Genomic DNA, 72089 nt, shown 5'->3' on the forward strand with positions numbered 1-72089 from the left:
CTTTAAATATTATATTTGACAAAACGTTTATAATTTTAAAAATTTGTTTTTTTTTTTGTTGTAAAAAATTCAAAAAGATTTTTAATTTTTATACTGACTTTCTTATTTTAATCTAACCATATTCATTATAATTTTAAAAAAATTTCATAGTTTCAAAATATTTTAATAAATGTTGTGCTGTTTTTAGTCACATATTAGGTTTAGAAACTTAACTCGGTGAATATTTAAATATTCAGATAGTTATCAATCTAAACACTGAACGATTGCAGCTCTGCCACGTGGTACTCAAATTTATCTGTTATTATTCATACCAAATAAGACTGTAGGTATGTTTAATACCTATTCAAAAAGACAAAATGTAATGAAATAGCAAAAATATATGCTAACATTAGCAAACGATTACAAAGATACATTTTCCATACTCTTAGAATCTAATAAATAATACATATAAACGCGTATTGTAAAAAAAATATATTAAACATAGTTCTTACGATCGATATAAGAAGAAAAATAGCATGAAAAAAGAGTTGGTATATTTTTGTTGTTTATTGGTTAATAAAATAACTATTCCGGATACTCTTTTTAATCAATATTATATGACATAACTAAACCTCATATATTAAATAAAACTATCATCGTGTTTCACTATTTTAAATGTATGTTATTATTTGTATGTAATATTAAAAATTTTTTTTTTTTTATGTCAATATAAATTTTGATGATCATGACCACGAATTATAAGGTTGATCAGCCTATGAGTCATATGCAGTAGTCCGTACGAAATTTAAAATACTAATTATAAATTTAACTGGACTGGAACTAAAAAATATAAATTTACTCCAAAATTAATAAGAAGAGTTATAAGTCCGTTAAGATATAGGTTAACTCTATTCATTCTAATAAAAAACAATATATATATTGCTTTTTATTAGTACATTTTTTATATTGTATTTTATTATGACGAATGATAATAGTATATGTTTTTAATCATGTAATATTATACGTATTCATTTTAATCATTTATTGATTTAGTATTTACATCGTTTTATAAACTATAAAATGTTTAATTAATTTTATAATTGAAACGTGAAATTTAAAACCAAATATTAGTATCGAATGAATTTGTAATTGTGTAATAACATTTTTAGTTTGTTAAAAAAATTAAATGTAATATAAATTCAACACTTTTTCTTTAATGCTTGTTATTAAATACTACGCGCTCTATTGAAGACGTTATAAAAGTTAAAAGTGAATAATGAATGATTAGGAAGTTAACATTTCCTCAAAATACTTATAACGTTTATCACATGTGATAATTGACATGTTTTAAAAAGCAGTATCACTTGAAAACTAGTTTGTCAATTGAAATGTAAGAGATATTAATATTTAAGTTATAAAAGACAGTAGGGATAGAAGGTTATGTTAAAGTATATGAAGATATATGGTATCATTATGGTTTTACTCAATCGTTTGGTTAATGTCATTACGTCAGAACATTGTAGACATAAACTAATCCTCATTGTTAGTTAAAAAGGGTAGCATATTGTCAAACCTATCTTGCAGTGTTACCAACCATAAAATATGACTAAATGCGTTGGTGAAATTATTTGTTGTTTTTTCTACATCGGAATCGTTAAATCTGGTCCTTCCACAGAGTTGCGTAAGTATTTTATAGTATTAAAATCGTATTATTCTTGATTAAAACATCATGATAGTCAGCTTTCATTATTTTTAATTGTCTGTCAGTAGTGAATTTTGAGTTAGATTTTAAAAAATAACACGTGTACATTTATAGTATGGCTTAAGTCGTTATGACACGGAAAAGAAACTATAACTTGGAACTTGTGTAAGCATATTGAAGTATGTAAGCAATGATTAAGTTTTATTTTAAAACAATCGATAAATATAATTTTTATCCAATTTTATGAAAGCAGTATCAGTATCAGAGCACTCGAACGAAGTTTATTTTATGAGAATCACTAAAAATTTCTAGGTGTATCATGAAATATTGCTCGAAAGTCAATGATATTATTATTTTTACCAATTAAATACGTCATTGTGTAGATATACTAAAAAAAGTCAGAAAATAAACGTTACATTTTGGTTTTTTTCTACATACATGTATTCTACGATTTTTACATTTTTATGTAAATTTTATTCATGATATTTTAAATAATGTTGCATATCTACTATAACCGATTTCCCTCACAACTATACGCCAGTAGCTATTAAACTAGGCCTGATTTCTTTAGCTGAGCGTCAAAGTATCACTGGTATTAAATTCCTTGCAGAGTTATTAAACAATGATATCGATTCACTTAACCTGCTTTCTCTGATCTGCTTTAAAGTTCCATCTCATCCATCTCGTTCCTTTGCCTCCTTTTATATTCCATTTTCTACTACCAACCATATGGCTAATGAACCTTTAAGGCGTCTTACAACGATAGCCAACTCCGATCCTGCATTTAACGATTTGTTAATAACTTGATTGTAATATACTATGTTATAAATTATTGTATAATATTAATTGTTATCTCAAATGTTGTATGTTCAAAAAGAGCCTAACCCGTATAATTAAATAACTAAAAAAATAAAAAATAAATAACTGTAGCTTGCAAAATAATTGTATGGTAGAAGGGATGAGAAGGGGCTCGATACAGAGTCGTAATATTGGAATTAGAAAATAAATAATAAAATGATATCTGATAACATGGTTTAATTATGATATAACTTCTCAATTTACATTTATGTACAGTATATTTTTTGAATAATCAAAGGTAAAATGTTTATAAAATACATAAAATATATTGTACTTATAAAAATAGGTTCTTTTGGAGAACCTATACTGTTGAACTCAAACAATTAAACTGGTATATTTTGTTACCTTTTTATTTTCATTCAATGAAATGTATAGGAATACAAACTTAATATTGAATAATTGTTCATAGTTAATATTTTGTTGAATAGTTGTAATTTATAAAACTTCATTATTATAAATAGTTAATTCAAAAATTCGAGCTGATAACTATGAATAGTTAAGTGGTAGGTTGTTTACATTCCCATAAAAGGTGATTGGGATTTTTAATTTTTATGGGACATTTTCTACTTTTAATACTAGACACACATGGAAGTCTTTATTAACAGAACCAGTTCTAAATATTTGAATAATAATTTTCTTAAACTTAAAATTAAATTAATGTCGTGAATTTTATTTTATGATACGAGTGCTTATTAAAAAGAATCTTAATCTTATAATTATTTATGCTATTCTTTTTTTTTAATTTTACAAATCAATTTTTATATACAATCACTTTTTATACTTAACTTTATATTACAATTTAATAGTTATAACCAGGGCCTCAAGAGTTAAATCATTTGCTTATTTTTATGGATTGACTTAAAATCTAGCAGAGTGCTGTAAAAGTGTAAGTCAAGTTATAACACTCACAAATATGAAATTTTAAAGTGCCTTTTTTTGCTTCTTTCAGTAATTTTTAAAAAAAAAAATGCTTATTTCCAGTTTTTCTAGTTATTTTTGCTTATTTGATTAGTTTTTTTTACATTTTTATATTTTTCTCCTGCAAGGTTTTTTTTGATAGAATTAAAAATAAAAATAATTCTTATTTTATTTACGTTATCACGTAGTTCTTCGCCATCCAAGGCATCGTTGTAAGACTAACAAAGATATTCCAACGCTGAAAATAGAACTGAATGTCAAACTTCAGAATGATCAAAAACAGAAAGAACAATTTACATTTTATTTTTCAGAAAAATCTCTTAGAAAATCCATAAAATCCTTAAAGTCTTGAAAGTGAAGATTTATTTTTATTTTGTTTGATTTTAGTTAGAATTTTATTGTTGGTTTTTTTTTTTTTTTGAATAAATATTTTTTGCTTAATATTAAATTTTTTAAATGCTTATTTTAGTGCTTATAATGATGTTCTAAAGCGCTTATTTTAATGATTTTAAGTGCTATAAGTCCCGAGATCTGGTTATGTCATAAAATATCACATTATCACTGATGGAACTTTTTTTAAAGATAATTCATTATTTTTGATACAATATTAGTGTGCGAGTGTTTTCAATACATAGGCTAAGAAATGCAAATAAAATAAAACTTCTTAGATGTAATACTCGTTTTCCAAATACACAACCCAAAAAAAAATCACAACTTTTAATAAACTGTTAACAAGGTCTGTCTATTTTTTATTTGCATTAATTTAATAACAAAGAAGAAAATACATTTAATGGTAACATATTTTTTTTTGATTAATTGGATTCATTTATAGCAATAATACATTTATTGGGACCAGGTATCCTCAATTTTTTTATTTTGAGAACTTCTCAGAAAATTCTTTACTATTAGACCAAATTGGATTTGGATTTTAGAGGATTATAATTGTAGTTTGATAAAAGGTTACGCAAGTTTCTAAGGAACTGAGTAATTCTACAGTCAATCATAGATTTTAGGAGAAGCAAAAAATCAATTCATTTTATAATAGTATAAGTAATAGTATATTTTTTTTTCTGTAGCACTTTGGAGGACTGTATATATATATATATAGATAATAATCAAATGTTCTATAAAGCTTTTTCTATGATACAAAATGATATACAGACAACTTGCTTTTAAGAAGCGGTTTTTTTTAATTTTTATAGAAGTTTCTCTAAGTATAAAGTAAACAGTGATGGCGCAGTTTATTGTCTAACGAAACAGTTACGTGTATCAAGTAAAAATCTTCGTTAAAATTATTACATTTTATTAAAATAAAGGAGTCCTAACAAAATAATATATAATAATTTTTAATGTCAAATGTGCAAATTATGTAAAAACCTTTTAATTTTTTTTGTCTCACAACACTACCTACCCATCCCATTTCAGTCAAAAGTTACTTCAATTAAATCCGCATCGCACCGCCACTAAAGATAAATATTAGTAAATGTTTGTAAGTTTTTAAGTTTGTTTGCAATTTTTAAATTCTTTTTAAAGGGTGTTCTTTTTTTTGTTACTACTTATATTTTATAATCTAGGTGTACTTTTCAAATTTCAAAATGCTTTGTCGGGATATGTCTGAAGCTAAAACAAAATTATTAACATATTGAAACAGAAAAGAATCACTTTTAATAGCTTTTAATTGCATATAAATACCATTAGGTTAATTCAGTGAGTTCTGCTTTATTAATGTAATCACTTTGATGCAGATCATTTTGATTCTATTGAGCAGTTGATTCTATAAAACATTTTTTTTATTACACAATTACATTTTTTAATACAATTATTTATTTTTAATTACACATTTAACAATTTAAAATACATAAATATAATTATTTAATAAAATTATTTATTTTGAATTTTTTTTTTTATTTAATAATTTTATAGATACACATATTATATGCTAGAAAAAAAAATAATAAACTTAAATAAATATATTTAAAAAAAATCAAAGAAATTATCAATTTTTTATTGTATTTGATAGTCTACTAATTTCATTTACATGTTAGTCTGAAATTAAATTAAATCAAATAAAAATTCATATTCATTTTATTGTAATTTATTTATACAATATACCGTAACTTTTGAAACAACTGAAACGTATCGTTATTACCGTATTTTTGAACAGTTCCTTTTAAATTTTCCAAAATAATTCTTGTATATTTTAGAGTGATTTCCTTATTGTTATTTTCGTTGTCTTTATCATCATCAATATAAATTTTTTCTTGCTTTTTTATTTCAAATCAATTAATTCTTTATCAGACAATGCTCCAAAATTAGGTAAATCTTGATCAATTGAAATCCAATTTTCCTGTAATTTTTTTCCATTTGACTCGATTTGTGAAAAGCCAGCTTTTTGAAAACAATTTGCAATGCATTAAGAAATCATACTATCCCAATTATTAACCACATATACCATTATGGATAGCTTGTAGCAAAGTTATTTTACGTGCTATTTGTGATCAGTGTTGGGAATAGATAATGCAAAATTTATCTAGATAAAGATAAAAGATAATTTCATTTTTATCTAGATAAAAAAAAAGATATTTTCAAAAAATGTTATTTGTTGATCAATATTTCATATTTGTAATAATATCTATAAAGATACAATTATAATCATTATTTTCAATAGGTACCTAAGTATTTAATGTTTATCGTAGTAATGTAGTGTACCATTATGCAGTATTTATATATAAAGTACAGTATTTAATGATAATTAATCACTAAAATGTGACACAAAAAAAAAAAAAACAATGAAAATTGCTTAGTATCAGAATGAATACACGAGAGATTATTTTAAGTTAACAATATTGTTTTCCATGTAATCTCAATTTGATGATTTTCATTATTCTATAAGTATTTACGACTTTACGGGTTCCAAGAGTAGAAGTATTGACTATTCAGTGTATGAGTTACGTATGTATACTAAAATCAAATGTATTTAATAATAATAACTATATTTGGAACTTCCATGGAAAAATAAGAAATTAAGTTTAAAAATACCAAAGATATTTTTCTGACATGAAAATACAAACAGAATGTCATACCAAGAAATAATAATTACTTATTAATAATTCACGAATTATAATTATGAATACAAAATCTATATATATATATTTATAAAAAAAAGCCAGGTTAGTTGCAGAATTTATAATTCAAGAACGGCTGGACTAATTTTGATAATCTCTGATTTATTGGATTCGTCTCCATACAAGAATAAAAATAACTCTAATCTTGGCAAGAATTCAGACCATTATCTAGATAAGTAAACATTTTATCTTAGATAAGTAATTAGATAACTTAACGTTATTTATCTAGATAAGATAAAAGATGACAATAAATCTATCTAGATAATTTATCTAGATAAATTTATCTAGATAAGTTCCAACACTGTTTGTGATGCAGGAATTTTACATACATATATGGTTTTAACAATACAATTCTGCATTACTTTTGGACAGTATGTTTTTATGATTTCCTGGTCAAAAGGCTGTATGAGTGAAATAGTGTTTGGAGGTAAAAATTTCAAATCGATGTTATATAAATTTTTAATTTGGATGTGCCGTACAGTTATCATGAAGTAGTAAAATACGTCTTGTTTTTTTGATTTCTCTATTCCATTTTATTAAAAATTCGCCAAAATTAAACTAGCCATTCAGGCTTTTGAATTACCGTAATAATTGATAGATAATATCTTAATGCCCCCAAAATAGTGTGGATTTTTACTTTTACTTATAATTAAGGATATATTTTATCCGTACCTGCCATGTTGCAAGCCAGCAGAATTTTAAGTCTATGCGTTTGTTTTATACATCCATTGAATGTATTCTCTTTAAAATCAAACATAGTATCTGATAGAGCTTGATAATACAAATCGGTTTTGTCTAAATTAAATACGTCATTAGATACTCGTATATAATTTTATGATGCAATAAAATTCTTTAAGTAATCTTCTGCAGTTTGAAAATCTGCGTCTGTTTTTTGGAAACAATATTGTTTCGATTTTTCCAATGAGTCAACCATCCGATCGTTAGACTGAAATTGTCTACGCTTAATTGCAAAGATAAATTTATAGATTTTTCTAGTAAAATAGAATTACTGATCAGTACATTTAAACTTCTAGCTTGTTGAAACCATCGTAACAAAGATTCTTCTAGATCGAAATTTTGTCCATTTTGTTTTCGTTTTCGAGAAAGAGACAAATTGAGTTCTTCGTGTTCAACTATTTCCTTATAATTTTTTAAAATTTAGTTTAACGTTAGTCGAGGAATTTTAGAGCTAATGTGGCTTATCTTTTATAACATTTTTTCAACTTATAAAAACGAACGGGTAAATCTTTTTTTCTTTTATTGTTAAATCTTTAAATTTAGTTGACATTTCAAAAAACACGTCTGATCATGAACTAAAATAAATTGAATAAACTAAACAACATGAGTATATGACCTACATAGATAATTGAATAACGTAATGTATTATAATATTCTGTCACACTGATAAGTTAAGTTTAAAAATTATCTAAATGGGTTTTATAAATTTAATCAGTTTGAAATACCATAAAAATGATAACATTTTCATAAAAGCGATTCAACTATCCAGTATTTAGTTATTCTAATAAAGGGTTAGTTTAATATTAGTAACATACGATTTAGTTTGGGATTTTAATTTTTGGCTCCACTTATAATAAACGGTTGATTCTATTAACCAGTGATCACATTAAGCAAAACACTATATTTCTTTATTAAGATTATTGAAATATTTTTTCATGAATAGTTCGGGTAGTAAACAGTTTAATAGTTAATATAATAATATATAATATTACTATAATATATTATAAATATATACAATATTTAATAGTTCTACTAGTATTTACATAAATATGAATTAAGACTAAAAAACGAAAAAAATGTTTTAATATTTTTAGCAGTTGGTAATCAAAGACGATTGTTTTTAGAGTTTTTATCTCATTGAAGAATTTTAATATGCAAATAAATTTTTATTAATGTTATGTAAAGACATATTTTATATCTCCGAAAAAATCTAGGTTTTTATTTTTATTTTCAATTAATAATAAGAAGCGTCATTCAATGAATCATATCCCAAAAAATGTTCAGTATTTTAACGAATAGTGTTTTAGTGTAATATTCGTTCGATGGAATATACCAAGCTGTGAAATTTAATACCATGTTATAATTAAAAGAAGATTTACGCACCCAACGATCTTCAACTGACGGGTGGAGCACCTAATATGGTAATACTAGAGTACTTGAAAATTCAATTAATTATAGTATTAAAAGATATGTTTGCGAAAGAGTTTTTCCTTAAAAGTTTTTATTTTTAATTAAAAAAAAAACCATATACCTAATAAAAATATTTTACATATATTACCTTTACAAGACCATTTACGTGTGTACATCGATAATAATTAACATAAATGCTATATATTTTGGTATGCATTAAAATTTGTTGTTTACTATGTTAAAATATCCTATTATATTAATTATATTGTTAATTTAACTTTTATTTTATGTAAATTAGTATTCAAATTATTTTTGTTATATCTTATATTTTGAAACGGTGTATCAGGGTTACCGACACTCGGATCCTTATATAAATAAACGGGAATAACTATTATATCATTTATTTAACATAATAAAGAAGTGAAAAAACCAGTTGTATTGGAAGGCCTACACGAATTCAATGGTAAAGTGTAAATTCTGCCGGTATTGGGACAAAATATCCAAGGACAAAATAGCCTGTAACAAAATATTCAAATAAAAAAAATTATAAAAATCTGTATTATTATTACATATATAATTATTTTTATTTAAATACATTATTGTTTATTTTTAGATCACATTTTAATAATATTTAACATTAATAATACTTTATGATATAGTTATAAAATAATAATAATAAAAATAATATGTTGTGTTATATGATAATTATATCTTTAGTTTTATGTAGTGCGTTACATTAAAACATAGTTTTATTTTTACTTTTATTATTTTATTACTATATTATAAAATATTAAATAATGTTAATTTTGATTTAAAAATGAATAATGTATCTAAATAAAAAAATTATGTATAGATAAACAGATTTTTATTATTTTTTTATTTGGATATTTTGTCGGCTGCAACCGAATTGCGTGCGGAAAAAAAGAACTATGTTTGACTACAACCGAATTGCGTGCGCGGTTTTTTCGAGACACAGCCGAATTGTGTGGTTTCTTTATGACAGAGCTGAATTGCGTGCGCATATTTTATTTAAAGACAACCGGTTTTCACCGAGCTGGATGTGTCGGCCGGAGAATCATTTATCTGTATCTAATATGATGGCTATATATGGGTATTACAAATATATTTCAATTTGTAGAAATCTTAAAAAATGTACAAACAGATGTTTATATCAAAATTCGTAGCTCAAATGTAACAAAAAAACGACGGGAGGTATTAGAACAATAAAATTATATTAATGACATTATGCATCAATTTTAAAATAAAATGTTAACTCGTTTGGAATTTATTGAAAAGTTGATGTACAAAAATTTGCCAGTTGAGTTTTAAGTTTGAATACAAAACTCAAAATATATATATAAACAAACCTAATTTTTTTTTATTTTTTATTTTTTCTTATTTTTATAATAATTTTAAATTACATTTTTTGCTACTCATATAAAATATTTAAATATAATAGTTTTTACGAGATATCTAATAATTTTATTGTATTATCACTTGAATTAATATTGTTTTAATAATTTGTATTCGAAGAATAAATGTATTCTTTAATTATTTAGTGTAACTCATTGGTTCATTTAAAGGTAAAAAAAAATTGTCCGCAAAATGTGTGATCTGGCACACACTGCGGCATCAACACTGTATCTCGCATAGTATATATTCGTATAGTATAATCCAAGTAAAAACAAAAATATTTAACAAGCATATAAACTTTTAAATATAGGTAACAACAATTATAAAATATGAATTATTATAGATAGCAATAACAATAAAAAGATAAGTATAGTAATCAAAACGAATTCACACTTCTTTTTTCAATTCGGACAGCTAACGGACGGCGTCCCTTTCCAATACGTGCAAACATTTCATACCTTCAAGAAAATGATACATCGAACATTCTTCTACAAGGTGTTTCATAGTCTGGATCATTCTATCAGCTTCACATAGTTCTGGGTCTGTCAGTTTCCATTTCTTTATCAGATGGTTTGATCTTCCTTGATCGCAGCGAAAGCAATTGAGTCTCGACCATTCTCCCCTTGGTAGGTTGAATCCTGGAAGTTTAAGGTCCGGATTCTCATTAAGTTTGTAATTATAAGGCATTTTTGTACTTCATTCTTTTTCCCATCGATCTTTGATGGTAAGGAATGTATAAAAATTATCCAGCCAATCAGGATTTCATGACTTCAATCTCAACGGTGATAGATTTTTTATATCATCATATAGCGGTATGGAAGGAGTTTTAGTGTACTTCTTTCATTTTCTTCTTAAGAAGTCTTCTCGTCTGATGTGTGAGGGAGGAATATTTGTTAAGACTGATAGCCTGATAAGGTAGAGGAGTTTATTTTAGTGTCTCGGAGATAATTCTCATTGACCGATTGAGCAGCACTTATATTTTAGATACGTGACAGCTGTTTAGCCAAACAGGACAGCAGTATTCAGCTGTGGAATAAACTAACGCAAAAGTTGCTGTTCTAAGAGAATTGGCATTCGCTTCCCATCCAGAACCAGCTAGCTTAGTAAAGATATTATTTCGAGTCGATAGTTTCAGAGCTATTCTCTCTAGATGAGCTCTGTACGTTAGTGATCGGTCCAAATTAACTCCTAGATACTTAGGAGCCATATTATGTTGAACTTAAATTCCGTTGAAGTTGGTGTTGAGCTTCTGATTAGCCAATTTGTTATTCAAGTGAAACATTATTGATTCCGTTTTTGATGGATTGGGCTTCAGTTTCCACTTGTTGTAATATTATAAGAGCGTAGTCAGATCCTTATTTAGTTTATTTTCACATGTTTTAAAGTCAATACTCTGTACTGCTAAAGCTGTGTCATCTGCATATTGAAATCTGCGAGATGAGAGATTCTCTGGCATATTATTAATGCACACATTACACAAAATTGGTGCTAAGATGGAACCTTGAAGTAGTGCGTTATTTAGGTTTTTCCAGCTACTTTGTGAATCATTAATGTGTACCCGGAGTCTTCTATTTACTAAGAAAGAATTTAGTAATTTGTTTAACTTTGAACAAGGAATAATTTTACTAAATTTAAGCAGCAGTCCTTCTCGCCTATCTGAATAATATGCTGCTGTTAGATTTATAAAGACCGCAGCAGTTTTAATTTTCTTTTAAAATCCTGATTTAATAAAGGTGGTAAGTGCTTTAACTTGTTGCAATATGATCTTCCCGGGCGAAAGCCGACTTGTTGCTTTGGCAGTACTTTGTCTATTAGAGGGGCAATCTTATTATAAATGAGTCTTTCAAGAAGTTTGTAACAGTTATATAATAATGAAATTGGGTGTTAATGGTTTGTTTCACTTCCGTCCTTCACGGGTTTATCAAATGCAATAATCTTAGCGTTTTTAAAAGAAGTTGGTACGTTACCTGAACTAAGTATTTTGTTACAAACTTTCAAAATATATCCTTTGGCTCCAGGGCCCATATTAATTAGGAATTCTGGAAAAATTCCGTCAAAGCCAGGAGATTTATTATTTTTTACACTTGATAACGCGAGGTCTAGTTCGCTAGCACTAAATTCCACAGAAAGATTACTATCATTAGATAATGATTTCTTCACTTTTTTAAGTTTTTTTTTCATGGATTTATTCCATGTTCTGTCGGAATCGGTGTTCGACATGCTTACCAAGTGACTGGCTACTTAATTAGGTGAAACAGCATTATTTTTTGGAGTTGAAATCTTCCCACTATCTTGTCTATGAATAAGACTCCATGCTTTACGGCTAGAGTGGGTGAAATCCAAATTTTCAGTTTTTGTTCTCCAGCTCTCTCTCCTGTTTTCATTCAGGGCGTTTATTAGTTCTTTCTTCAATTCAAGGTCACCCGTATTATTGAATTCTTCGAAGATTTCCTCACAGTACTCTGACCAGCCGGGTAAAAAATTTTTCCTGAAACCTCTGGGAATGTTCTTCTTTGCGACGGCTATAATAGCGTTTTTGAAACGGTCAAAAGCTCCAATATCAGGAGGGTTCCATTTTATAATAAGGTCTAATTCTTTGGAGAATTTTTCCCAATTTGCTTTTTTGAAATCCCATCGGGGTTTTTGAATTATATGGACGATTGGGATTTTTAAGCCCAGTCAACCATTACAGGATGATGTTGGCTAGGTGTGAAGTTATTAAGTACTGATCTTATTGTTTTAGGGAACATTTTCGTGGTGTCTGTTGAGGTAATACTTAAGTCTGGTGAGTATTCTTTTCTCGATCTAGCTGAAACAAAGTAACTCTATTCTTAGCATCGAACAATAATGATATATTATTATTTGTGATCCAATCGTGAAGAAAATTTCCATTCGCATCATTTTGTTCATATCCTCAATTCTAGTGGTGACTATTGAAATCACCGATATATAAGCAAGGATAATTTAAAATAGATAGCCTTGAGCCTGATCAAGTTGAACCTGGTGATTTATAAATATTAACAATATTTAGGCTTGCCACTTTGAAGGACGTGATATGGATATTACTATCTGTAATGCGAGAGTTTAAAATTTCTACGTCTTAATATCTGGTTTTACATATATAGTTATACCATAAATTCTGCTATAAAGAGCTGCCACGAGTTAAAAATCCGATATTTATCCTCTTTTCCTAAGATCCTCTTCATCGATTGTATGTGTTTCTTAGATAGCGAGCACGTCTATCTTGTTATTTTCGGCTATTTTTGATAATACATCACATTTGGATCTAGAAATGACTTCGATGTGTTACGGACATACATAAATGTAGGTCCTTACGATTCATACGACATGGGTGGGACCACGTAGATTATAAATAATATAAATCGAGAAATGATTATTATTAATATAATATTAGTATTCGTATGAATAGAAAGGAATTTTAATTAAAATCAGAAGGTAAAACAAATACATATATTATATGTGAATTGTATGGTTTACATTTTAAAATGTAATTAAAAATAATCACGACAAATATAAAAGATATACGAATAGCAATATTAACGTGGTCAAATAAGTGATAAATCTTATATTATAATAATCGGGAACAACTATCGCACAGCGCGATACGTTTGATCCTCACAAGACCTAAGTATATAAGGAGGTTGGAAATAGACCAATATTCAGATGTGGTTTATACGAGTAGTCGCAAGCACCTGCACGCCAGATCATTTTTTAAATATTGTTTTGTACTTAGAAAAATTTTAAAATAAACAGTTTAATTATATTTGAGTATTTTTATTTGGCATATTTTCCTAAAAACTTCAACATCGTTACGATTGGACGACGGCACGCAACAGATGTTTAGATGACATACTCTAAGTGTATATCCGGCGTTCCGCGTTTTGTAGTCCTTAAAAGGACTGTTTTCGTTGTATAACCTAGTTATACTGTTATTGGTTCTGTTCAAATGTCGTTCAAGGGTCGTTCAAATGAAGCTGGTAGTCAGAAACAGTGTATTGTGTTTAAAAGTTCAAAATGTATCATGGATGTTTACTACTTCACGGTTGCGTTTGAAATTTAATAACCTATTTAATGGAGATACAATTTTAGGTGATTATGATTGTTATTTTCCTTAAACATTATTTGGTCCTGGATATTTTATTTGGGAATATATATTAGAAACCTGTGAAATCAATCTAAACTGTGATGATTACAATAAGGGTTTTATTTGGTTAAGGTAATTAAAAATCGAAAAAAATTCGTAACATGGAAAACAAGTAAAAAACGAACGTTGATTTCTCTATGGGACACTAGTTTAACTTTAGTCAACAGATCTAACGTAATCCCAAGATGGAGTAATATTATTAAATGTGAAAATTATTGCAATTGGAGACTATTCTCAGGGGTTTTCTTTTAATCAAAAAGCCCACATATGTTTTTTCTATCAATTTTTATTTTCTTAACATTTATTGAGAATTAAAAATAATACTCAAACAAAACATGTAATATCCTTTTAAATATACGAAAATTCCAAATTAAAAATATGCATTTTAATTAATATTTACTTAGAGGGGAATAATACGTTTTGTCATTAGTTCTTTCACTTAATTTGGAATCTGAAATACCGTGAGTAATATATACTCACTAATTACTAACCTGTAATATAATTACGGGATTAAGTTTTAAAACTTCTCATTTTACATTCAAATAATTATCTATAGTGTAGAGTGATAAATATAAATAGCAATTAAATAAGAGGTTATCTATAGAGCAATAATTGTTAATAATATAATAATACTTAATGTTACACAAACACCAAGTATTTTGATTTATACAATATTTGAGATATAGAATAAATTATTTTCTCGTTAATCTATTCCTCCTTAGTTCTCTTATAAATTGTTATAATTTTAAATATATTACCTGTATTTTTTATGATATATTTTGAATTAAAATAAAAATAATCAGTAGAATTTATTATTTAGATATTTTTATTGATTGATTTGAGATTACTTGTACAATCCATGACCAAGTAAAATAAATAGTCAAATTTAAATAGATGCATACTGAAATGCATAATATGATGCATACAGGAACTTATAATCATAAAATCCGTGTATAACATACGAGTTATTGTGCGTGGCTATATTTTTGAGAAAGGGAAATGACAAAATTCTGTTCTAGATATTCCATTTCTATATCTATATGTATTTATTAATGAGTAATTAGTGTAAACTGTTATCGGTGAATAATCACAATTTTTGTGTGCACTTTAAATATATTATTAACATAAAAAAAGTCGCTCAAATGGTAATTCCTGTATATAAATGTAGATACATTTCTAAAAAAAAACCAATTTTTAATAATTGAAATATTTTTACAAAACTATTAATTAATTAAACTAATATTTTATTAAGCCAGTGGTTCTCAACCTAAAGGGCACACCCTCTTAGGGAGTCGTGATAAAATTTCAAGGGAGGTTTGATAATTTTTAAAAAACAACAAAACACGAAAACTTTATTTATGATTATTTATATTTAATCGAGGCATTATTAAGTCACGATTAATTAGAACTAAGCAGTGCCAACCCTCTCATTTTTATTCATTTGTATCGATTTAGTAAATACATTTAATATTAATTATTAAAAAAGTGAATATTATATAATATAATTAGTATTAATAATTTTAAATAATCATAATATTTTTTCCTTACAAATAAATAAATTAAATATTCAAAACAACTTTGTTGATTTTTATATAATCATATTTATCTTATAACCACCAATAAAGGCATGATTTAGATTACTAAAATTTAGACTGAATTAATATCCAAACAGAAAATAGACTGCTTGAAAAAGTGGAATATTTTAAATACTTGGGCATCTCAATTAACCAAGTCGACTGTATCATGGAAATAAGATCAAGAATCACTAACAAAGTCATCTTTTATGAAAAAAAAAATTCTTTGTTCTTATAGTATGAGTATTTGGGTGAGGAAACGCTTCATAAAATTATACATATGTATCGAATATGGAGCTATATAATTGCAAAACTTATATACTAAATAAGGTACAGCAACAAATCTTTGAAAGCTTTGAAATTTGGATTTGGTATTGGAGAAGAATGCTGTGAGTGAGTTGGATTGAACCAACGAAAGCATAATTAATGAAATAAATTAACGCAAAGAATGAACTCAAAACAATCAAAGACGATGGAATATGATTGGTCACATATTGAAGCACAAAAATGAACTAGTTTATAGGATAATACAAGGTAAAATTGAAGTTAAGAGAATCCAAAGACATTCGAGAACTTCATTTGTCAAACAAATGATATCCGTTGCTGGATTGTCGAGTTACATGGATACAAGAATTTTCATATATTATTTTTTTTTAAGGCAAAAAAAACTCAAAAATCTCAAAATTTATTTTGAACATTACAAAATCTTGACAAAAACGGAAACTTCACCCATTTTTGAATTTTTAATTTATGACCACTATTGATGCATGGATATTATTAAAATTATATTTAAATAGTTAATACATTTATATTAATTATTTTGATTTAGGAAAAAATATGAATATATTTTTAAACGAGAATCGGATGGAACTGTTAAATGAAATGCAACCGGCATTTGAAGAAGCGTTGAGTGCTACTTTCGTTTCAATCACCCAAAAATTCTTTGATACAATTCCATTAAATCAAATTTTTATTAATTAAAGTAGATTTATTCTCTCTAGTTAACAATTTGAAAATTTACTTTTTAAATTATTGTAAAAATTTGGTCATCTTAAATCAAGTTATGCTATACAATTACGTTATTGAATTATTTAATTGTCTGCATACTCACGTATTTAAAATGCTTAAAATTAGCTTACCATATTGCCTTTAGCTATGATATCATATTTTATATTTTATTTATTCTGTGACTTATTTTTATAGAAAACAAATATACATAAAAATACATAAAATGTATTTGTATTTTTAAGGTATTTGAATATAATGAGTAAACTTAACTGTTTAAAAATGATAATATTGAACACGCCAGGGTAAGATTTCAATTACAACTCAAATACAACATCCAAAACCATAAATGAAAAAATAAATCATTAATTATTTTTAATTCGCGAATATTACTACACAATAATATATTATTAATAATTGTAATTGTACGAACGATTTTAAATAACTTAAACGAACGACATTAAACAAATTATAATCCCGTAGCGTATTCACTTACATCTGCATGTGATGCTCATGCAACCTCAGCGTTGACCACGTGACCACAATTATATCATGTTAACTCTTTGGGTATGACTAGATACTTCCGACTAAGTGAAAATCAGTATTGTTCTCTATAGATATAACACTGAAACATTTGACCAATGTCATCTGATAGTCAGTAAACGAAACTTTATGAGATTGACCGACAGATTAACGAGATATTTATTAGTAATAAATTATTACTAATTATATAAAAAGCTTTTTACTTTTAACTAAAAAATGTATATTATTTTAACATATTACTGCATTTAGACATGTTTGTATACGAAAAAGAAAATATTATTTTTTTTTTAATAATCATCATCTTAATTGTCTGTAGTTGTTACTTTTGTTTTGCATGGACGATATTACACATTTTTTATTATATGTAATTATAAATCAGAAATACAAATTATCTAAAAAGTATGTTTCAATAACTCTCACCTTTGGATTAATAAACATATTAATTACATATATTCGTCCTTCTTTATAATAAGAATCTATAGTTTTAAAAATTTAAAAATTGTTCTTTAGTAAATATTTTATACATATAAATTCTTGTAGTTCATTTCGTATAATACTTTCAAATATTTGTATTGTAAAATCTTAAATACTGTATCGTCATAAAAGATGAAAATGGATTTTTTTAATATTCAAACATTAATCAATTTAGAATCACAATTCACTTTTTTCTGAACATCACTATTTAAAATAATTTAATTGGCACTATCCCGCAAACGAATAAAAAATAAATACTTCGACCTTGTAATAAGGAATATATACTGAATAGAAAAAAAAATTACGATTCTTTCAGGGGTATGCATTATAGTTGTTAAATTTAAATTTTGCATATATCTTATTATTTTTTTTTAATGCAATGTTTGAAATAATTGGTTGAATCAATTATTTCGTTTCAAAAATAAATATATTCACTTGATTATCATTGCAATTATCATGTGCAAAAAATGATAAATTACATATTTTTCTAGAAATCCGTAAGGTAGTCATAACTGCTTCAATAGAACTTTTACGAAGCCTGATTTTAAAATATAGTATTTCACTGTATACTACAGTATTGGATAATAATTTTGTCTTTTTTGACAATCGGTGTTTTTATTTGATTAATTGATTTAATAACGCGTCAATGTTTCAAAAAATGGAGAATTTAAAAATTCTATTAACCAACACGAAGAATTAAATTGGTGATTGGATAATAATTAGATACGAAGACGAAAACATTTTTATAATTTAACGTTTTCTTATAATTAACTATTAATAAGAGTGTATTTAATATTAAGATATTTTGAAACAGAGATGTTGGGAGAGTTAAAGTAAAGAATAAACACTTCAATAGTTGATCGCAAAAGAATAGTAGTTTTCCATAACAAAAACCAGTTTGGATTTCCATACAAGATAAAATTATTCTTTAAAATTAAATCGTTACAACGATACAAAGTATTATTTGTAATAAGTATATTTTTATGGTTTTATCATGATCAAGATTTTTTTCTTTGTATGGTTAACGTTTTTAATTAAACATCCGTATAATTTTAGGTATTCAAGCGGTCAATTGTTCATTTGAAAATCAAACTAATAATCACTCATAATCAGCTAAATATTTTTCTATGAGATAAAAATTGTAAAACAATTTAATAATTTACATTTTAGAGTTATAAGTTGTCATATTGAAAGTATATTTGGGTGAAAGATGATAAATATGAATATAAATAAAATTATTAACGGGTAGGTAGTAAAAATAAAATTGTATTCGATATGTATGTAAATTGGTTTTATGGTTTCAAATTGAAAATCAAATCATTTTGCACTTATATATGACCATAATCGTCAATTATTTTAATGCATTGTTTTTTAAGTGAGTACTCGGCACTTTAGAAGAAACTCTAAAATCTATTTATAAATTTTTTTGTTAATTGTTTATTGTTTAAAAAGCATATACAGATTAATCAATTACGTCCATTCATTATTGTTCATATGTATTGTTGGACGTATTGTATTTATAATTAAATTAAAATAAACAAATAAAATAAATGAAGATGGCTTGACTATCGTACCTCAAACAATGGACCAAAAATCATTAGCACAAAGAATATAATTACTCTTGCACAATGCGTTTTTGCGTCAAGTGTCAATTCTATATGTAATACCTATTAGGAGAGATGCCTACACTCAATGGTTTACGTCAATTACCACAGTTTTGCGAATAAATTCATGTATGCATATATGTATGACACACACATATACAAACACGTATGTAATTCATTTAAATATTATATATATATAATTATACAATTTATTAAATACTAAAAAAGGCATTCGATAAATTGTATGTTCCTATCTGCATTGTAATATTATTAAAACATTTTTCTGTCAATTGTTTTCTCGGTGATTAATCTCAATTTTTGAGTGCACTTGAAATCTTCAGTTGATTTATACTGACTTTGAACATGTACTTACTTGTGCTTATTGTTGTTTATACTCGATATACTTGCGTTTTCGAACGCGAATTAAAAATAATATCATGTTCATTAAAAATACCCGTAGTTTGAATGAACGATTTACAAACACTCGTTTAATTTTCGCTCGTTTCACATTTTAATCATACATGAATATGTAAAAATTATTTTTAATCACTTATAACCAATAAAATATAGTTGTAATGGTGCACACGATCGCTTTTGTAGTAAATGATAATAAACAGAAGAGGTATTTATGGAAGTACAAAAAAATAATATTCGAATAAATAAACGCAGATACATAGAGTTCATTAAATTTAATTTGTCTGTTTAATGAGCAATATAATGTAAACATAGTGAAAAATATTTCAATTGTATTGTAATCATGCATCACGTATAATACATAAAATGGGAAATGAAAAAAGAATGACTGAAGAACAATGTCGTGTACACAAATATAAACTATTATAAAATATATATGTAATATCGAATCATACGTAACAAAAATAGTAGTATAGAAGTAATTTATTTGGTGTTCATTTCTTCGATAAAATTAAACGTATAACATTACACGGCGTGATTAAATAGATGAAAACGAACTAGAAAAATGATTGTACGTAGGAGACGATTAGCTTATTTTGTTTGTTCCGATTACGTAAAGATATGTCTTTTAAGATCAACTATTCACGTTATTAGAAATTTAGTGAATGTATTTCCATTTTCGTTAAGTTGTGTTATTTTCTATCCCTTTTTTTTATAAAAAAAAAAAAATGCTTCTTGGTTATTGAAAAATGTATGTATATACAGTTGACTCTCGATAATTTGAAGTTGACGGGACTGTTGAAAAATTTCGAATTACCGAGAGTTAGAACTGTTGAGTATTTCAAAAAAACGCGAGAGCAAAAAAAAAAAAATTTGAACTACTGAGTTAAAAGAAAAATTTTGATTTTTATTGTAAATAATTATTAATTATTTCAGCAAATTAGGTGGTATTAGTTATTTGTTGTTTTTAAAATGCAAATATTAACTATATAATAATTATACTTCGTAAATTAAATCATTATTATAAAAAAATATTATTTTTTAAAGAAATCTGTAATGATTTCTGCTTCATTGAATTTAGTTTCATTTTTTCAATAGTATTTTTTGAATTTGACGCAATCATCACAATAACTTTACAACTGACCAAACGAGATTAAAATAAAACTACATTTGGCTAACGACTATCGAAAAAATAAATTACGATTAGTGACGATTAAGAAATAAAACAATAAAGTTCTTACAATATTAATTTTATAGTTATCGAAAGTAATATGCTAAATTTTTACACGGATTGTATAGTAAATTATTAACAAAATGATTATAAGAATACAGATAAAATAAATTTGCTGAATATACTTTGAATTACCGAGCGTTGAACGGATGATACTTTGAATTGTCACGTGTTAGTTGCAAGTTTTCCCAACATTTAATTTCGAATTACCGAATGTACTTAAATGTATTGTTTTTATTCGAATTACCGCAAGATTTTTAAGGGACCGAACACTTACTTTGAATTACCGAAGGTTTCGAATGATCGAAGGTTTGAATTATCGAGAGTTAAGGGGGCTGGAGCGCTGCATGTTTTAAGGAATAATATTTAGGCAATTCATATTACATGTACATTTGGAGTGTATCGATGTGTGAGTAGTAAATGAACATTAGTGTGTGTAATCCGTTATCGCATTATTGTTATTATCTGTTGTCGCAAATGGCCAGCGACTAAAATACGAATTCCCGGAACATACGCCAATGTGCTAAGCGTGTACCCCAAAAAAATAAATAACGAATATCATCAAATAGGTTTAAATAATTAGGTTATACTATTATACGGTAATATTAGGGATGGCGGAAGACACGTACGACTCGGGCGACCGTATAGGGCTGCACATTTTTTTTTTTAATAAATATTTAGCGCCGGCTCTGGCCTTATAATATCAATTAAAATTTTAAAATATAAATCATAATTACCTGATCAATAATTAAGTCTTTTGAAGGTTCATTGGTATTTAATTTTCTTAAATTATTTAAATTATGAGGTTTTTTCCGGTGTGCAGACAACTTTAGTCGAATCTTTTTACGTCTACAGTCCCTCATTTTAATAATAAATGATTACAATAAACTTTTTTGTCTAGATTAGTTCAAAAATTGAATCAACAACACGTTGTAATAATACTCATAAATTCATCATTCATCAATACTTTTGATAACCATTCGTAGAATGAGATATGATACAATATTATACTCGTATAATAATTGTAAATTGGAATCCACAAAACAAACAAAAATAATTTCATACTGTGATGTGGCGCTATCGCTTATAATATTATTATTATTATAGTCAATACAATTTTATGATGTGTACAAAATTAGTTTTATAATCGGTCGCGGCTCTAAACCGATGCGGTCGCTGCGCGTGTTATCGCAATTTCGAGAACACATTAATTCTCATACGCGCATGCACAAGTCAACGACAAACGCATGAAACTATTTTTTTGTTCTTTTCAAATTGGTGAAAAGAGGTAAAAGCTGGAACAAAATTCGTCTAGTTCTGGTAATCCGATTATATATTTTTTAATATATTCTAATTTCTCAACTTTTCTTCTATGTTTTGTAGGAAACGGATTTTTGATTATAGTTCAAGTTATTTAATAAAATGCATTCAAATTTTTATTTTTTTTTAAAAATTAGCATACAAGTTAATAAAAAATTAAGAAAAAATAATAAAATTGTGGTTCCTACAAAACATAGTAAAGAAGCTAACAAATTTAAGTATTTTTTCAAAATTTAAATCGGACAATTAGAACTAGGTGAATTTTGTTCCAGCTTATTGGTCCAAATGCATGAAAAATGTAGGCTGCTCCAGCCGCCTTAAAAATAATCAAAACGATAAAAATATTTAAAAATTATCAAAAAACTGTGAAAGATTTTAAATATTTTAAGTTATGAAGATAATACTATCATGAAGACAACATTATAACGCCTAATGGTTTAACTCATTTCAAATATGTACATATCACATCGGTAGATGTTGAGTGAAGTGTTTCTAAGCATTCAATTTTTTTGATAGATAGACAACGTTATATAAACTTTTTCATTCATTTAAAACAAATTAACAATAATTGTAATCGAATTACTGTAAATAATAATTAGTTTAATATTCTATTATTAAATCAATAATAAAAGAAGAATAAGTTTTATTTTAATTCATCCATTTTATTTTTATTTTAACCTTTGGTTTTGTATCTTTTTAGATACACTGTTTAAAAATAGTAAATATATTTATATTTACACTATTTAGTGTCTTTTTATTATTATTATGCATCGTATTATATCATATTTTGGTACATTATCTTCTCAGTGTGCCAAATTTCTCACCAGAAAGTATATAAATAAAAGGACTCAAAACACAAAAACGTAAAAATATAGACAAAAGTTTTTATTGAATACATTTTCTGTGAACAACAAATATGGCGGTAAGTAAACGGCGTGGTATATAGGTGATCCTACGGACAAACACGTCACATGCGACTATAGAGTAATATAGAGGTGGCGTTAATTATCAAAACTATGTATCACAATTGAATCTAATCTGTCGGTCATTGACCCTAATTGAAGAGTCCAAGTAAGATAATTTTCTTCGTTAATCCCGCTGCTTTCAACAAGAAGTGATAGTGATAACTGATAACACTAATCTTTTTTTTACACGTGCGAAGCTTATAATACAGCAATTGTGGTTATCCATTCATTGAAGACAACGCAACTAGCGGAGAAAATGATCGTAGTTGGACTCTTCATTGGGAGCAATGACCGGCTTCAGTTTTGATAGCTAATGCCGCCTCTATCTAATTCTATGCATGCGATTCAGTCTACGGTTCGGTAGCGAGAAAACAACCGACGAACGACGCGTCGTTGTGGCAGTGTTATGATGGTGGGTTATTATAATGGAGGAAACAAACACCGCTATGATAAGTAGGGTTGATTCCCTATATTACTCCCCCCCCGGGCAATAAAAAACGAACTTGTTTCGTTTTTTTGACGACGTTGACATTGTTGGTGGCGTAAAAGTGATCCGTTAGTGGGTCTTGGCGAAGTATGAACGCTGGTTTCAATCTGTCGACGAACACCCAAACCTGTCGATTGTTGGCCTGTATTTTGAAGGTATTTTCATTTTCGTTTCAGGACTGCGTGTGGGCCTTCATATCGCGGATGGAGAAGTGGTCTGGTTGCATCGATCCGTAGGAACACATGACTGACGTTGAGTAATTCGCCGGCGACGAAAATGGGCCGTTTCGTGTTGTGATCGGAGCCGGGCGCAGGCCTTGACGTAGGGCCGCAATGAGCTCGAGTGGTCGTACCATTGTGAGTACGGGGTAAAACAACTCACGAGGTAGCCGTAGTGTGGTACCGTACACCATTTCGGCGGGACTAGACCGATATCCGTTTTGACGGTGCTACGCAAAGAGAGAAGTACCAGCGGTAATTTGATGCTCCAGTGGACCGATTCCAACACCGTGAGCGCGCTATTGAGTGTTCAGTGCAGTCGTTCGATCTTCCTGTTCGCTTGCGGGTGATAGGGCGATGCTCGTATGTGCTGAATGCCGAATGTAATTGATAACAAACGGAACAGGTCGGCCTCGAATTGTCGCCCTTGATCCGTGGTTATGACGTCGGGTACGCCGAAGCGTGAAAACCATTGATTCACGAGGGTAACAGTAACGGCGTGTATGGATATGTTGTCTAGAGGCCACGCTTCGAGCCAACGGATGTAGCGGTCGATACAAGTCAATAAGTATTTATTACCGTCTGACGGGGGTAGTGGTCCTACGAAGTCGATGTGTAGATGACCAAAGCGGCGTTCTGTCGTCGGAAACGGTATGATCGGCGACACGGTGTGTTTGTTTGTTTTGGTACGCTGACACTGGACGCAATACTTGACTCATCTACTAACTTGCCGATTGATGTCGGGCCAACAATAACGCACGCTGATCAACCGCGACGTTGCATTTTGGCCGCCGTGCGCGAGACCGTGTAGCGCGTCGAAAATGTTACGGCGAAAGGCGGCTGGCACGTACGTACGTGCGGTGCCGGTAGTAAAATCTACGTAGATCGGACCGTACGGTGTGTCTCGTGCCTGCAGCTGTAGCGCGGACTTGCTGAGGGCTGCCAACATTTTTTGTAGCTCCGCGTAGTCCGATTGTGCCTTGAACCATTGTGACGCGACTGGCAGGTGATCTCGTAACGCGGCTATCTCAAAACTTGAAAACGCGTCGAGGACGACGTTGTCGGTACCTTGTATATGTACGACGGCGTGGATGTACTGTGATAGGAATGATATTTGTCGTACTTGCCTGTCGACGTATTTTTCGTTTTTGTGGGTGAACATAAACGAAAGTGGTTTGTGATTCGTATCCAAAGTGGTGGGACGGCCTTCGATAATGTAAATAAGGTTACGGGTACAGAGGTATGCCGCGAGTAACTCCCGGTCGTACGTACTATAACGCGTCTCTGCGTCGGTCAGCTTTTTGGAATAGAAGCCAAGGGGCTGCCAGTCGTCGTCGTTTTTTTTGTTCGATGAGGGCACCGACCGATGTACCGGACGAGTCCATGCTAATCCGCAGCTCTGCGTTAGGTTTATAGGGTTTAATTATATTTAAGGTATTTAATTACATTTAATTATATTTTAAGGTTTAATTATTATTTTTATTAAAATGGAAGAAACTAGATATTTCAACAGTTTGGAACATATCCTTGACAATTCATATATAGTGAATAATATTTCTCTTCACGGAGAAACTAATGATTTAAATTTATTTACTACACGTTTATCAGAATTAGGTTTTGTCTATGTTGTGGCAAAGTCACTGAAATATGAAGGTAATTTATTAAAATAAGTATGAATGTTTAGATAGTTATTTATTTAATTTTTAAAATATGAACCAATAATATTAAAATGTGTTGCGTGACAGGAGAAAAATCTAAGTACAGATTTTCGCTTGGGCGTGGAGAGTTGCCAATTAAATTTATGGGTTGTTCATTTTTAGTTAAACAGTACATTTATTTTGAATGTAAAAATGGACCTCATCACAAATCTAAAGATCTGTGTAATTTATATCTTAATATTACATTGTAACACATAAAATAATGTAATTCATTTATTATAAATAATAATTGATGATAACAATTTTATTTTTAATAACAACAAAATTATAACGACGGTGTTGGTCTAATCGATTGCGTATAGACAGACCCGTTGAATCCCCAACATTATGTTTGATAGAGACATTCCAAAGATTATATAAATATTAATCTGATCACACGGTGATAAGATTTATCAATATTATCAATGTTCTTTCATTGGCAGTTTTTGTTCATGACGGCTGTGATAGACAAACATTTAGATCAATATTTTAAAGAGTAAGCCTTAGTAAGCGATAAACTAATACTGTGAGTATATATTTTAACACGTATATTTCATGTGTATGTACTCAAACTTTTTATCAGCAATTTCATAAATATTATTATTTGATATCTGTTGTATCCAAAAAGATACAGTGCTAAATTTACTGTGATTTGATTATGTATCTTATTGGACACACTACCTTGGTTATTAAAAATATTCAATGTATTTAAAAAGATACATCACTTCATATGACAATTTTGCAATGTGATATATTTATTTGCACAACAGTTTTATATATTTTTAAAATTTATAATATCGATTAAATTGTAATAAAAATATTAATTGTCGCCCTAAAAATAATTTAATATCATAGAATATTAAAAGATGAACTTCGTAAAATAATTATTTGAAAATATATTTAGAGTTTATTTATAAAAAACTTATTAAAATTGAACATGTAATTTTTATTAAAATATTAAAATATAGCCTTTTTTTGTATCTAGACATTATAATGATTTGATGATAATGATAATGATTTGAAATCAGGCAATATCATCTAGGTCTACAGACTTGTTAATGCTGCATTACCACCCATTGATTCAGAATGTTCCGATAATGAAAATGATTCTGATCTAACCAATACTTTTTCTAAAAATCAATTAGATATTGATCGTGCTTCAGATTGTAATGAATTTGATTCTGATACTTCAAACACTCCTTCTGTCGAAGAACTACTTGATATTGTAAATATGCTTATTTTTGACGAAATTGGAAATCCTTTTGATGTTGATATTATTGAAAAAAATAATGTAGTTGAACCACCAATAGATTTAACAATTACTACACCGGAAAATTTGTGTATAAATACTAATTGTTTAAAAAGTTTACATGATAATTTTGAATCAATATCTGGATCAAAGGAACGTTGTATTTCGACACCTTTCGAACAGAGAAAATCAACGAGATTAGCACAAATGAATACTATTAGAATGAATAGCACTATCTGAATCATTTTTAGCTTAACCTAGCATCGAACATTTATAAACATGTCATAAAAAATAACATATTTGCACGTGAAAAAATGTCATTTAAATGGTCAAAAAAATTTAACTTTTCCGTAGATATTCCACACCATACTTTTAAGGAAACAGTAAATGAAATATGTACACCTTGCAAATAATTTAAAATGTTTTTTAAAGAAAACATTTTTGAATTGATTGTAACAAATACAAATTTGTACAGTTCTTAAAACTTTGAAAATCCAATCACGACAAATGTTGATGAAATAAGAAATTACATTGGAATAGAGCTACTTATGAGTATAGTGTCCATGCTCGATTACACTAACTTTTGGTCTAAAAATCTAAGATACGAACCAATAGCTGGTGTAATGCCATTAAAAATATATCAATTATTCAACTGCACTTTGTTGATAATTTAACGATTGATCAATCTGATTGATTGATTGATTTGAAAATAAAACCTATTTTAGAGCATTTGAGACAAAATTTTTTATCATTTGAACAATACCTTGATATTATATAGAAGATATCACACACAGTTGTTAGGATCAGAAAAAAATATATACCTTTGAAGGATTTTAAATATTCCATAGCAAAAACACTACTTACACAATTAAGAATAGGAAGACCAAAATAACATACTGATCGTAAGCAAACGCATCCAAAAACCCACTCCAAAACCAATGATCAATACACGTCTTGACAATATTGACCACTTGCCTCAACATATAACAAAAGTTCGATGTGTACTCTGTTCTAAAGGACAAACCGTAATGAGTTGCAGTAAGTGTGAAAAAAGACTGTTTATAAATAATATGAGAAATTGTTTTTATACATATCATAAGGAAAAATAATGAAAAAAGGTACTGGTGAAACTTATGAACCATATTATCTTATTTAAAATTACCAATTTTATTAAATAATTTTTATTATCATGTTTTTATTATAAAAGTTAGCGTCTAGGGTATTACGTATTTTATTCTATTTTATATTCGATGCATTTATCGATTGTTATAAATATTATAATGGTTTATAATATTATATAAAGTTAAAGTTTTCATTTTATTTTATGTTAATTGCCTTTTTAGATACATGTTATTTTTAATGTCAATTATATAATTAGTTTGTAAAAATGTTGGTACATATTCAATAAATATCTAATAAAGATTAAATTAATTTTTACCATTCATATATTATAATTATATTTAATTAATTTTTTTTATAAGACTTAAATGAAACATTAGAATACATACTCTAAATTAATGTATTTTAAAAGATACAACAACGAATTATGCAATTTATAGGATTATATCTTTATGGATACATTGTTAATTTTCAGTTCACATAGTATTGTTTCTAATAAGATACAATTTGAGAATTTATATTTCATGGCAATATGTCTTTAAAAATACAAGTTATAACTCAAAAACGGTTTGCTAAAAACTAAAAATGACCTCAGGGTAGTCAATTTACTTTAATTTGACCATTTACACAATTTTAAAAGACATTTTTAGATTTGCCAAGTTAAGGGTTAAGTTTCTAACAGTTTTGAGTTTTGTAAGTATTTAGTATTCATTGCACATTTTGATGTTTTTAATTTTTTTTTTTTTGGCATATAATGACATTTTATCAAGCATATTTTAAAGTATATTTAAAACTTTTATATATCATATATTACAATTTTTTGGAACATTAACATTCGTTCTTTAGTTATAAATGTTTGAGAGACGCTCCATTATCAACATTTGTACACTGCTCAAGCTACCACACATACTTTCCCATTAATATTTATTTTTTATCCCATTTATGGTCTGCGCTCTTAGGATTTCCTACCTGTTTAAATAAATTCACAGAGGGATTCAAATCAAAAAAAAAAAAAAGGTAGATATTGCGACAATGGAAGGTATCAATGCAATAACGAGATACAACGAGATTCAAAATTTTTGTGAACGAGCATCAGACGAAGATAATTATAAAAAACCGTGTGATGTAAACATAATATTATATTTACCACAAATGTATTTAGTTTTTTCAGTACGTTTACGTTGAACCACTAAAAACCGCTTGAACTTGTTGTTATTATCATTTTAATTATACACTCGAATGAGCGGAATTAGAAAAAAATTGACACCAAGTAATCAGCGGTTTTGCTAGTAATGCCATGGGATCGCATGTCGAGGAACCTTAATCGGTTTGATGAACGTGACTCGAATGCATGCGGCTAGTCCCACGCTTCGCCCCCTCCCACCAAGGGTACCTGTCCTTGAAATCCCGGAGCCGACCGCAGCTAAAACGTGGAAAATCCGTTTTCGCGTATGGAGTTGTGTGACCGGACTCGAGGAACCTACCGCAATAAGATATTACTAATAACGTACACACGGGTGCACACGTACATTTCTACACGATATATTTAATAATATGATATCAATTACAGTAATATTATGAGATTAGAACAAAACGCGTCGGTAATGACGTATGTATAAATCGTAAAAATGCACTAAAACTATTGAACGTTGACTGCTATTTTGACGGACGCACAAGCACAATTTATGCATAATACGTGCGTACACGTAGTCAATAATAATAATAATAATAATAATAATAATATTTATAGTAATATTAATAATAATAATAATAATAATAATAATATTTATAGTAATATTAATAATAATAATAATAATAATAATAATATATTAATTACAACACGGCGGACGGAACGCGCGAGTTTATCCGTCACAGGTGAGTGACGCGCAGCCCGGGCGGCGGCAACGGTGGCGGGGGCGGCGGAGGCGACAAGAACCAGTCGTCCGATCCGCCGCCGCCGCGGCCTACCGCGGCTGTCGCGTGACCGCGGTCCCGGCCGCCGCTCATCGCCTGCCGCAGGCGGTTGTGCGCCTCGGCCGCGGCCACCACCGCCTCAGCCGCGGCAGCGGCCACCATCGCAGCCGCGTCCTCCGTCTGCGTGCAGCTGTGCCGCTTAAACCGGCCCTGGCCGCTCAGCTGCTGCGGCGGCTTGGGCAGCATGATGGCTTCGTCGTAGGACGGCAATTGCGACAGCTTGCGCGCCGACTCCGCGGCCGCCGCGTACTCGTCGAAGTACTCGTCCGCCCCCGTGCCCAGGCCGCCGCCGCGCGTCGGGTTCCCGTACTCGTCCAGGTGCCGGCGCCGGCGCATCGCCCGCCGCGTCTTGATGTTCTCGTGCACCGCCATGAAGATGGCCGTCAGCCCGGACACGCACAGGATCAGTATCACGCCGATGGCCATCGAGAAATTCTTCCGGTTGTCCCGGCCGTACGTCAACGTGTTTCGGCACGCCACCTGCCACGGCATCCCCGTCACGTTGTCCGGCGTCAAGCACTGCGGCATCCTGCGTGTTCGACATACCGATCAGTGTGTTGTAACCACAATATATTACAGTAGTTTTAAATTCGTCAAGTAAAGAGTAACCAGTACTGGCCGTACTCGTAACACGTTATTTTTTTATTACATTGCTTAATGACATTTAGTGTAGTTCATGATAATTATGTATTTAATTCAGTTCGTTTTAATTGTATTGGTAATTAAAAACTTTAAACTTCCTCCTGGTATTCATAAACAATTTCGATTGTCTATGTCTTTTAGGAAATTTCGTATTACGACGACATTAAGCGAGTAGTTGTAATAATGGAATTCAATAAATAATCACAGCATAATAGTAAAAAAAACCCTCGGGGGACCTCAAATACACCACTGTTTAGGATAAACCGTCTAAATGTTTTCTTTTCATTTTCGAAGACGTAACGTAGTCGCCAAGAGTGATGGTCGTGTAAACGTACCTTAACCATGATTATTCGATAAGCATTATTCTTAGTCTTGAGAATGATTTTACGTAGACGAAAATGATAGTTAATCGAAACCTGTTACCGGGTATCGTTTTTTATTTTTTCTAAAACTATCGGCTATAGGAGGTGTACCTTTCGATCGTCATCGCGTTTTTGTTGGTCTTATTGACCAGGTGCGCCATGTACGCGAAGTTGACGCTGTAACAGTCGCACCGCCACGGGTTGTCGTCCATGTACACGAGCCGCAGCTTGGGGCACTTGGCGAACGTGCCGTTCCTGAGCGTGACCAATCGGTTACCGGTAAGGCTGAGCTCGGTGAGGTTGGGCAGGTTGAGGAACTCACGCGCGGTTAGGTGCGACAGCCGACAGTAGCTCAGGTCCAGCGCGGACAGGTTGGTGGAACTGAGGCCACCGGGCTGTAGAGACTGCAGCGGGTTGTCGGCCAGCACGAGTTCGGTCAGTCGGTCCAGCCGGGCAAACGCGTCGTTCGACACGTACGTGATCCAGCAGTGGTGCAGGTCCAGCCGGCGCAGTGTGCGCGACGTCATCGGGCCCACGCTGTTGATGAAGTTGTGCGACATTTTCAGCGTGTCGAGGGACGGCAATGTGCGCGTGATCGTTTCCCAGGCCACGTCCGCGATCATGTTGGTGGACAGGTCGAGATGGGCGAGCGACGTCATGCCGTAGAACGCCAACGGGTCCAACTGTAACGCACAATACACGATGATCATTGTTTGTTTATTCGACGCACAAACGCGTAACTGGTGTACAATATTTCTGATGGGTTATTTTTCTAACTATGCGAACAACGTAATGTATTAGGGCTTTGAATCCACCAAGACAAGTACATGTCGATCGATTTGTAAGCATAGATGCCAACATTTAGATAAATGGTTGAGATCAAAGTTATTACAGAATCGAAGCATACGACTATATACGACTAAAATGGGTTCGTTATAACTGTGTGATTGGAATGACCCATAAAAAGTAATTTTATACCTTCCTAATACGAAAAGCTTATATCGACCAGTCTATTTTTTTTTAGTATTTCAGTGCACAATGGTTATTCTTAATTAACTTTTTTTTAAATAAAAAACACATCATTAAATTTACGTCTGGCGAGAAGTGTGTGTAGGTTCAGAATTGATTCAATTTCCTTAGTTGTATCATTCAAAGTAAATTTGTTAGACGAATACCTTAAGAATTATGACTGTACTTTATTCAAATGGTTGATTTGATTAAGTTGAGAAGGATTTCAAATTATGTATCCATATTCTGAATTCACACGTACCAGGAAACAATGTTAAGTTTTAAGACATTGTATATTATTAAAATTATAACATAGACGTCTAATGAATCCTAACATGCGTAACGCTTTATTACAGATTTTTGAAATATATTCAAAGAAAGAAAGATAAGTGGATAAAAAATAATACCGATATTGTATTCAGATATTTATCTATTTATTTTATTTATAATTGTTAACGAGCAACGTATATTAACCAATGTATGGAAAAACGTTATTCGTAAACGCACTTTCACGCGTTTACGTTAATATTCTGTAAATGATACGTAAACGTCACTCCTTTTTTCACGTTTATATTTATAATGAATTCGAACGATTTTTGGGGTGTTCAAATTTATTTAACATTTTAATAATTTGTGTATGAATAATAAATATTGATTATAATATGTTTAAGTATAGATTTTAAACATGAAGTAAAATATACTTAATACTTAATTTTGTAAAGGTCTCATTTATACAGAATGCAGGTAGGTGATTCATAAATTTACAATCATTTTTTTTTAATTGATTTGCCAATTGAACGCGTTTATTTTTTCATAGAATTCGAATGTTTCAATGAGTTCCTTTTTTAAACAAACGTTTCGAACCCTAATATATATTGAGTAAATTATATATTAAATATGGTACGTGATATATTTATTACAATAAGACATTTGAAATATAATAAGAAAGTACGTGCATGTTTTAAATTTTTCTTATTGGAATAACACTAATTTAATACTAAAAGTTTTATTTGTATTCGTTTAGTTTTAGTATTAAGTTTTATTTTATTTGTATTATTAGCATATTTTTAACCATTTTAATTATTTTTCTTCGCATATTCAATGCATATGCAATTTAATAGTATACGTTTGTATTAATAACTCATAGTTTGGTTTTGATCGTCCAGTGCAATAAGATGAATTGATAAATATATATTCCACAACTAATAAATATTTTTATTTTCTTCTTCTTAAGCGTGAGTTATTTTTTTATGAACCGATAATATTATTGATAACATTTAATATACCTTGTGAGAGGACGGGGATCTTGTATAAAGGAGTCGATGTGACGTTTTTCCGCGTCAGCCTATGAGTCAAAAAAAATGTAATACATTGAACCATACATTACTGTTTCGCGGAGCTCATTTTATTTTTATTCGAAAATATCACTGTACTATAAATCAGTATTTCGAGTGATTCCAAATTCATCCTAATGGATTTTTTTATTAATAATTTCTCAGACAGGAATTGTATGGAAAAAGAATCAACCATTATCTTTCGAATTCCTAACTTACAAAAATCTTATACAGATATAAATTGTTTAAATTCGCATTTTTTTTATTTTTATTTTGTTGTTACTAATAAATTATTTCAAACAAGTTTAGCTTTAGAACAATTGTTTTTTTTTTTAAATATCTGGATAAAATGTAAGCATTCCTATAAATAATTGTTCGAGTGTATGATAATCAAACAGATATGCAATCAAGTTATTATTTTGCGATTTTTAAGTTTTATATTGCATTTTCAAGTATGAAGTGATTTAATTATAAGACCTCCATCGAAGTACTTAAATAATTAAACCGAAAAATTTTACAAACACATATATTTATAAATTATACGTACGATTTCCACGCTATTTTTAGATAGATCCAAATGAACTAGCTTTGTATTATTGATGAACTGATAGGCCACAAGTTTTCTGATTCGATTTTCATTTAGAAATGCAGATCTAAGTTCACTCATACCGAGTAAATTTGGTGTTCGTAAAGAGCACCTTGAAACGTCAATCGTTTTAAGGGACCTAGCTTGTATTTCGCTCTTTAAGAACAACTGTTCGTTTAAACTGGCATCAAATATCTCGAGATTTTTTAAATCACTCAGAGCTCTTTCGCCAAGATAGTTGATCAAGCAATTTCTTATATTTAATATTTTCAAAGAGTACGAGAATACCCCATCGAAAAATTTTAGTGGGTTGTTCGATAAGTTCAAGTATTCAAGCTTTTTAAGTCCACTGAGAACTAAAGGTCCAATCAAAGAGGTAATCTGACAATTACTGACATCCAATACTTCCAAAGAATTGCTGCTTAATAACGTGTGCTCTTCATAGCCAAGATGGGTGATAGGATTACTCGATAAGTTAAGGAGCTTGATTTCCTTGCTGTTGAATAACAAATCATGGTTTAGCGTCGATAAATCATTAATCGAGTTATTACTCAATATCAGCTCTTCTAGATGCCATACGTTTAGTTCTGAAAATGTATGGAGCTCGTGAATATTATTATTGGATAGGTCAAGCTTCTTGCATTTTATAATTTTTGTTATTTCTATAGGAATCGTGTTCAGTGTCATGTTTGAGAAGTCTAAATATAGTATCATCTGAAAAAACAAATATCATTAATTTTAAATTTTATGCAGTACAACTTGAAACGGTTTTAAATTAAAAAAAAAATTATAATTAATTTCATTCATCAATCTACTGCGGCTATTTTGAATAGATTTTGAGGCATGGATTTATTTTTTAATTTTCAAGGAGTTCCAGTATTTGAGTTATTGCATTTCCATCGTATTTAAGTTTAATGATTTTTAATTTACAAAGTTTCATATTGCTTTATTATTAGTTTTATTTGTACAAACTTTTGAGTAGATAGCTAAAGAAATCAAATAAAAAAAAAAAGTACCTAAAATTAAAAAGTATAATACTTATATATACGATAGCTTTTATTATATTTTATAACTTTATTTTAGTTTTTGCGTATAAATAAATAATTTATTGAATATGATTATATTTTAAAAGTACCTACTTAGTATTCTATAAAATTATTGACATTTGATTTTGTACAGTTTTTTATATGTCTGATTATTTTGATATTTATCGTCGATGAATAAAATAAATGATATAAATCTCAAAGTATTTACGGTTAGAGTTTATTTAAGATAAGTTGACTAATAAAAATATTTAGTTACGTAAATAAATCAAAAAATGATATAGAAGTATTTGAAAAAATACAACTTTTATAATTTGAACAAGTAAACAAGGTATTGTGATATTTATTATATGATTAAATTTAAGAACATAAACAAAAACGTACTCTGAATTCTTGATAATTTAACGATCCTTAAATGATTAAAAAGTGTAATTAAAAATTTTAGTATTATTCACAATTCATTGGGTGAATGAAATTGAAAACGCTAAAATGTACATTGCTAAAAATGTTACTCCGTCTAGTCCAATTCATCGTACATAAAAAATGGAAAAAAATGTGTTTAATTGAAAAATATAACCTCTTTAATATTTAGTGGAGTATATAATATAATAGTAGTTTAGACCAAAAACTTAAATCAAAAATTTGTTATGAAGTAAGATCGATGTTAAAAATTTATATTATTTTTGATGATCACATTAGCGGAAGTTGTGTTGATAACAGAACACTAAACAAATACATAAGATATCTATAATGTCGATAAAATATGTGGTACACATTAAAAAAAATCTAAAAGTATATTTCTTATTTGTAGCAATAGAATATATATATAGATCGTAGGCCTGTCTAAAAAATGTTCGCAGGTATGGACAGTAACATTTTTCATTAGGAAAATCGAAATTTTCATTTAGGATACGAACACAAAAAGTGTGACTTATAAACAATACACTACCTCAAGAACGTACATGTTTAGTAATTGTACCTACTACAGTAGCTATAGCTACTAAATAATATACTCACTTTCTTCAAAAAAATAAAAAAATCTATAATATTACATATTTTATTTTTTTGGAGAATAAAAAAAAAAATAGAATATAATATAACATAAAACTACACAGGTACTTATGGCTATGGATATTAGATAATAAATATTATGGTATTATATTATTGGTATATATATTTAATATTCTATGTGAAAATATTTATAATTTAGTTCTGTTTTAGTCAATCGTTCTTTTTACTTTTCAGTAATTATTTTTTAACGATTTAACCTTACATTTAAAACGAAGCTAGATTTTGCAGGTCCGACTATTGCCAGAGTAGCCATAGCCGTAAACACGCCTATGATATAGATACTCGTAACTATTTATTAATCAATTGAGTAAAAACTGTATATAAAAGATAAAATAAATGAAAAGTAATGTCAAATTATATAAACGTTTGATGCCTTGTGTTCTACAAACAATTGTTTGTTAATTCTTTCAAAACAAATTGAATAATTTTTATCGGTACAATAATTACGTGATTAATAATTCATATTATTTAATGCATGCACATAAAAACAAATAACGAACTTCTTAACGTCGTTAATATTGCATTAGTTTAATGGTGCTTACATTATAAATTAGTAAATTATAAATTTCGTGTTTATTCTGAAAATATTTATATTGATTGTTCATCTGTATTAATAATTCACACAAATGATCAATACTATTAACACATATGAAGAAATAACCGTATGAATACTGCTATACAATATCAATTTCACTGATTTTTATTTTATATATTAAACTATTTATATGTTATAGTTAAACTATTTTCAAGTATGAAATATAAATATTTTTGAATTATTTTGTACTCTTGTTACATTATATAAACGTTTTATATTGAAATAAAAACAAAGACTCGTAATAAATCTCATCTGAAATTTTTTATGATTTCAGAAATCATTAAATTATTTATCACAAAATTAGTAATACAAAGGTGAATACAATTTTACAGAGGTAGTGTATATTATTATTTAATTGAGAATTCATAATTAATCCAATGATTGATTTAGAAACTAAAATTATTAATCTGAATACTTAATTTTAATATTTAGGTGATATTAAAATACGAATGATAATAATAATATTAATACCATATCAAAAATGAATGACGTATGTGATATTTCCACGTACTCTACCTTCCTACGAGTATTTGTCTATATTTATGTTAAAACATAATAACATTTTCGAACTTTGCATTCGTGTTTTTCTTAAATAAAACATTTTAGCGTCAACCTTTTAAAATACTAAATGTGTAATTGTTTTTAAGATGCATCCGCATGCTTAAAATACCAACAACGAAATTCATTATTTCTATTTACAGGATCGAAATAATTACTTAATGGTTAATAATAACCATTAATACGAACACGAATATTGTAATGTTATAAACAATCTTACGGTTTATTTATAAATAACACGAAAAAAATCAATAAATACGATCAATTGCACGAATAATAGTTTGAAGTAAAAATTTTCATTATGCTCAATAATTGAATATACTTTTACGAATAAGTTCAATAGAATCGATGCATGGTATTTAATTATAAATATAGATAAAAATAAATCGCATATATTATTTAAATGGTATTAATTATCTACTTATCATGATATGAGTATGCAATAAAGAATAATTAAAACAATCTTTTATTTTAATAAATAAAGGTCATATAGTCTCAATAGAGAATTTAATTTAATTTGAAGTTACAATTGTTTTAATATAATTATATTTTGAGTAATTTAGAACGAAATTTAATTTATATTTCGATATGTATGCGTTTACCAGTAATTACTAAAATAATCTCTTAAGTCATTAAAATGATTGATTATACATTTATAGTTCTATTAAGTACATTCTTCAGACTTGATAATATGATACAGGATGTTTTGGAACCAAACAATTGTTTATTTAATGAATTGATTTTGAGATTCTTTTATTTTAATTTGACATTTACATTCACGAATAGTTAAAAATATGCTTTTTGAAAAACAATTTGATAGCTAAAGTTTACGAATAGTAATACATATCACAGGAAATTATGACTAAATTAAGTTAAACATTTTTCATCAACACAATCTTTGATCAACCTTACCGGAAAATCTATACCATATTGGAGAACATCAGTTAAGTTGGCGCCAGAACAAAGCATCTCGATAGGTGAACAGTAACATTGGCTAGGGCACGTTATTTGTTTGGGTGATAGAAGCAATTTTCCATCAAACGGTTCTTCAGTTGATATCTTAATAATACACAGCAATATCACCAACAGTCCTGTCCGTATCCCTAAGCTGATCTGAAATGTATAAAATATCTGAAATTCTCTCAATATCATTTTTCATATTTTAATGTTAATAACATTTTTTAGTAATATAATGAACAATGCAATTATAAACATCTGACAGTGGGCATGAACATGAATGGTGTATCGTCTCGCGTCATTTTTTTTTTTTGGATTCAGATTTGAAAATATTTATTTAAAATTTCATATATTATCCTCGAATGACTCGTCGGTTTCAAATATCGCCATCCTGATGGATCGTACAGGATTGGAATTTCAATATTATTCCGCTATTTTCTTGTAAATATAACGGAAATCTACGATCCGGTTAAGATTTTTAATACGACTAGATTAAAATAATTTATCAAATATAACAATAATTTTAATAGTCAATATTATTATTAATATCATATTGGTAATTATCAATCGACCAAGAAGAATTATTTAAAAGAGACCTAATCCGCTCACCATTTTATGTGAAAAAATACTTTCGACATGGAAGTGATCACATGAGCTTTTTATACATTATTATTATTATTTTTTAATTACATGTTATGAATATTATGGTAATAAAACAAAATAAGTCAAGTATAACTAATAGGTCGATGTTTAACAAACATTTTTTACTAATTTGGAATGCGATACAAAAAAAAGTTTTTACGAGTTAGGAATTTTTAAGTTGGCCGTGTGTCAAGTAAAATAGCGGTTAAAAGTTTAATTATAAATTGAATTATTATCATAGTGTGATTATGGTAGTATAAGAATTGTGTAAAAATTGGATTAAGTCGGATGTGTAACTATGGAATAGTGTGAGGTACGGATTCGAATTTTCAAGTAAGTAAAGTGTGTCACTTGAAAATAAATAATATAGGGAAATGTAAGAAATTTATTAAGCTTATTAGAAAAAAAGCATTAAGATCGTTTTTATTATATTCTAAAATCACATGAAATAATTATGTTATTTATGTTATCAAAGAAAACTTAACCTAACTTTAAATATATATATATATATATATGATAACGTTGGATAAAATGTTACACTAATAATATATTGGTGAAAATTTACTTTTTATCGTTAAATAAAAATTATAATATTTAGAAATCAGTGATAGTAATATCACAGACATAACTAACTTAATGTTAGTTAATATAACTCGTTTATACTGAAAAAAAAACTAAATGACCTTAGATTTCGGAAAAAGGCTTACAACACTTACCACCGGTCTCCTTCCTTAGTTACTGATAGTTATTATTACACTTTTTATATACGTATATAACCATCGAAGTTCATTATAAATACAATTAATTTATATTTATTATATATATATATATTTTTTTTTTTAAGCAAAAGTAAAACCTATAGAGCTTATTGACTCTTTATTAAAGATTTTTTTTAAACCAGTGACGGTATAAGGTATATATTTATACTTTGAAATTATATACAGACAAGTATAGAATATATTTAAAAAGCTTACAAGAACACAAACAAAACATATTACATCAGTATATATAAACTAATTATGTGGTTATAAAGTAGGTATTTAATTCAATATCAATTGAAATGTATAGAATATACAATTTAAAGACGTCGTGTAAAATTATTAATTGATGGTGATGTTTTATTATCCAGACTATGTTATGCTGTATATATAATGCATACTATTACTGTAAACTTTTATGTTAAATAAGGTAATTTGCATCGTTAGAAATCAATGAAATTATATTTCCTTTTCAATTTACCTAAAAAAATTTTTGTTGATAATTTAACAGTTTCATTTATTCCACCGGGTTAATTATGAACGACATATGCGAGTGCATGTAATTAATAGTTAAAAATTACAGAGAATTTCTTAAATGGCCTAAGAAACTAATAAAAGCGTACTATCCAGAGAGGCCAAATGAAGGATTTTTTTTTAAATTTTTATTTTTCACTTACATAACTTGAGTTTTATCTAATTATCTTAAAAACATTATCCTGTATCCAAAAATGAAAATTTGTAAGAGATATCTTTCAAATTTCTCATGTGAATTTATAAGTGCAATCGATTTTGGGCTTATCATGCGTTTTTAACGTCTGAGTCACCAAAATCAAAAAATGTGTTATACGTCGATTTGTATGAGAATTCTACAAGATAAATTATGGTGACATTTATTGGTAGTTATTTCATTATATACATCTGATTAATTAACTCAGTTTTTAAATGGTCAACTAAAAAAAAAAAAAATTTAACAAATTTATGGTTAACTATCTCATTTTTAAATAATCGAAATTAATACCAAAAACTTTTTGGTTTTTGGTTTTTAGTTTTTAGGTTTTTGGTTATCACTGTAACATCATTATTTAGACTTGATAAAATTAACATTTTATTTTGAACTAATTATTTATCAGAATAATATGGTTTTTTTATCAGTTCAATACTTTTTAATGAACAAACAATATACATTTTAAAAATCATAATTTACATTTGAACAATGGTGTACACTTTTGCTAAATAAGTAGTTATAGTTTGCATCTTGGGTAAGTACTAGTTCATCTAATTATTAAATTTATCAAACCTATTTAACGTATGATAAATTACATATTGTTCAGTGTATTGAAGTTCAGGAAGGTCAAATTGAATAAATTTTATAAAAATAAATCCAATTTAACCCGTCGTACGGCGCACACATTTGGATGTTATATTTACGCGTACGGGGTAAATTTTTACCCCAAGGTAATTATTCACTATAGTATGTTATAATTTGAACTTCATTGATCTATTTTTGTTATTTGCTATTCATATTTATTTTAAGAATCGAATAACTCGATAGGATTTAATTTTAGTCTATTTTTAAAAAAAATAATAGTATTTTCCTGTAGTAAATATGGCCTCGACGTCAATATATTACGAGTTTATTCGCTTTTAATAACACCATATTATGACTATATATTATTGAATATTTCTAAGTAATAAGTTAAAAATAGGTACTTATGAGAGATATACAGAGATTCTACAGCATACAGTGATTAAAAAATATTATAATTTTAAAAAACACGGGGTAAATAATTTCCAGATATCACTGTATACGACTTTAATACGTTCTAGATGAAACAAAATGTACAAAAATAACATGAAACAACAAACAGTATATTTATAGTAGTATTATTCAATGCTACTGAGAAAGACAAGCACCTAAATACATTATTTTATTATCTATACACAATATAAATAAATCTGGGATAATTATTCACACCGTTCGCCGTACGACGGGTTAAATAAATTGTAATAAAATATGTTTATTTTACTGTGTAAAAACTGAGTTAATTAATCTGATATTAAATAACAACAAATAGATGTCACCATCATTAATCTCGCAGAATTCTCATACAAATCGACATATGTGACATCACATTTTTTAATTCTGGCGACTTAAAAATGCATAATAAGCCCAAAATCGATAGCACTTATCGATTCACACGAAAAATTTGCAAGAAATCTTACAAGTATTTATTTTTAGATTTAAGATAATATTTTAAAGATAACTAGATAAAATACAAATTTTGAATCTTAATTTTACCGTTCAAGAGATTATGTGAATATTAGTTTCCTTATCTATTTCAGAAATACTCTATATGTTGTATATCTGTTCTGATTATAATTTATTTAAACATGACTTGAAGATCAAATATTAAATTAACAATTCCTCAGCTCACAAAGACGATACAATAAATATTTGTTTCTCGGTATGTGTGTAGTTATTCTCAATTCCATAGTGCCATAAATATTTATAGATGATGATTGAATACCATATACAAGGCCGTATCTAAACATTTTTTTCGGGAGGGGTCCAAAACATGTATATTGTAACTTTATTGAATTTATATTTTAACTTCTAATATTTGGTTAAAAATAAGACAGAAAAAGATTTTATCTTCTTTTATTAAAATTAATATCATATTTTCATATGATATTATGATATAAAACTAAAAGCAGTCAATGGTTAATTGGAGCCTAAGTCATTTTTGACTGAAAATATTTATGTTGATATAAATAATTATTTTGAACATTCGTAAAATATTGAAGAAATTTCGAGGGGGAGGATCCAGATACCCTGGACCCCCCAAATACGGCCTTGACTATATATACCATATGTTCAATTTTAAAGGTAACAGGAAATATTTCGAACGCAAGACCTTGAATTTAATTCGGGTTTTTTTTTACCGGGTACAGGACTTATAAATACATTTGTTTTTGATAAATTCTAATTTTTAACTTTTTTTATTTGCGCATGCGCAGTAAAATAGAAATTTCTTAAATAGGAACCACTATTTTTGACACTGGATTTGGTTTGCTCTATTTTTTTTTTGAGCAACTTTGATCTTTACAGTTTTTTGATATGTTCAAAATTGACATTTTTAAGACGGTTGAAAGTTTTAAATTAGGTAATTCGTATTTATCGCATATTTCAACGCTCTACGTATCTTAGTCAAGCATTTACAGATATTATAATAACAATTTATTTTTATTAAAACTACAAGGTGTATTTATTATAACATTGAATTTATAAACAAATATTATAAGATAATAATAATAAAATAATAATAATAATAATAATAATAATTTATTATTCTATAAACTGTTCAAAATTATTGTCATTATTTTCAAAATATGCTTCCATTCGTCTAAGTAGTTCTCTTTGTGTAGCTGCTATTATTTGATCTTTGGTGAGTTCATTACATGCAATGATTATTTTATTTTTCAAATCATTAAGATTAATAGGTAGATTTTCATAAACTGCAGTTTTTAAATGTCCCCATAAAAAATAATCCAACGGTATTATATCAGGTGATCTAGCGAGCCATTGTACTGGACCATATGTACTCATCAATTTATTGCTAAAAGTTTGGCTAGGGTATTTTCGAACAATAATTGCATTATGGGCGGGAATATCTTGTTGGAAAATGCTTTGAAATATGCGATAAATACGAATTACCTAATTTAAAACTTTCGACCGTCTTAAAAATGTCAATTTTGAATATATCAAAAAACTGTAAAGATCAAAGTTGCTCAAAAAAAATAGAGCAAACCAAATCCAGTGTCAAAAATGGTGGTTCCCATTTAAGAAATTTTTATTTTACTGCGCATGCGCATATAAAAAAAAAGTTAAAAATTAGAATTTATCAAAAACAAATGTATTTATAAGTCCTGTACCCTGTAAAAAAAACCCGAATTAAATTCAAGGTCTTGCGTTCGAAAGATTTCCTGTTACCTTTAAAATTGAAAACACGGTACATACATTTTAATAACTTCAATTACCTATTTCTTTAGTAAGTATTTATTTCGGTACCAAATTTAGATTATTTTAATATCGCATGATAAATAGTCTATTCACTTAACCTTACAATGCATGATTTTTTTTTTTTTAATAAATTTTTTTATCATCAATAATACCTACAAATGAAGCGAAAAGTATTTAAAAAAATATAAATCATTTTTTTTCTTAGAAATAGATGAGATTTTAGTTTGTTGCCATATGGCAACACTATGCATTTAAGGTACGCATTTACTTAAAATATCATTATTTTATTTTATTTTTGTGAAATAAGTATAACAATAAACAATATAGATGCCTTATATATTTATAGTCAACACAGTAGGTTGGTACCTATAATACAGGTATACGTATAATTTATACCTAAACTATATATATAATTATAAAAAAAAGTAACGGCTAAGTTACTATAAGTTAAGTATTTATTTCGGTACCAAATTTAGATTATTTTAATATCGCATGATAAATAGTCTATTCACTTAACTTTCCACATCCTTACATTTGAATATTGTGTAACCGTATCGAACAAATCACTCGGCATGCTACACTGTTACAATTTTATTATTTTTTTCAGTAATCATTTCAAATGGGATTTGAATATTTTTCTATGCGTTCAATGTAAGTTCATTAAGGATATATTTTAATATAGTGAACCGATTATAATCTAATTTAATTTCATTGGCATAAGGTAACAGCGCCTCCTCAGCATATGATTTCAAAAATGAGTGCAATAAAAATAAATATATTTTAAAATAAATATAAATTAAACCAATGTAACCTTGAATTATGCAAATGCTTTAGATAACAACTTTAATAACTAAGATTTGTAATACACGGTATAATTGTTATTAAAATATAATTTCACTCGTGTCTTTTTAATGACAATTAAACCAAATGGAAACAATAAATCGTGTGTACATTTTTATCCACCAAAATAAAATATAACGTCACTTACACTAAAATATCTACAAAGTGCACCTAATTTTATTTTATTATCAATCGATCGGTAAACATCTTTTATTTTTTATTTATAGGAGTCTTTTATATCGTATATCTATGTACCACACCATTAACGTATGATTGTTCGACGATTCCGTCTGCACACTGAATATTCGAGTGTGTATTATTATAATGGAGGGAAAAAAAACTAAATCGAACACCAAGAGTAATAATGGAATACATAAGCAAATATTGACACCACGCATATCGTTATCACACAGCAGGTGATATCTTAAAGCGTTTATCTTTATTATGTTCAGTGTGCTCATAAACTTATAATAGCGTATAGTGTTCCACTGACAACTGAAAATGGTATATTGTGCGTATGTGTACACTGGAGCCCATTAACATAATAATGTTATAGCCTGCGCAACGGCTGCGACAATTTACGAGTATATTTGGTACCTATTTTTATGGTTTTTATCGACTACCTTTTAAACTGATTTAACTTAATATGAAATACTGTAGTGAGTGTTTTTGTTATAACTATTCTTCACTTATATTCCGTCAAGTCCAATTATACGTGATAAAAATTCGTTCAGTAGCACCGGACTCGGTTTTACTCGGTTCAATTAAAAATACAACGATCACAAACGCCCCAACGGCCACAAGACTACCATTTTACTTTGCATAGAAAAATTATTTGTGCTCTCAAATTACAAGTATTAAGCATGATTCATACTAATAAGACACGTATCGACAGACACCGTTCCGCAAAATATTTCATTATGTGCTTTAATTCAGGCAATTCACATTTGAACTTTTTTGTTTAATATACTCGTATATACCGATCTGAAAGAGCCCGTCCGGAATTTCTCGCGAGAATAATCGCGAGATCAGAATATTGCAAAGTGCAAACCATAGATTGGTCCCTCTGATTTCCGGTCTCATTTTAAAAATGTACTCAGGCCGTGGCCTGACCTAAGCATAGAGTTCGAAGCCACCGAATTCGTCGATAAACCGATTAAAAATAATATTTCCAATCACATAGAACATTATGACGCGAATCAATAGTTTATTATTATTATCGTTATAATCTCGACTGCAACGATTGAAAATAATTTTTTAATTTCTTTTGGGAACCGCAACTCGATTATTGCGAGTTAATGTTGTGTTTCAGTGTTAAAAAATAAAATAAAAATTAACAAATAAAAAACTAATAACTCGTTGACCTGCAATTAAAATTATTATTCTATCGGTATAGTTCAGTCATTAATATAAATGTTTACAACAATTTTATCGTATTTTAATTCTATTTATTTAGGTCTTCGCTGCGCATTTAAATTTGTGCTCCGATTCTCTCGAAATATAAATCATATTTTTAAATATTTTTGATACTTAAATCCCATATATTTACAAGTTTATTACAAAATATTGTTTTATAAGACGAATCATACGTTTTAACACTTATGATAAATTGTTACTAATTTATTTAGTATAAAACTATATATGTTCGTATTGTAGAATATATTTTTAAATAATGAAATAAATATGATTTAGTGATTGAAATCATCAACGCAATAAAATAGTTTGTATTACTAATCATAATATTTAAAAACAAAAAATACAATGGAAAACATACTACGTTTAAATGATTGTTTTATTTCAAAAGAACGGCCCGAAATGCATTGTAATAAATTTTACATACGTAGAACATTTTTTCGTGGCATCGGATTTTAATAGATCAGACAAAGGATTTAATGGCCATGTCGTTTGACATATTTTATAAAACGATTATTAAAAAGTTACTGGTTTGGCTTATCGTAACTGAAATTACAGTAATCGAATGTTTACGCGTGTACGTCACATACACACACATACATGATGTATGATACAAATTATTTTTATGTTTTAATTGTTAAAGTTGACGCAACGTAGTCTCGCCTAATTCACGTGATGTGGCCTTATTTCGTCTTGGTTATCATCACGTTATCAACTGTTGAGAAACGAGAAAAACTTCGTTGAAGCACGCTATACTGTTACTATTTTTGTAGGCTATTTTTTAATTTTATTATTGTGTAACGAAATGAAATGAAACGAAAACCTAATAGAACTGTCGAGATTATGGCTGCGTCTGCAAGAGAAGACAATTGCGGAAAATAATGCTCAAGTCGGATGGAAGGGGGCGTGGGGTGGGGGTGATGAATGAGTATCGATATTTGTAAACCTATGGAGAAATCGAATATGGCTATAAAAATACGGATATTTATCGTGTTTGGTGGACGTGCATCCAGGCGGAGGGATTGTTCGTGAAATATTTTTTTATTTATTTTTGCTACAAACAAGTAATTTACCTTCATGGTCGGAGATCCAATGCGAAATAGAACGTAACGGCCGACCGGTATATGAGCGTGGCTAAGGGTCAACGTGACCCGTGGGCGACGATGACGAGGCAGTGCAGTGGAGTCTGTTGGCGTACACGAAGATAGACAGCGGTTGTGCACGGAAACTTACATCGAAAATATATCATCGTTTAGTGTAGGCGCACGTGGAAAACCAAACGCGTGCGATCGACGAGGAGAAGGGTTAAATGATAGAAAATTAAAATTAAACGAATATGGCACCGTAAAAACTGAACTAAACGAAACGAAAAAAAAAATCAACGAATTGTCCGCGCGCACGTTTTACTATATATTACTCGCAACAATAAACTGTACATCGTATAACATCGTACACACACGTAGATTTATATACATATGTGTGTGTGTGTGTGTGTGTGTGTGTATTTATGTATTATGTGTTTATAATTATTGGTCTGGTTTCGTATTTCTGTCGTTTACGAACGCGACACAAAGCTACACCGATCACTTGTTTGCATGTCACCAATCCGTCGGCAGATAAGACTGGAACTTCAGTGTATAAATACGTTCAACCTAGCCCATGACTCTGTACGTATAATTACTCAACTAGAACTGATTAAGAAAATTGTACTGAACTCTACTGTGTGTGTAGGGATAATGACACATACACACACACACACACACATGCACAAACGTCATCAACCAGAGTGATAAGGATGCCCAAACATTGCAGCACGCACTCGTTTCGAAATAATACCCGTAGTATTGTCTCTTGTTAAGATCCATAAAACTATAATTTTCATTGTATATCGACTGTTATTCAATATTGATGTTCATGTATTGGCTGTTTCCAAAAATGTTTCGAGAAGTGTCATAAATTCCTTTCGAATCGTTTCGAACACCACGGATCAGCACAAAACCAAAAGAGTGCACAGGATCAACAAAGAACAGTTTTAAGTGTAATTTTAAAACTAAACTTTTTTTTTTTTAATTTCAGAGAAGGTGGAAAGGTACATTTTTTATTTTTATTTATTTATTTATTTTTTTTTTTAATCTCCTTCGTGTCATAATATATCGTTAACGGTAATCACTAAAGTTAAACTACATGACATTAATTGTTTATTTATTTTATAATTAAATCACTTCATATTTTTAAACTTTTAAATTATATTATTTAAATCAGTGAAACTGAAATCATTTTCCATTTTAATCAGAAGTTAGTCTCGTTCACAAATTAATCAAAAATCGATTTATCAAAAAAGTACTTTATTTTTAATATATAATTGTACTTATATTATTGTTGAGGTGTATCATACTATGACGTGGATCAATAATGATAAAACTGAAAACAAACAATCCCGTTTTGCGGTTACATAAATCATTTAAATATTTCAAAAGCATAAAAAGTACATGTAACTATTACTTTTGGCTTGATATATACGTCGTGCTGCATATTTTGGGAACCATTGTAATATGACTCATAAATACTAAAACTTGAATTCATTATATTAATCGATATCATATAGAAAAATAAAGAATTTTAAAATATTTACAAAATATAATAATATGTTTAAATAAATATTAAGAAAATATGTATATATATATATATATATATATACTTAGTATTATTATAAAGTAGATATTATTTATTTTTGATATATTCTTGACATTCTTTAATATTGTAAGAAAAATAAATAATATAATCTCTTTACATGTCAACAATGTACCCAAATACATAAAATATTATTATTTAAGAATAAAATAATGTAATTAACATTGGTCAACAAACCTAATTAAATCCGTCTGATAGTGGGAAAGTCACTGCAGCCTCAACGTTTTTATTTTTACTTTTATAATACAATACAAATCACTTTTAGCGTCATTATACAATAAAAATAGGTACGTACCACTGACTTCATGGAAAAAAGTCGATATAATTACTTTTAAGTATGAATTAATACAGTTTAATGAAATATACCGTACAAAATAAAACAGTTTAAAACCGTGCCTCCAGTGTCATTCATCACAAATGGTATGTCCATATCATTTCGTTACAGTACATGGCCTAAGACTCAACGCAATCTATCCGAGTGGGCATTCGAGCACACCGATTTTGTTTCAAGTATTCAAGTATTAAGTCAATACGCTAATGCTTTTCACTCGAAATGACGATTACTTTGATCGTGTAAACTGTCGAACCGTTATCGTTTGTTTACAATCTAGTTCAAGCTGAGTGAACTGCACAGTCAGTGTAATCGTATGCATTATGTAATATTAATGATATTTAATAATATTGATACATAATAGCGTTATAATATTACAAAATTTCAACAAATTATTCAAATCTCAAATAATTTGTGCTTCTTTTTAGATATAATGTTATTATCGAATAAAAAGCGGTAAGACGACCAAAGCAATACCACGGTGTACGTCCATTGAATGTTTTCAAAACTAAATTTTATAAAAAAAATATTCTAGCAAATTCTAGAAAAGATATTGGAAACATAATTGATTTGTTTATAAGTACACAACTGTTAGTTGATGAGCTAATATATATACTACTCTATATGCTAGTATATATGAATAATTAATGTTATTTATGTTACAATATTTATATACGAAATAAGACCTATACTGTATAACTAACGTTTTACAATTATCAACGGAGGTTTTTATACTATTCTTTCTATTCTTTCACACCACTAGGTTTAGTATTTTGATGTTGGAATCAACAACCGTCTTATTTCAGTTGAATTTATTAAGTTGAAAAAATTACAGAATACTCGTGATGGGAACATAAATAATTAACAATTATACAATGTAAAAAAAAAATTCAATAGCAGATTAACTTATAAAATAAAACATAATAGAAAAAAAAAATTAAATATGCCCGAATATTTTATTTTCATTGTTAAAAAAGCAATTGAAAAAAAAAACACTAATTAAAAGATAATTTTTTTGATAAATGCGTTGTAGTTTATCTGAGAATGTTGGCAATGAAAAAAAAAACGAAAAACATAATAATCGTATTATCAAAATACATTATTTTGAACTTAATTCCATTTTTTTATTTTTTTTTTATTCAATTTAGTTTTCTACACTATTTGTGTACTATAATATTATGCGACTGTTCCGTTCGTTCGTCGGTTCGTCTTCAGATCTCGTTGCCATGTACGATTATTATAATTTATTTCATACATTATTGTTTTAAACGATATCCATTAAATGCATTACTTGCGTAAACTTGTTTCGTACGGTCGTGTATTTGTATTCATTACTATTGAATATGAGTATTACAATAACATATGAAAAAATGAAATATCTATAGATCTATAAACAAAGAATAGTATGATTAGGCAAAAATATATTTCAAAAAGATAAAACTAAATACTTATATTATAGTATAAATAAAACTTTACCGGTGAAAATATTCGTAGGTTTAGCTCGTAGTATCAATTCCATAGTTATCTAAAACAATATTTTATTTTATTATTTCTATTCTAACTATTCATTGACTCTTGCAATATATCTAATCAGGGTGTTTTATATTTATTTTGAAATTATACATTATACTCACATATAACTAGTTAAAATGTAATAAATAATGTACGATAGCAAACACTAATCGTATTTCAGAACAAGATTATTGATTTTTTTAGTTTGAATAGGTATTGTTTCTATATGAAAGTAATTTTTGATATTCTGGAAATGGGAATCACATCAACGTCAAACACCCGTCATTCAAGTACCTGAAAATATTTTTTTGTCATGCCTGTGCTAAAAATTTGGTTTTCGAACGTGGTTGAAAGCAACCATTTTCCTTCCAATGGACGGTAAAGTTGAAATCCCCAAAAGTGCTAGGCGCGTGTTTATAGCACAACCAGAAACCGAAATGTACATCACGTAAACTTTCAGTTAAATCTAGTATTCATGTTACAGTTATACAAGTCCTTACATAGATTCCTGAATTTACGTTTCCTCGAAAGGAGGGACGTGACGAAAAATAGTACGGTATATTTCAAAAACTATAATAACCGTTTATCGTTTAAAAGCCGATGATAGGGTTTTTTTGTAATCGGTTGCCGGTTAAAACCGGTTTTTAAAAGTCACATTTTTCAATTTTTTAATCATATTTTTAAAACAGTTTATTTATGCGATTCATGGGTTGATAATATAACTTTTATTATTACAAAATCAAAAACTTAATATGCTTTAATTTGGTCGATTTCACTCAATTTCAATATTTATTTTTTCAAACTGCTTTAAAGTTTTAAACATATTATGATCAAGATAATGATAATTATAAAACTAAATTGCATAAAAAAAATGTATTGTTCTAATTTTCTTATTTATAACGGTAAAAAACCGAAATTAAATATAATGATTTTCTAAGATGACACTAAGATTGATACATTGCTACAGAACTTTTGGTTATATTGTATATAAACACAGTACCCCAAAACCTGGATAAGCAGATATTAAAATATCATATATACTAAATGGATTAAGCCTCTATTCCACCAACTATTTCGTAATAGGAATCAGCACGCCACGACGACGTTTATGACGGTATTTATAATGTATAGTTATACCTATATATATTAATGGCCGTCGAGTATTGCTTATCTATTGTGAATATCATATATATTATATATTTAAGCAATACTCGATGGCCATTAATTATGGAAAAATATTTAAAAATAGCGGGAAAATTAAATTTAACTAAAATAGTACAATGTAATCATAACATAATTCAAGTATTAATACCACGCAGTGCCGTGCCTAGCATAATCAGCGCCCGGGGCGAAGAATAATTTCTAGCATCCCCACCTCCTCTACCAAATATTTTTATACTTGTAAAAACATTAGGGAAGAGCCGGAGATAGAATCGTCAGATTTACCTTATTTTTCACATTAAACATTTTTGTCGACATGTAAATTGTACAAACACATCTAAAGATGATATGTAAACAAGGAGAGAGCCTTTTTTGAATATATTTTGTGAATAATATTGACAATTGCAATAGTATTAATAATTATTATACATTTTATTTGAACTCAAAAATTCACCAAATCTGTATAATATATAATATAATAGTTATAACTTATAAGTATGAAATAGTATAAACATGTTATTAAAATAGGTGATAATGTTTGAAGTAAACAGTATATAAGTTAATATGTTAATCAAAATAAAAAATCGCATCACTGAGTTAATTATTTTTATTTAGGTTACAAGTATTAAAAATGTATATCATCTTAATTCTTAATTTAATATTACTAAACTTTTGAATGGATTTATAGTAAATAGTCTTAATAAAATACTATAACAATTAAGTTTTTAAAATATAATAAGTACTTGACTAGATTTTCATAAACTTATTTTTCGAGATTTGATCGATGTGAAATTTTCAATAACATCATCAAAATTGATAGTTTGTGTTATTTTATTTTCTATTGACAGTATAGCAAGATTCGATAATCTTTCTTGAGTCATGGTTGAACGGAGATATGTTTTGATTAATTTAAGTTTACTGAATGATCTTTCCCTAGATGCAACAGTTACAGGAAAAGTAAGTAATAGTCTGTAAGCTATAACTAAATTTGGATACACTGAGCTTAGTTCATATGTTTTTATGCCATTTAATATGTCTAAATAAGTTGCCATTTTAAAATTAGGTATAATTGCTTCTCCTTGATTCTTAAAACATTCAATTTTCTTCAGTAATTCAATATTCAGGTCTGAACTATATTTTAAAACTAGATCAGAAGTGTGTTTTTTAAGATCTTCAATCGACAACGTATTAAGATGGAACCCAGAAAGAAATTCAAAATCGTTAGCAATGTTCGACAATGCTTCAAAACGCCAAGATATTTGTGAAATGAAAGTGTCCATAACTTGGTTGTACTCCAATTTAAGTTCCTGTTGTATAGTAAATGTTGAATCAGATCCTTGTTCACCATTCATTTTCTTAATTTTTTGGTCTTTTAGATTTAAATATTGTTGAAATTTCAGCTTCATTACATACATTATTTGCTAATATATTAATATTTTCTGATCCCTCATTTCGCATTTCTTCCAAAGCATTTTTTAAGCCCATCACAATTTTTGATGCATTAGAAATAGAAATATTTGATTTTTGCAAGGTAATATTAACTCTATATACTTGATTTAAAATTGAGTCCCACATAACCAAAAGATAAATAAACTCAACATTAATTAAACCAAGTAGACTTTGAGCACCGGAGACTCCATCCCCAAATTCCGAATTTTCAGATATGTGTTGTAATGCTTGTATAACATATTTCAACTGAGTAAGTAGTGAATGTACAGCATTATACTTCGATTCCCAACGTGTATCACTATGAGATTTCAATGTACATTTTAAAAACTGAGATACTATGTTCCAACGAGCAGTCGAACTAGAAAAAAAATTAAATATACTTTGTACTGTTCCGAAAAAAGTTACCATTCTGACTGAAACTCGAGATGCATGGGCTCCAACCAACTTTAGACTATGCGTAGTGTAAGGACAAAATTGTGCATGTTTATTTATTTCCTGTAATCGAGATTGGACACCTTTAATTTTTCCAGCCATGTTGGCACCATTGGCATAACCTTGACCGCGACAATTTTTAAATTTTAATCCATCTTCGGAAAGTTTTTTTTGAATTTCTTCAGCTAACCCTTGGCCTGTTTTTTTAGTTGTAGTTATAAAATCGATAAGACTTTCCTCAATTGTATATTTATCATTGGATTCAACTACATAACGAACAATTTGAGTCATTTGTTCTTTATGTGAAATGTCGGGCGCTGAATCAAAAATTATAGAATAATATTTAGCTTCTTTGATATTAGAAATTATTTTTTCTCTGACAGAATTACCAAGTAAACAAATGAACTCATTTTGAACTTTGTAAGATAAATAAGTAGTTCTTCTATTGGAATTTGATAAATGTTGCGCAATAATAGGGTTGTAACTACTTATTAGTTCAATCAAGTTTAAAAAAATGCCACAATTAGACTTAGTAATATCATTACTGGAACCTCTAAGAGCCAAATTATTAACACAACAAAAACGAATACAATCAAGGATAATTTTTAAAATTTGTTTCCACCTTTCTTTTTCATTTAAAATTTCTTTTTGTAATTCTTTATCGATTGTTTTTCCTTCTCTTAAACGTTTTTCAAAACTTTTCCATGTAAAGGCATTAGATTTATGATCAAATGTTTTTTCGTTATCAGGAATTCTCGGACTAAGTTTTCTCCAATCATTAAATCCGGTTTTAGGGTCTGTAATAAATGCCTTACTCATTTTTTGTGAAGGAAATAGCATACAGGGAAAACAATAAATGGATTTTGTAACATCACTATACATTAACCAATTTCGTTCAATTTTATCTCCATTTGGGAGGGTTTTAAAAAACCAATCTGCTGAAAATTTTCTTTACTTCAAATTTTCTGAATAGGAAAAATCTGAATTTTTACCTTGTTTAGGTCCGTGTTCTATTAGAAGTGTTCTAATTTTATCATTGATGAAAGGCTAAGAAGACGGATCGTTGAAATGTAATGGTTTTTGCACAATATTTTCCAAATTATTATCCGAGGAGTGGAGGGTATTGAATTATGAAATCCGAAACGACCGAAACATTATCTTTATTTGTTGATGTCTGTTTAGACAAATCATTTCCTACATTAATAGAAAAGTCTACATGATCTTCCTGATCCTGAGAGTCTTCAGGGTGTAGAGAATTAATAAGTGGCAAATCATTGGATAATTCCGTCCTACTAGTATTATCTTCTAATGATTTCGACAAAAATAATTTCATTTGCTTAGACAACTTATCATTATCTTCCAATTTTCGTTTTTGAATTTTTCTATTCATGGCACCAGATTTTTTTGGGGGGCCCATTTTAGTCTAAAATATATTAATTGTTCATTATTTTTTATTTGTTCAATTAAACGAAAAGTAACTTACCTTTGAGGCTTTAATGAATAATTGTTTCCTAATGAAAAATATGCACTATGACGTGAACACTGTACGTCTGAACACTAGATATCATGGGTTCAAAATAAAATCGTACAACTCCTTCCAGTCGTTGTTATATGTAGCAGTCTATGTTATTAAATTAATTTTATCAAGTAACAATAATAATAATATAGTTGTTATCGACGACGGCGATCAGCGACGTCGTCATTTCGGGGAAAAGATAAATACCAACGCTAAAAATAAAAACACTATATTTGTCAACCAGTAGGCAATCAAGGCAATGCTAATTATGCCGAGATAGTGGTGTTCGACGAGAAAAAAAATGAATTAATATTGAGTATTTTAGTAATATTACTTAGATTATAAAAATGCATTTGGCGCCCCGGTGGTCAATAGCGCCCGGTGCACGCGCACCTCTTGCACCCCCCTAGGCACGGCCCTGATATCACGAAAAAATCGTTAATTATTTTGGTCGGGAATAGGTTTTGGTTATAAACCGGGATTTAAAATACGGTGTAAAGCCGGGCTCACACTACACCGTGCCGTGTCGTGTCTTCTAAAATAATTATCTCTGATTGGTTGAACCATATTGTTACATTAAGATATACGGTATAATAAATCACAAGTTACCTCACTAACTATAAGATATCGTGAAGTTGATTTTATCCGACTTTTGAACGTGTGGTTACCGATTTTAATAGTAATAATTTAATATACTATGATAACATTATTCATAGTAACAAAGGGCTCCGAAAGTGTTGCATTTGCATAATTTTATTGGGCTATTCAATTTATTTCTAAGTAACCTTGAAATTATTTTCATGACACTATGAAAAACCTAATGAGAACATTTTGAAAGAAAATTTCAAATTTCAAGCCAATTATTTTATTTTTATTTTATCTTATATATTTATACCTAGAAATTATGTTTAGCTAAGTATAATATACTAACAACATTTTTACTGTTATGTACAAGTTTATTTAATAAAATATCTTTATTAAGAAAAATTTTTACGTTAAAAAAAATTAAGTGCATATTTTTTAAGCATATTTGTACATTTTTAAGCGCATAAGTGCATGTATATTTAGTACTTTTTAAGTGCATTAAGTTCCGAGCTTAACAATATAATACATACTCTCTACTATATAATTTAATATTTATCAGTTATTATTTATTGAAACTAATGAAAATATATCTCATAAAAAAACTGATAAAATATGTAACCAAAATTTGATAGTATCACCATAAGATATATTATATTGGTATCACACATTTTCAAAGCACACGGTCTGGTAAAATACACGTCACGGTGTAGTGTGAACCCGGCTTAATTGTTTTGATGTTAATATTTAGATATTTACCTTGATTACTGATAACCAATAACCGCTTCCAGTATTCCAAAACTAAAAGCGGTTATCGATTTTCAGTTCTCAAATTTACGGTTTTTTACCGGTTTTCGTTACAAACCGGCTACCTATGTATTTTTTTATAAACTTATTCAATTCTGTGATATTTTTTATTTGCGAACTTACTGATAAACTCAGATGACGGCGTACAGCGATTAATGACGGCACGGTGGCACGGAAACTATTGTTATGAATCCAGTTTCAACATTGTCTATAATACGTGACTGACTCTTCCCAGCTCTTTCCGTCCAATAAGCCAAAACATAACGGTTGAACTTGTCGAGCATTTGTTTCATTGAAACGACGACCGTTGCCGAAATTATTAATATAGTATTTCCATCGAAATAACTATTTATAGGTTTAAGATTTTGTGTATTTTAATTTATAATAATAAACAAAGATAACGATATAACACATTTTCAATTAAAATAAAAATGTTTCTATACATTTTTATTTTTAAGTGGTTATTATTTACAATAAGGTGTTTTTTTTTTTAAGGGGAGATGCAACCTCAAAGTCTCCCCTAACGAGTCGCCCCTGTGAGTATACTATATATTCGTACAAACGAATCGTCGTACACGATATGTGCTGTTTTTATTGTCCGATCAGTTCGCGCGTTAACTTTCCAAGTCCAGCTGATCCGTCCACGTGGCCTGTAGACGCTAATTTACGATCGGACTGTGCTCCACGTGGACATATTCCGATTACGATCATATGTTTAGAACCACAGAGGGCATCGACGAGGATATTGACGCGATCGCAGCGTTCACGATTGGTACTTACAATCGGTCTTTGACCGCTGAGCGTTTACTTGAGACGGGAAAACGAATCAGCTGTTCCTCGGCGATCTCGTTTAATTTTCGTCCACAAGTCGTCTCGGTTTTTGGTACAGCGACGAATTACGATTTCTTTTCTTTTAACAGTCGAACATAGTACACTACATAACATGTGTTCGTCCCACGTTGCATTCAATCAAAGGATAAAACGCTAACACGATAATCGCATTATAACCGTATCTATGGTCCGCACGCAGATATAGGTCAATTAAATTGTATCGAATTAGATTAGCAAACCGTAAGTAATACACATAATACACTGCAATACGAATTAAATAATTCCGTATTGGACGCATAATTTCAATCGTGTGATACGATTATTTCGAGCGTGTTGGACATTTTTCGTTGCGAGGGACGATATATTTACTTTTAACACAGCGAACATGCAGGTGCAAGCAGTGACACTTGATCATTTATAACTATGATAACGGTAAGAATTACTGAAAATATTTTTTATACGAACAACTAGTAATTTTTGTAAACCTATTGGAATTTTATAATTCAGGAAAGATAAGCATTTGTACATTTTTAACGATCGGTATAAAAAAATAAAATAATTTATTTCATGACTTTACGATGCTAAATTACATTTTATAATACTATTTTTTTATTTTTATTTCTGCTCTCTGTTGGATACTCAGAAAAAGATTTCAGGCATATTTTTGAGTTTCGCGCGTTTCTAGAGCATATTTAGGAATTTGTAACTTTTTAAGATATTTTCTACTCGAGGAATCAAGTACCGTGAAATAATTGTTCAAGATTTATATACACCAATGTTCAGGTGAACAGTTGATTTAGTAGGTTCCTATGTTTTAAATTAAATATTATTTTGTTACCAATAAAAATAACATTGTAATTATAAATTGTTCGCGGTGGCAAGAAGTTTGTGAACTTTATTCGTTATAAAATACGTATACATATGTGTGTGTGTATATTATATACTTATTAAAGGCTCAATTCTTGTTCGTGTTTTGGTATTATGCCTGGTATCGTGAAGAAGTATAATGCGATTAAGAAAGTGCACGTGATAATGAGACTAAAACATCTCTGCCGTAGTGTTAATTTCATTCGGCCCAGGCCACAAGGAGGAAAACTACCGACGAGGGATCTTTAATTGCCTTCAGTAATACAATAAAAGTTAAGGTGCTGAGTTGCGTAACGTTTGCAAGGACATTGAAAAAAAAATGATGATGTACTACAAGATACAAGTAAAACGTCGAGGTTTAGATATTTTTCTGAAGCTCGCGCTTGTCCTGTAATAATATGTAAATTGACATTTGGACGTGCACATCATTCAAAACTTTTCACCAAAAATGCAAGTTTCGGAACTCGATAACACTTTAAGAATGGACAAGACTTCAATTATGCGATTGTAAAGGTTATTTTATGTTGGAGAAGGCCTTGTCCTCTGTAAACGATTTAAGTGAGTCTTGCACAAGTTTCTGAGAATATTGGCTGTCCGAGAATTTGTAATAATCGTTTTTACCCATGTTAATTCAGTTAATAACAAATAAATACAATATTAATTTGATTTTGCATAGATGTGTTTTTTAATCGATAACGAAAGCAACGTCGAATTATATCCGGGCTAAAAATATCAAATTAACCCTTTTGAATAATTGAAAATATATAGATATATATTGTGCATTGGAAAAACGTACGGCTGAATTAATTTGCAGTTTGAAGCGAATAATAATTTGTCGTACAACATCGTTGAAAACAACCTAATTACAATTTTTAAACGATTTTTAACAACTGGTGTATCGTGTAATTGGTTATGAAACAGCTTTAGTCGATACGCCGTTGACGGTGTTCGTAAAAACTCCGTAAAAAATACCATCTATTATAATACCCCCGACGTCTATGTTCGATATGTTGCCGTTATCAGCCTGTACAACCGCTTGATGATCATACGAGCTTGGTATTTTGAAAATAGATAATTATATTATTGCAGTTTGATAGGATATTATATACCGTTCTTGCGATTTCGCTCTGTTTCCAAAAAATAAACAGAAAAAGAATTCTCGCTTTCGAAATTTTAGAGAAACTGTTCCCAGCTATATGGTTACTACATTTAATAGCGACGTTCGACAGGCTCTTAGTATTGCAGTATACGTTTCTCCAACTGGTCATTTCGTATACTTTGTACATAAACCAATGAAATCGACACGAGTGCAAATTGTAGAGAAATATATTTTTCCTTTACCAGTAACTGAAAGCAAATACTACAATTTTTGTCGACCTGTTTTATCAGACCTCTTTTAAATGCGTCCGTCTAACAGAGGGATATATAACATCAAATGTAGTCGGATCCCAGAAATGAATCTGGGGTAGAAAAAAAAAGTAATTGACATGATTTAAAAATAGTGAAAACCTTTTAGTGCACTGCTATCATTTTCGAAACGTATTGAAAGTAAGTATTTTTAAATACATTTTACTCGTTTGTTTTTGTATGAAATTTCCTAAAAGTTGTTTTTCTAGGCAATAGTGTAGAATTTGTATATTTATTAGCAGCGATCCTATGAATTTGTGCATTTATTACTTTCTGAGTTAGTGGTAACTATTTTAAGAAATTCTATTTTTCAAAATTATTCGTAAAAATAATGATAATAATGTAAACAGAATTTTATTAAAATTAAAATTTTTTCTCAAGACTATATAAATAATTGCGAGGTTATTAATTCTATTCAAATTATTATATTCCTAACAAAATAGTTACTTCTTTTAATATAAACCGATAAAAGATTATATTTTTCATTTATTTGATTTTTACAACTAAATTGGTTGGAAATCATTGAATTAGTCTATGTTTTTTCTTCTTAAATTTGAATATTTAATTAAAAACCGAATTTTTGTGATTTAATTTTTTTAGGTATGATTTATGTTGAAGTCATATTGATCTGATATTTCATTTACATTTTTTTTTTTTTTTCATTAAAGAGTAAAAGAATTTTTTTCTTTTAAGCGATTCTTTGTAAAAAAAAAAATAAAAAAAAATACGATTATATAACAAAGCTATTGCTTGGGTTCTTGTACTTAAATACTTTAATCATAATATATATTAAATGTAGAGATTTTAATTATAAATGAATATAGTTGTTAATTATAAATATGTGTGCTACTGAGATGTTAATATAGTTTGTACGTTTTTATACGTATTTATTAGTTCGAATAAAGGATGAGGCAGTATTAGTCAGTCAGTTGTTAAGAAGTAAATTACGTAGTTCTTCATATATAAGAACGTACATATATTACCTTTTTTAGCAGTGTACCACCTTAGGTAAAGTTTTTAAAAACTACGTATTATGAAATTATATTTTACTCGAGATCCTTGAAGTAATTATGTAAGCTATTTTCGAATAAAAAATATATCACTTCTTAAACTGTTTACAGTTACCTTACGTATTGTTACATTGTTAATTAATACTTGTTAGCGTATAGAATAATTGATAATTGATTTGATTGTGTTGTTCATAATAATAAATATATATTTTTCTATTGGTATATTTTGATAGATGATGTTGATATTTCAAAACAAAAAGTATTATAACAATAAGAATTTTATTAGAAATCAAGTTCGTTTCATTTATAAAATATAATTTTCAAGCTATAATTTTTAAGTAGTTAATAAGTAATTAGTATTTTATGATTAGATGATAGAAACGGGTGGCAGTTCAAATTTTCAAGAATCAAACCAATTAACTACTGGTTTGATGTTTATATTTTGTGAGGTAGAGAAAATAAATCTGCTTTAAAAATTTATATTATCGTTTATATTGTGAAAATCTAAATTCAGGGCATTTTTATAAAAAGTTCAAAAAATGTATAAAATTGGGATATGCATGTTTGAAAATCTCCATTTAATTATATTGTATATTATAAAAATTGTTTAATTATCAAAATAATTGAAATTCGAAATTATAAACATAGATTTTGAGGTATAACGGTATTCGTTTAGGTCAAGTTATATGGATGTAAAATTAACACCTATGTTAATGTATTATTTTTATTTGATCAGTTATACAAAACAATATCCATACGTATGAGTACGTTGAAATCTTTGAATAACGTATTAAATATTTTTTTATTTTTTTAACGGGTCAAGTCCAATATAGAAAACAGTGTTTAACAGTAATTGGTACAACGATTTACATAAAATAAAATATGTATGACAAAAAATACAGTATTGGTTCAATCCACAGTAATAGATTAAAATTTAAATAACTGGATTGATTATAAGGTTTAGATATAATAATGACAAATTATGTTTGTAAAACATAAAATATAAAGTATTATAGTGAATTGCTTGCAAAAATATCGATATTTGATACATTTAAAGATTTATATATAATACAATAAATTTAATACTACCTTACACGAATTAATGAGGTATTAACGCCATAATAATATATTTGATGCAAAAGAAGTTTTATTATAGTTGTAAGCTGGAACACAGAAAATTGTAAAAAAAAAATTTAAAACTTCAAGATAATCAAAATATTTATTAAATACATTATATGTATAAACATTTTAAATCTATTTCGTTTTAAGAATTTCGAAAGATCTAAGACTTAAGGTGGCAAGAATAGAACCATAGTTTAAGTAAGATTCTTTAGGAACGTGGCAGTTAAAACTAAGGAAACGTAAAAGTGCATGCTGGACAGTTTCTAGATACTTTTTTTGACCTCGAAAATAGGGAGACCCACAAGGGAACAATATTCTAAAATAAATCGAATGTACGATCAGTAAATCAGACGTAGATCATGTTTATAAAATGTCCAAATCAACTTTTTAGAAATTTTACTAGTTTCATTGCTTTATTCCTTTTAAATGTAATCCGATTTTTGAAAGTTAATTTTCTATTAAATATGACCACGTAATCTATAAAAACTTGAACTTGTAATTGTTGAACATCATTAATATTTTAACATAACCATAGAAGAACGAGATCGAGTATAGGACATGTATTTAAATTTGCTAGCGTTGGGTGATAAATTATTAAGTATTTATATTAAAGTTACACTTTCTATTGAATTCTAAGAATTTTTATTATTGTTATCAATCATTGGAAGAATAATATAACATGTAATATGACGTAATATGTGAATTACACTTGAAAACTGTATAGGCTAGTTATTTTTTTATCTGTTTCTTCGTTATTTTAATTTGTATTACGTCGATGGTTAATGTATTTGATTTTGGGTTCTTGTAAGAAAGATAGATAATGAACAAGAAAATTTGGCAAAGATATAATGGCAAAGCAAAATTTATCACAATGTTTATTTGAAAAGATTATTGTATCGTATTAAGATTTAATATAAGTGTTGTTTTTTTAAGAAAATTATATTTTACAATTTAAAAAAATAAACGTATTACATCAGTGGTAGTTTTATTATATTGGAATAGGGCATCAAACTAAGCCCATTTTGATTCAAATCGAGAACAATTATTTCGTTTTTCACAAAAATATTATGGTACTTACCACCGTAATAACCCATAAATAACATCAAAATAAATAATTGATTTTCGAGTATAAATTATAATATGATTCACAGGGGTTTCTGTAGATACATTGTACCATCGTTTTTTTGTAAAGTATCTAATATGTAATTTTTCTATTAATTATCAATTGATATTGCATTGATTATCGAGATATCAAAACATTTTAATTCATGCACACATATCGTGGATAGTACTAATTACTTATAAAGTTATAATCATAAATTATTAAGGGTTTACAACTAAAAAGAAAACTTAATTATTCTTCGAAAAATCATATACTTATCTGAGAAAAAATACCTCGAGTTTTAATTGTTGAACAATTATTTTTCAAATTATGATTTGATTATACTTATTGTTTATTTAACCATATTCTATTCGATATTTCTAAAACTATAGTGCCAAGAATTAGCAAGTGTTAATTAGGAGTTAAGTTACCATACCTAACCAACTATTTTATAAAATCATAGGTAATAAATTCTCATTTGGTAATAGAAAAATTATTTTAAATTATTAAAACATAGAAATCTGATAAAACAAAATGTTTTGATAAGTGGTGTTCATTTTAATCGATTAATCTCTGCGTATTTACAAAAATATTATATGAATGTTATGTTTTAAAATTTATTAATATACTGTGTTAAAAAATTAATTAAGATAAGGACTTTTGTTCATTGTTATAGCAATTGCGTTGCGGCAACAATCTTTGTCATAAAGCTTACTAATCTGTTTTTATATTGTTAATAATAGCACGGAAAAAATAAACTTTTAAGATTAAAATTAAAAATTCACGTTGCGGTGTTTATTTACGAAAGTAATATTTACGACAACATCAAAAATATGGTCGTTAACTCTCACTACAAGGCCTCCGATACACGTGGGTCGATTGAAGGCTTGCTTTAACTATTCGTATAATCCGTCGAAGTCCATACTTATCAGATGATCAGTAGTATTTCTTCAATTCAGAGACATAGGTCAATCCAGACAGTTCTTAAAACTTTACAGAGGTAAAATAGAGGTTATCCGGTCGCTAGTGCACAAATATGTTATAATATTTCATTCGATTAGACGATTATACATTTTAGTGAAAACTACAAAAAACCCTGTGTTCTTTTTAGTTCTTATACGGTATCTTTTTAGTTTGAGACGAAAAAGTCACAACATTTTTGTCACCAATTGGTTGAAAATTATTGAAAATTATTAAAAAGTATTAAAACGAGTGTTTTCTACAGAAATTATTTTGAAAATTTTATGTAAAACCTATATAGCATTTATATTTATCATAGATTATAAATAAAATATAAATTTAACAAAAATTAATCCCACAGCGGAATAAATTACGAAAAAAAAAAAAATTAAAAAACGTAAAAATAACAAAATTACGTAAAATAAACTAAATTGAGAAAAATTAATTCGTGATTACTAGGATCTGGATTTATATGCTCTAAAAATTTTAAAAATATGCACTGTAAAATATGGATATATGCTTTAATTTGTAGGAATATGCTCTAAAAAATAAAAAATATGCAAAAAATTAAACTAAAAAACTAAGCCATATATAGAAAAAATACCTTTATATTCAGCAACAAATTTATTTAGCCTACTAAACGCAGTTGCACTGATTTTCGAAATTTTAAGTATAAATAAATTAAATCGAATAAAAATTACGCAAACTTGGATCAAAATAAACACGACTAATGTACGATTCTCGAAAACCTACTAAATAACAGAATATTACTTGTCCCGTTAAGTTCGAGATAAGATAAGTAAACGACATCGTCAAATGACAGGGACTATAAATATTACTATAAATACGCTATTTTAATTAATACAAACAAAATAATACATATTATGCATTTAAAAAACTATATGCAATATAAAATCGTAAAATACAGAAATATATAATGCATGTCAAAATATACAAAAATATGTGAAATAAAACTTTGTATTTCGGATCTATAAAGTATAATTTAACTTGTAGCTTACATAGCTATTTTTGGAATGTTTAGAAAAAACATGCAAATGCATATCAGTCCGAGTCCTAGTGGTTACTATTAGTATTTATTAAGTTAACTGTATATTTTGTTGTAGTCGAATGTTCTCTATTATTTAATATCAATCATATTGATGACATTCAGTTAGTATGCGTGTTGATGGAATTTCTCCTTTGTCCATCACATGACCATGTTTAATTTTACATGACTAAATATTAGTTAATTTTTTACTATTTATGTGTAAGTCTTAGTATAATTATTATTGTTGAACTAAAGAGTGTACACGTTTACAACAAAATTTAATGTTAACATAATTAATACTAATAATAACTTTGAATTAAGTTTTTCTGACTAGTTTACAATAGATAATGGTTTTATGATATTTTAAATTTTATAAATACGTTTACAACATGTATTATTAAATGGAGTTTACTTTATTGAGTTGATGTTTTTTTTATGTGTTTCATTTATTTTTATACATAATTTATACTTTATATACAACTGTATTTGTATTATGTATAAATATGATATGACCGATCACGGGTAGTCGGTCATAATCATAGAATAATATGGCATATTAAGGTGGTGTAGATGTGCAAACGACGAACGTTATCAATTGATACGAGCAAGTTCGATAAACGGCAACAATACATAAAGTAAGTTTATCTTCTCTGAATTATTACACCTAGTTGAGAACACACCCGGAAGCTCACGGATCATTTTAGTTTTTGTTTCAACAAAATCGGTCCATTAGTTTAAACGGTAGGTGGGAACATACATACATTACACTTAAACACATTACCCTCCTTCTTCCACAGACGGGTGAAAATGAAGTTGAACGTTTTGGTGACAGTTTGCCATTAATCAGTATCTCTCGATCCACTTATGCTACTGGTGACTGCAGTTACTATATTATTTAAATCTATCACTCATATTCACCTGCTGTATAAAATGCTAATCATCATTAATTTTTTCATTATAACCACACACACTTTTATTTTCATAATAATTATAATTATTATATAATATTGTATAACTAATATACGCTCACGTGAATTTATATAAGAACATATTATAATTACTTGATTAGCCAGAGAACAGAACCTAACCGAAATTAACCGGTTCTGGAACGGGTTACCTTAAAACTTTAAGAATCGTAACCTTAACCATAACTTTAATTATAAAACGGTTAATTTTGATTAATGGTTATATCGTGTTAAGGTGCTCACACACTGCTGCGGTATGCAATACGGTATCGGTACGGTATACTATTTTATTTTTTTTTTTTTTTACGATATTTATACCATCGTAGCTTGCACACTAATCCGGTACTCAATATAGAGTACCGGAACGTGTATCTGCACAATAAGCACACACTGCTGCGGTACGATACTAAAATTTATTGTTTTAAAATTATTGTATTATGATTCTATAATTATTATTAAAACTTTTATTTTCAGGAAGGACCTTATGTCTTTATAGACTTATAAACAATTTTATATGAAGCTGTACTGTGTCTGTGTATATTAACATCATAAATGTTGTACTTCGAGGTTCAAATTATTTGTATTAAACACAGTAGAATATATAAACACACTACATAGACATTCTATAAAATCCAAAAAATAAATATAATAAAAATACACACCTACTAAAAAATGAAACAAGACAAATTATTACAAAAACAATTTATTACTGAACAAAGAAAAGTTGTTGAATAGTTTTCTATAAATTTTGTAGGTACTTAAGTATTACGTACCTGATAGGAGTAGCTGGAAAATTATAGAAATCAAAGTTTTTAGAAATTGTGCCCAGAATTCTAGATTTTTTGGAATTAACTGATGAGCAGATGATAGCTTTCGATAATCTTAAAAGTGTGAATATTATTGATACGGGTAGGTAATGAGTAGTTACCATTAACGGATGGGCAATGAGGAGATCACAAATCCGCATATGTTGTTTCCGTCTTACAAACTTACAACATGACAAATTTGTATTTAGCAGAACTAATTTTGTGTTATTACATATTAGCTTTAATACCAGATTAATCTGACTTATTATCGATTTCAACGTGAATTATCTCTATCTTCTCATATGTTATTTACAAAATCTCAATTTTTAAGCGGGTTTAGGAGTTTATGACTAGATATGTAAAATATTACAATTCAAAAAAGCTCAAAAATAACTGTTGTTTTAAAAATTAAAATATTGTAAAAGAACTTAAGAGAAAACACAGATAATGTACTTTCCCGGATGTAGCATCATTTCAATTAGAATTCATGAAGTAGATATAAAATCTACTACACAGCAAAGTAAATTCCTTGATTTTTTAAATACCTATGATTTTTAAAACTGATTTGATAATTAATTTTACCGTTCCGGCACACGATAAAAATCGTGCATGCAACGTTCTAAAAATACCGGTGCAGAAACCGTCCTCCGGTACGATATTTGAGACTGTACCGGCATTAAATCGCACTAGTGTGCAAGCCCTCATTTAAATCTATGGGCATGGTTATTAATTGTACCGCATAACGGAGGCGCGCACCAGTCCCGGTCTAGTTCGGTGTGTGTGATGTCTACCGAACGATTTTACCGGCAACTTTACCGTACCGATACCGTATCGCGTACCGCAGCAATGTGTAGGCACCTTTAGTCGGTTCGGTATAATAAAAGTAAAATTTTTTTGTTGTTTTTATTATCTAGTTTTGTAGAGATAGTAATTTGTAATGCATAAATATATAATTTTATTTTTTTTACTTTGGCCAAATATGTCAAACCTTGCCCGTGTAATCGAGAAATTATTAATAATAAATAATAATACATATTGCGGATAAAAATATATAGTATCAATACGGACACAGATAATCTGTGATAGGAGTAAACGATGATACGCACATAATATTGTTTAACATTGTAAAACAAAAAATAAATAGTAACTGCATTCAGTGACTATTTTAAGTTTCATATTATTGTTTAATTTTAATTTTTAAAACATGAGCCAATCATTTACAAATGACATTAGAAATTATTACGAATATAATAAAGTCAATAATGAATAAAATATGATCTACAAAACCAAAAGTAAGTAGTATAATAGTAGTAAGATTTGGGGGCTTCTGAAATCTCACACTCACACTTAGCCACCGTCACCACAGTCACAGCCACAGCCGCCGCTGTTATATATACTGTATGTGTTATATATACCGTATATTATACCCCTCCATTTTATTCTATTATGTTTTTTCTTTCTCAGTCTTTTAAATTTTTCTTTTCCGATCGTTCAAGTAACCTATCTAACCCCTTTCATTTTATCTTTCTTCGCGCTTCCGTACGAAATATTAAGCGTAGTGGATCTGAAAACGGAATGAATTACTAATGTCTGTTTCGGTCGGACGTCTCTCGAAATTAAGACTTCATTAGTTGAACGAAAAAAAGAGCGATCATGTACGATTTAATATCTTTTAAAATGTTTGTTTATGACATTAGATGATATAAGTTCGATTAACATTAGTCGGTACATTTCGAAAAATACTGACGACGATTGACACATACGTATGTTGGTTCGAATATTATTTCTTAATCAGTTATTAAGAATGTCTTGCAAACGGATCAATCATAATATCGGTTAAAACTCAAATCGTAGTATATATATTGATGTACAGTATTATATATATATATATATATATATGTGATTAATATAATTTAAAAATTGATGTTAAGCTATAAATATAGAAATATGAATATTGTTGTTTTCTTTTAATATAGTATTAACAGTACATATCATTGGAGAATGGAACTGATAACATTTGAATATAAAGGGTATGATTGTAGAAAGCGTATTTTATAAAATATATTATATAAATTTTTTCTATCATACGATAATTCGATCGTCTTCATAAAGCATAAATCACTAATGTGGTATCCTGTACTCCACAGAAATCTATAATATATGGTTTTATTAAGTATATCGGATTTGACCGGAAATTTCTAATAGATTAAAATAGAAGTGGGTAACTATATACACTTATCACAACCGGTTCGATTCTAACGCAGAATATTACATTTTTTATACAAAACTATTTTGTTCATATATACAAATATATTTGTATATATCGTGGGGGCACCGTGAAGCAAAATGAAAAAAAAAATAGTAGGGCTGTTTTAGGCATGTATATATTTCGTATGGAAGCGTGAAGGAAAATAAAATGGAAAGGATTAGATTAGTTACATGGACGATTAGAAAAGAAAAATTGAAAAACTGACACAGAAAAAAAATAATAGAATAAAATGGAGGGGGTATAATATAGTATGGTTACGTGAACGATTGGGCGGTGGCGGCTATGGCTGTGGCGGCGGCAGCTGAATGTGAGTGTGAGGTTTCAGAAGCCCCCAAATCATACTACTTATTTACCTATACACAAAATAATTAATATCTAGATATAATCATTAAGTTAAAATAAAGTTTATTAAATTTCCATAAACACTTATATTTATAGAACTATTGAAGAGATATTTTTGAAGTAGAACGTAGGAACATAGGTAAGTAAAAAAAAAGTTACCTATTTTCCTACGTTATTCTTTCTTTTTCCACGTTCTACTTCAAAAATATAATCATTTTTATAGTTCTATAAAATATGATTGTTTATAGGATAAGTATTATTGTATTAACCAAATAATAAAAGCAGAAATATTCCTACAAAATATCCTAAGCAATCGTACAATATATGTCAATATATTGTCTTAATTTACTAGATACAAAGATGTATCTCACAAGGTACAGTAATATGTTAAGTGTCACAATGTTTTTAATAACAATAAATGATATCTTCCAAAAAATACCCCATCCTATCAAACACAACATTTTTGGTGATGACTGCTATATCTACTGTAATGGAAATAATATTGATATTATATTAGAGATTTTAAAGTCGTTACACGCTCTTCAAGGCTGGTCGAATGAAATTAATTTTAAATTTTCCCTTGTCAAAAGTCAATGTATCATTTTCAGCTATAAAAATGAAATAAATCATAATTCAAGAAATTCATAAAAATTCACCAATCCCTTATGCTAAACCATAAGAATACTTGGAATAATTGTCGATATAAATATCAAATGGATACTTAATTTAAAACAATCAAGAAGAACTTGTAAAATCAAAATTAATGAAATAAAAACACTTAAACATCGCATATAACGAAAAGTCACTAATTTTATTTTAAATAAAATATGGTTTTATAATACTTCATACAGCAGAACCCAATTTTCTCAAGATATTACAGAGATGGTACGTTCCCACGTGAAGCTTAGCAGGTAAACCTATACATAAGTAACATTCCTGTATAAAAAAAATATATTGGTATGTAAATTCTTAAACGAACAAAAATACACCGGTACGTAGGTTCTTACACAAAAATAAGTATAGCAATGTGTAATATGTAATTAGGGATGCAGTTTTCATTTGGGTCAAGTTTAATACCTTAAAATTAAAAGCTTAGGTTCAGCACAGGAATTTAATAACGCAAATGATAACCTAAGAAAGTGGCTAATACATTTATTTGGTATACCATTTCTTAATCCAACAGAAGTAAGAAATTGTTTTGTTGATATTTTCATGAGCTGCAAAACCAGATAATAATTAAGTAAACGAATTTTGCGATTATTTAGTGAAAAATTACATTGATAAAAATAGTACGTTCCCTTTTAGTATTTGGGCTATTGCTAGTTCTTGTAGAAGTCATGAACCTAATGCTTGTGAAAGTTTTCACTCAGAACTCAACTCAAATTTGTATCATCATCAACCTAATATTTTTATTTTTTTTCATCAGCTTAACGGTCCATTCAAGATCAACGCTGCCATCAAAATCTCTTTCCATCTATCTCTGATCCGCTGTTTCTAAAGTTGCGTTCTGATCTATCATTACTATACGAGTATCTTTGGCAACTACGTCAATTCATTGAGTTTTAGGTTATCCTAGGGGTCTTGTTTTATTTATTTTATTGATTAGCACATTTTTAATTAACTGTCTATCTGCTCTCCATGCTTATCCGAATCATTCTAATCGTTTTCTTCTAATAAAAGAGAATATGTTTGGCTTATTATAAAGAATCTTTACATTTTCGTTACTTATTCTTTCATATATCTGTGTTTTTGGGTTAAAGATTGGTTCGTATATGGTTCGTAACACTTTCCTTTCGAAAGTGATAAGACTTCTGCTATCACCTGTAGTCAATGATCAGGTTTCACAGACGTATGTTATCACAGGTCGAAGGTAGCTATGGTATAGCAGTAATGATTAACATCATCCTAATATATTCAAAGTTTTAATAATATTTAAAATAAATACATATATAAAAATAAGAACATCAGATACCAATAGACCTTAAAAAATAAACAATAGAAAACAAAATTATGAAGGTAAACAACAAAATGTTAGAATACAACTTAAAATAAATAACATAGTACGATAATCTTAAAGTTTATGTTATCTAAATAAGCCACGTAAAATGTAATTAATATTATTATTATCATACTGAAAATGTATAAAATGTGGATGAATATACATTATAATTTAAATATACGGACAAGATTCAATTAAAAATTGGATTACATTTTTTGTACAAAACACTTAACAAACAAATTTTAACCACACCAGCTACGTTGTAAATATTATGTGTGAATAAAGTGGAAAGAAAATTTATATTTTTTATACAATTTATTCGTGTAGGAACTTACGTACCGGTATATTTTTTTTTGTGGAACTTATGTTAGCAAACCCAAAGGTGATTAGAACCTGTTATATCTCGTGCGGGAACTTACATTCGCCCAGATATTAGATCCAATATATATTGGAATTCTTCTACCAATTGGTACTTTCAGAATAAGCCCAATACACATCACCCTTAACTACATTGAAGAAATACCTTTTCAGCTCCAAAGAAATAACGACACACTAATATACATTATAAAAAAAAGGCTCAAAAGAGAATAAAATCAATCTTTAATAAATTTACTGCATTCCACATCAATATATAAAACAATAAAAAACCAATAAGTGCATGAGAAAAATGAATCAAACTATAGCAAACAACGAACATTTACACTTCAATTGAAAATAAAATCACACTCAAAACTTACCATAAATAATATTTCTGCGAACGAAATTAAAATATCCATCTTAAAAAAAATTCTTGAAACCTAGTAAAATCACAGTAACTCAATAGAAAAAAAAACCTGAAACAAGACCAAAAACATAAAAAAAAAAAAAA

General features: G+C 28.4%; 3 protein-coding genes across 5 annotated transcripts; 1 reads left to right on the plus strand and 2 right to left on the minus strand.

Moving 5' to 3' along the window:
* The first annotated feature begins 25790 nt into the window (after positions 1-25790).
* LOC112682292 lies at positions 25791-28263 on the plus strand. The gene is made up of 2 exons (XM_025552834.1): positions 25791-25796; positions 26883-28263. The coding sequence occupies exons 1-2, from the start codon at positions 25791-25793 to the stop codon at positions 27327-27329; spliced, it is 453 nt and encodes a 150-aa protein (XP_025408619.1). The 3' UTR covers positions 27330-28263.
* A 1463-nt stretch (positions 28264-29726) lies between these two features.
* On the minus strand, positions 29727-49109 carry LOC112682344 (nephrocan-like). Of its 3 annotated transcripts, none has more exons than XM_025552907.1 (5): positions 48881-49109; positions 38294-38494; positions 34076-34828; positions 31298-31869; positions 29727-30711 (listed from the first exon to the last, which is right to left on the minus strand). In XM_025552907.1, the coding sequence occupies exons 2-5, from the start codon at positions 38348-38350 to the stop codon at positions 30078-30080; spliced, it is 2016 nt and encodes a 671-aa protein (XP_025408692.1). In that variant the 5' UTR covers positions 38351-38494; positions 48881-49109; the 3' UTR covers positions 29727-30077. The 3 variants fall into 3 exon arrangements, with proteins under 3 accessions (XP_025408692.1, XP_025408691.1, XP_025408690.1); XM_025552906.1 differs by lacking the exon at positions 48881-49109 and adding an exon at positions 47086-47707 and having other exon boundaries at positions 38294-38489; XM_025552905.1 differs by lacking the exon at positions 48881-49109 and adding an exon at positions 47086-47707.
* Positions 49110-52462: 3353 nt separating this feature from the next.
* LOC112682293 lies at positions 52463-53059 on the minus strand. The gene has a single exon (XM_025552835.1). It carries the CDS (start codon positions 53057-53059, stop codon positions 52463-52465), a length of 597 nt encoding a protein of 198 aa, XP_025408620.1.
* Positions 53060-72089: the final 19030 nt, after the last annotated feature.

The sequence above is a fragment of the Sipha flava genome, unplaced genomic scaffold, assembly GCF_003268045.1.
Source record: "Sipha flava isolate LNK unplaced genomic scaffold, YSA_version1 202_pilon_pilon, whole genome shotgun sequence".
In the NCBI taxonomy this organism is placed as follows: Eukaryota; Metazoa; Arthropoda; class Insecta; order Hemiptera; family Aphididae; genus Sipha; species Sipha flava.

What these genes read in the sequence shown, in the direction of transcription:
- LOC112682344 (XM_025552905.1), bottom strand. An exon ending in AATATGGTATAGATTTTCCG is followed by an intron (nt 34,829 to 38,293) that starts GTAAGGTTGATC and finishes TTGTTTTTTCAG; the next exon opens with ATGATACTATATTTAGACTT. An exon ending in CTAAAAATAGCGTGGAAATC is followed by an intron (nt 31,870 to 34,075) that starts GTACGTATAATT and finishes TGTGCGTTACAG; the next exon opens with TTGGACCCGTTGGCGTTCTA.
- LOC112682293 (XM_025552835.1), bottom strand. Translation starts at nt 53,059, where the DNA reads ATGAATGGTGAACAAGGATCTGATTCAACATTTACTATACAACAGGAA.